The 64,333-nt window shown below is 32.1% G+C and overlaps 4 protein-coding genes and 1 pseudogene across 8 annotated transcripts; 2 read left to right on the top strand and 3 right to left on the bottom strand.

The window, feature by feature from the left end:
* Positions 1–6,100: 6,100 nt before the first annotated feature.
* Positions 6,101–13,982, top strand: LOC137837796 (3-hydroxyisobutyryl-CoA hydrolase 1-like). Of its 3 annotated transcripts, XM_068646926.1 has the most exons (14): positions 6,101–6,178; positions 6,977–7,057; positions 7,465–7,533; positions 8,169–8,232; positions 8,386–8,465; positions 8,560–8,643; positions 11,178–11,262; positions 11,628–11,713; positions 11,844–11,965; positions 12,056–12,116; positions 12,221–12,319; positions 12,574–12,675; positions 13,605–13,646; positions 13,749–13,982. In XM_068646926.1, the coding sequence occupies exons 1-14, from the start codon at positions 6,140–6,142 to the stop codon at positions 13,878–13,880; spliced, it is 1,146 nt and encodes a 381-aa protein (XP_068503027.1). In that variant the 5' UTR covers positions 6,101–6,139; the 3' UTR covers positions 13,881–13,982. The 3 variants fall into 3 exon arrangements, with proteins under 3 accessions (XP_068503027.1, XP_068503028.1, XP_068503029.1); XM_068646927.1 differs by lacking the exon at positions 7,465–7,533; XM_068646928.1 differs by lacking the exon at positions 6,977–7,057 and having other exon boundaries at positions 6,102–6,178.
* Positions 13,983–16,108: 2,126 nt separating this feature from the next.
* On the top strand, positions 16,109–18,103 carry LOC137837794 (putative UPF0481 protein At3g02645). The gene has a single exon (XM_068646925.1). It carries the CDS (start codon positions 16,354–16,356, stop codon positions 17,941–17,943), a length of 1,590 nt encoding a protein of 529 aa, XP_068503026.1. The 5' UTR covers positions 16,109–16,353; the 3' UTR covers positions 17,944–18,103.
* Positions 18,104–22,221: 4,118 nt separating this feature from the next.
* LOC137837795 (UPF0481 protein At3g47200-like) lies at positions 22,222–23,247 on the bottom strand (annotated as a pseudogene).
* A 12,314-nt stretch (positions 23,248–35,561) lies between these two features.
* On the bottom strand, positions 35,562–37,481 carry LOC137837793 (putative UPF0481 protein At3g02645). 2 transcript variants are annotated; one of them, XM_068646923.1, is made up of 2 exons: positions 36,664–37,481; positions 35,562–36,572 (listed from the first exon to the last, which is right to left on the bottom strand). In XM_068646923.1, the coding sequence occupies exons 1-2, from the start codon at positions 37,442–37,444 to the stop codon at positions 35,701–35,703; spliced, it is 1,653 nt and encodes a 550-aa protein (XP_068503024.1). In that variant the 5' UTR covers positions 37,445–37,481; the 3' UTR covers positions 35,562–35,700. The 2 variants fall into 2 exon arrangements, with proteins under 2 accessions (XP_068503024.1, XP_068503025.1); XM_068646924.1 differs by having other exon boundaries at positions 35,562–36,494.
* Positions 37,482–58,193: 20,712 nt separating this feature from the next.
* LOC137837792 (putative UPF0481 protein At3g02645) lies at positions 58,194–60,553 on the bottom strand. Of its 2 annotated transcripts, XM_068646921.1 has the most exons (3): positions 60,434–60,553; positions 59,521–60,325; positions 58,194–59,155 (listed from the first exon to the last, which is right to left on the bottom strand). In XM_068646921.1, the coding sequence occupies exons 2-3, from the start codon at positions 60,302–60,304 to the stop codon at positions 58,356–58,358; spliced, it is 1,584 nt and encodes a 527-aa protein (XP_068503022.1). In that variant the 5' UTR covers positions 60,305–60,325; positions 60,434–60,553; the 3' UTR covers positions 58,194–58,355. The 2 variants fall into 2 exon arrangements, with proteins under 2 accessions (XP_068503022.1, XP_068503023.1); XM_068646922.1 differs by lacking the exon at positions 60,434–60,553 and having other exon boundaries at positions 59,521–60,376.
* Positions 60,554–64,333: the final 3,780 nt, after the last annotated feature.

Genomic DNA, 64,333 nt, shown 5'->3' with positions numbered 1-64,333 from the left:
ACCTACTTTTTTTGTCTCTGAAAATTACAACCACATCCTATGTATAATGTTTGTTTGTCTGCATGGATATGTCTACTATGGAATCAACCAACAAGCCAGAATATAATAATTATTCACACAAAAATTTAATTAACACCCAACAATACTCAACTCTAATATGTCATCGTCAAATGTCTATTGTCCATGTTAAAAAAAATCATTAAATAAAAACTAATTTTTAAAAAAAAAAATTTGTTGTTATAGTGACTAAATTACATATCATTTTAGAGACTAAAAAAATTTGGTTTCTAAATTAGTTTATATTATAGTTAAATGGTTTTTAAATTGTTGTCTAATTAGCAACCAAGATTTTTGTTACCAAATTTAGAATCTAAATAATTGGTAGCAAAAATTTTGGTTACTAATTAGACACCAATTTAAAAACCATTTAACAATAATAAAAACTAATTTATAAATATTTTTTTTAATCTCTAAAATAGTCTTTAATTTAGTCACTATAGTAACTAATTATTTTCTTATCTCTAAAAATTGATTTCTATTTCATGATTTTCTTGTCATATATATGACTTTGGAATGAACTGTCATATTGCATGTCACAAATTACGGATATCTATAGCAATGTTTTATGTATATCTCCTTATTTATATTTTGCTCCAAGTTGCTACAAGTCCTTCAATTAATATCAAATCACCATGTGTTAGTGGTGTTTTTTAAATCTATACATTAAACATAAATTAAAGTTGGTCAAAAACTCACTGAAATAAAGAAACAATTGATGATAATAAAAATTAACGTCAATTTTTCATTGCATAAATAAGGGATGATAAAAGTATGAAAACTAAGTTGGTAGGGTTGATTTTAAGAAACGGACACTAATAGAGTCCACAATGTTAATTAATTAACAATTTTTAAATTATTTTTTAACCAAAAAAAAATAGTATTGATCAAGTTGACGTTAATTTATTTTTTATTTTAAAATTTATTTGTGTCAGCTTATTTAATATTAAATAAAATTTAATTTTAATATTAATTTAATTTATATCGTTTTGATTAACACTGTAATAAAATCATTAAATAAAATTTAATTTTTAAGATAAAAAATAATTAATTACTATATTTATTAAAAAAAATTATTAACAATAAAATTTATAAATTAATTAATTAATTATCAAAATTTTAACTACCTGTAAAAAAAATTAAGTTTCTATTTACATAATATAGACCTACTGTTAAGGCTAGGACTAGGACTGATAGACCTATCAAAATTGTCTGTAACGTGTGAACATTAACTGCATTATCTACAAATCATCCTTAAATTGAGCAGTTTTTATGTTGTTTACATTTGTTTATTGTAAATATTCAAACAATTTTTGTAACTATCATACTAGGATTATTAGTAATTGAGGTATGACTTAATCATAATAGTTTGTTAAGAACTCTATTTGTATTCTCACTCAACAATTCTTGAAAAGTTGTGATAGTTGGACAATTTGTAATTTTAAATTATGCTAGTTGGATTATTTGTAACTAATATAAGACTTAATCATGATACTTTATTAAAGAGACTTTCTCTCTTGAGAAAAAAACATGAGGAAGTTTCTTTAATATTTATATATTTTTATAGAATTGTATGACAATTTTTTACCGACAAGAAAAAATAATATATATAAACGGAGTATTTTGGATTACATCAAATAGATAATTGTATGATTAAATGTAATTTTTTAAATTATTTACAAAAATATATTATTTTTTTGTAATAGTTACCTTGTTAGAAGTCAACTTTTGAAATTAGTAAACGTGTGATTATATTCATTACAAATTCTATTTCCAAGAGTAAATTTTTTATTATTTGTTGAAAAGTTTACTTATTTTTATAATATGATACCTCGGAAACGAATGAGATAAATAATTAATAAAATTTCAAAGAGGAACTATTGTTATATAAATTCTTATAAAAATTAAATCAATGAAATAAAATTTAAAACAATGAAAATGATGTACGTGAGGACGAAGAGTCACTAAAACAAATTTAGTAATTGAATTAATTTGGTTGCAATGAGCAGCCATGTTAGCGGCACACACACATTTATGAATATTTATAAATATTATTGTTTTGTATAAATTTTATTTTCTTCTGTTTTTATATATTTATATTTATCATTCAAAAACTTATGTTACTTTTTCAAATTTTTATTGCATAATATTGCTTTATTCGACTATTATTATTTCAATATAAATTATTATTTGTTCTATTTATCATTTATATGAAATATTTAAAATATTTTTTGTATCAAATTAAAATGGGGTGACAAAGATATTTTAATGGTTAACATCTAGATTTTTTAGCGTAAATATGGAATTCATGATTCTTGAAGTGAGATCAAGTTTGGAAAAGGGGTTTATTTGATTGAGAAAAGGATAAGGAACGTCAGCTTCTTCAAGTGCTTCAAAGCATGCAACTCATCTCGGATAAGGAAGATTGTTGGTTTTGGAAAGACAACACATGTCATATGGGTTCTCAGTTAGTTTGGCATATAATATATTAAGGGGTCCTTGTAAAAGGGAGTGTTCTTCTTTGTTTTCTTCTTTTTGAAAGATCAGGTTTTGCCTTCAGCTTTATTCATTACTTGCTGGGTAACTCAATCGCTTCTAAGACTAACTTGGTTAGACGAGGGGTTGAAGTTGGTAGTACATACTCTTCTATGTGTGGGGAAGAAGGGGAGACAACAACACATCTACTTTTTGAATGTAGAATTGTTTGGTTAGTTTGGAATCAGTGTTATGAGTGGCTTGGGGTGACGTCAGTTGATCATATATAATGATTCTATTTCACATTTATTGCATTTTAAATTGTGCAATGTTCCAACCTTTGTAAATATTGTTTGGGAAGTGTTTAGATTACAGTTATCGATGAGATTTTGGAGACATAGGAATAAACACTTCTTTAAAGGAGGAATGCTTGATTATTTTGAGATCTTTTCATTGGTTCAACTAAAGGTTTGGTCTTGGTAAACATGTAAATGTGCTTCTGCTTGTTTTATTTTTTCCGATTGATGTCTTGATCCGTTGACTTGTTTGTGTTTTATCAAGAGTCTTTCATAGTTTTGAGTTTGTGGTTTTTGTAGTGTTTTCTTTAACTGCCCATATTGGTTTTGAGTTAACAATTTTTGATGAGTTTTAGAATCTCTTTTTTGAAAGGAGTTGTTTTGTAAAAAGGTTGATCACCCATGAACACATGTTCATATTATTTTTTTTCTTGCTCATAAAAAAAAATACTCTCAATGTATCCAATAAAATAATAAATTATTTTGAGAGGAGATAATAAAGAAGAAATAAAGTAATAACACTAGAAAACCATTAAATAAAAATTAATTTTGAAATTAAAAAATAATTAATTGTTATATTGACTAAATTAGATATTATTTTAGAAATTAAAAAATTATTATTATCTAAATTAATTTAAATTTTTAAATTCACATATAATTATTTATTTATTAAGGTTTGATTGTAGTTCTTTTTAGGATGTTGGATACATGACAACAATTACATGGATTCCATGATACAATATTTTTTTTGGGGATCAATATAACATATCTATATCACGGGATATGTACTAAAAGAGAAATTAAAACTACTAAAAAAGACCTTAAAATCTTGAACAAATACAACTTTGGAGACATTAACCAGAAGAAACAAGAAATCATCATGAAAATAAGAGAACTATATTTAAGGGATGGAGATACCGATTTAAGTGAAGAGCAAAAGAAAAGAAAGACAAAAGATAATTTTTTGCTAAATTAAAAAAAAAATTAAACAGGAGAGATTTCAAAAACAGAAATCAAACGATAATACTACTAAAAAATTATTAAATAAAAATTAATTTTATAAAAGAAAATAATAATTACTATATTAACTAAATTAAATACTATTTTATAAATTAAAAAAATTATTGATATCTAAATTAATTTATAATATTAATAAATAATTTTTAAATTAATATCTAATTAATTACTAAAATTTTAGTTATTAATTATTTAAATATATATAAAGTACTACAAATTTCAAATCCTAAATCATATAAGACTATCGAACTTATACAAAGAATTTTTTTATAATTTTTGGTATAACCAATAATAACAATAAAAAAGGAGTAGATTTTATGATAAAGTTTATATCTATTAAACAATTGTTCTCCTTTAATCTTTTAATTGCTAGTATATTTTTTATTTTTTTTCTAATATATATATCGAAATAAATCATGGACAGTATGTTTATTTATGTCATGACTTATATAAGATTTAATATATTGTTAGATTTTTTTAGTTTAGTTTTTTCTGGTGGTACACGTATTTTTTGGATTATAACTTATATTTTTTATGTTTATATTAACTTAGAATTGTTAGTATTTATGATATTAAGCAGTTTCATTGGTATAATAGACTCTCAGCTAGTCTGTTCTTAGAATTCTTTATAAATAGGTATAATCTATCTATGTATCGTTTGTGTTAACACATGGGTTTTGGTCTAGTCCCTCCATATTTTTGTTTTTTCTTTTTTTTTAAATAATATTTTTTTTCATGTGATGACAGATGATTGTTGTTACTTGAGGTGTCAGCTTAGCTGAGATGTCAAGTTGCATAATGATGCCTAACACGAAAACTTTATAAAAAAAAAATATTAAGCAGTTTCAAATATTTTTGTTGTGATAACTTTAGTCACTTAAATTATCATGGCTAAAATGAAAAACCATATCATTAACCATGAGACTATATTAAGAAAAAAAAACAATTTGATTTAAATAATTATATTTTAGTAATTGTTAATCGTCATAGATTTTCCGACTTATAAATTGTCCCAATCATTTTAATGTAATCAAATATATTAGTGACTGAATAAACCAAATTCAGTCGCTAGCAACTGAATATAATAATTTCCATGACTAAAAGATCTTTTCCAAATTTGGTTGTTAATTGAGATAACATAATTGTAAAGTATTTAGTGACGTTGTCGCTAAATTTGTATCAAATAATAAAAAATTTGGTATGGTCGGAAAATTAGATTTGTATGATCTTGAATTTAAAATAATTTTAAAAACAATCAAGATATATTTTACTTTAAAAGATCTATGAAATAAATGATTGTTTTTTCTTCTTAAGGTAATATGTTTAATTTTTTTTATCTATTTATGATTATAGAATGTTAAAAAGTTAAAAAGAATGAAATTGTTTTTTATTAAAAATAAAAAAAAATAAACAAATAAGAGTATTTAAGAAATATTTCAATCTTATAAAAATAAACCTATATAAAATTAATTAAATGAAGTTAGAAATAAACCAAATCTAGTTAATCATTCTTAAATTACATCCATTCTCATAAAAAAAAGTTAATTTCAAAATATTTTTTTATTAGCAATAAACAATAAATTAAATATGGATCACTTCGAGTAATCTAACCTGATACATATCCTGATAACCCTCATTATCACAACACCAACTCTATAACTATATGACAAAATTATATCACTTAATCAATCTCATACAAACCAATGGATCAAGACACCAATCAGAATAGGAAAAAAATTAAGAATGTGACTTAGAAGTAATCCAAGACCAAACTTTTAATTGAATCATAACAAACATTTCTAAACAATCAATCATCCTCCCTTTGAAAATGGCATTATTCATGTGCTTTCAAATCTCGTTAACTACTATAATCCAAATTGTTCACCGAACATCATTAACAGAATTAGAAGCGTTACACAACTTGAATAGTAAGTTAGACCGTGAGAGTTTTAAAAATTGTATAAGAGTTATGACATTCTTGAAATATCTCTTTAATTCATTTTTTTTTTGATAAAAAATTAATAAAAAAACTTTGAACAGTGTACTTCCCATCTCAGCTATATATTTTAACTTCTTTCTTCTTTCTTCTTTGGTTTTCTTGAATTTTTCTTACCTCTTGGGTTTTGTTTTTTATATCACATGTATCTTTCACTTAATATAATAATTTTTTGGCCTTCTGAAGCTAATAGAGAGGTTTATAATAACATTGGTGAGATTTATAAATAGAGAGGTTTTATTGAGCTCAATTCGTGTGCCCCCTTTTCAAAACCCTCTTACTCTCAAAATTCATATTCATGGCTCCAACTCTCAATTTTGATAGGGAGCAAAATCAGGTTTTCCTTCTTCTTCTTTTCAATTATATCTTTTTTATTATTTCAAATAAATTATAATTATTACATGAATGTTTGATAAATGACATACCACGCTAAACAACCTTCAAATTTATATTATATTCCAATTTTACTAGTAGAATTTATCTGTTATAAAATAAGATGAATTATGGTTAGATAAAAGTATATAATTTTATCGTCATTTTTATCAAATTGATTATTAGGTTAATTATTTTCTCAATCCTTATCATTACGGTCTTCATTATATCTTTTAATCCCTGAACTCCATACAAGTTATGCAAGAGAAGATTTTCTGATAATATAATACCGCTATAAAAATACTTTGTACAGTGATATATTAATGCAAAGAATAATTAAACTTACCACATCATTACAAGAAATATTCATCTTAGTATTTCCAAAAAAGTTGCATAAAAATTAAAAGACAGACATCAAATCATACTCGTTATTGTTATCGATCATCCATTATATAATTTCACATACGATCAATGTAAGAAAAACGGTTTTAAAAGGTTGAGTTAAACTTAAAATTTACTTCTTAATACTCTATAAGTCATTTACAGTCAATCATAATAAAAAATTGTAGACTTATCACACCTCACCGTGAAATCCTCCATTATATAATCTTATGTACAAACAATCTTAGATTGAGATAAACTTAAGTTTAATTTTTAATTTAGAATATGTAACATGTGGATATGAAAAGGAATGGTTTAATAATGAATTGATTATATGAAGCTCTTTATGATATATTATTGCATGACTAACTTCCTTGTATAGGTTCTTTTCACTGGAAATTCTTGTGTGAAGGTAGTGACACTAAACAGACCTCAAAAGCTAAACAGTCTTAACCATGAAATGGTAAGTTAATAAAACCAATTCTTAATTGCCTTTAATATAAATTACTTCAATTACTTTGTGACCACTCTTTTTAAAATTACTAGGTCGTAGGAAGGTTAATTAATTAAGTGTCATTCTTTTTAATCAATAAGAAAAAATATACTATATTTAGAATATTCCAACCCGTAAATACTTATACATGCAAAATATATAACAAACATTGTTTAGGAGGTCAAATGATTTAAATTTTAATGATGAGTTCCAAAGATAGGTATCTGTTAATTAACAACGAAATAATGTTAAAAAAAATTAAATTAAGAGAAATACGTTCTATTGTTCAAGAATATTATTTTATTGGCAAAGAGAAAACTTTATATATATGATTTTTTTTTCCAAGTATGACAACGGATTTTATTTTTGTTTTGCAGATTTGTCAAATAAAAAGTAATTTAGAGTTGTATGAGAACGACCCTTTAGTTCAACTTGTGATATTGAAGGTAAATTAAGCAAACCAGATGTCGGAGAATTTTTCTAATAATATTTCATTATAAAAAAATATTAAATAAAAAATAATTTTAAAGATTAAAATAATTAATTTTTATTTGATTAAATTAGATATATTATAATAAATTAAAAAATTATTAATATTTAAAATAATTTATATTATTAATAAATAGTTTTTAAATTAGTATCGAATTATTAGCTATCAAATTTTTAATTACTAATTATATTACATTCTAAATTAATTTCTGTTAGTTTATAATATAAAATATTAGTAATTACAATTTTAATAACTAATTTAGATATCTATTCAAAAATTATTTTATAAATTTTTATTAATAATAAAATTTATTTTATATACTAATAATTTTTAATTTTTAAAATAATATATAATTTAGTCTTTTGTCTTTAAACTTGATTTTTTTTTAGTGATTGATGGATTTAGAATCAAAACAAATGAACAAAATTTGCAGTTTTTTTTTAAAAATTTATACATTTGAGCTAATTACAGATTTTTTTTTTTCTAGAATGAACTACCTTTTAATTAAATATATACATTATTAGATTATGTATAATAAACTTCCATTATCATTGAAGCAGTAATTATCCTTTGTTTTTCGGTGTTAACTAGGGTAATGGAAAAGCTTTTTGTGCTGGAGGTGATGTGGTATCACTGATTACTTCTTCATTAGTAGGTACAACTTGTCCAAAACTACCAAAATTTATAAGAAAAATTTCCCAATCCAAAATATTTGAAGAACATGTTGAGTTAATGATTTTGAAGCCAAGTTGATGGATAAGCTAACTATGGTTCCCTTTATAATATTTATCTACATATGTGAATCTAGGACACTGGACCTATGCAGCTAGCTTTTACAAGAAAGAGCTTATTCTGGACCATTTGGTTGCAACCTATAAAAAGCCTACAGTGAGTTTGCTAAGTTGCAAATACCTTCTTGTTACAATATTCTCCATCTTTGTTACATATTTGGGTAACTTTGTTTGAATGATTTTGGAATCAGGTCTCTCTTATCAATGGAATAGTGATGGGAGGAGGAGCAGGTCTCTCTATGCCCACAAGGTTTAGGGTTGTGACTGAAAAAGCAGTAAGTTTCTCCACAACTCGATTTAGTCCATAGTTTGGTTCAATTTTAACTCTTTAAACATGCTTTTATGTTGTGTCGTGGATGGAAAAACAACATAACAAGCCACAACAGACGTTACATTTAATACAAAGAAGACTATAACATTATACTTACTCATCTTTTTGACAATTTATCACATGTGTAAGTTCTTAAATAAGCACTCTCCATTAAAAAATGTCGAGCTTATGGCATAGCCTTAATGCGTCGTAATTCTTCTAATATATATACTCCATCCCCCACCAAAGTATTTTCAATTTTATTGTATTGTCAACTTAGACAATATAGATATTAGTTTCACCTAGTTGAATGTATCTTTTCTTCCTTCCTGGATAGAGTAGTCCCCTAGCTCGTCTATAAAATTATCCAGTTGGCCTCTCTGCCACTCAAATCGCTCTCTGTGTCATTATAGCTTCCACCCCCTACCTCCCCCACAACATAGAATCATCTTCCTTAAACTACTCTTTTTATTGCGTGAGTTTGCCTAGAACTGATTATCAATAAGAGATCTCTCACTCGCCCAATTATCTTCCTAAAACTTGATTTGATTTTCATTTCCTCTAGACCAAGCTATATATTATTAAACCAATTGTGATTTTTTTTTTCTTTCCTTAAGTCGACTCGAGCTTATGTTCTTTATACTATCTAAACTTCTCTAGGATCCATATTTTGAGTCTAAGACTTCTTTCCACAACCCATGTATTTTTGTCCTCAATCTCCACTTCCATTTTCTTAATAGGACTAGACTAAATGTATCTATATCTTTTATCTCGTAGCCCACTTCTTACTTTAGATTTACACATATCTCCGCATTTACTCCATACAACTTTCTTATTACTATGCCTCTAGCCCCAAACAAAATCTCTCCGAATTTTTAGATTTCAATCTAGATTTTTAAAAGGACTTTAAACATTGACATAAAAATCAAGGGTACAACTATGATAACTGACATTATCAATGTTACTCTACCAGCAAAGGTCATGTTTTTGCCAAGGTCATGTTTTTGCCTTTCCACTGCTCAAGCCTTTTTTTTTTTATGTTTTGTAGCATGCAAATCCAAAAGTGACTTTTTTTTGTGTGATTTGACCTAACCATAACACCAAAATATGTGATGGTATGGACATTTAACTACAATAAGGCACTAAAAATGTGTCCAATGTGATGATCTACTCCAATTCCACCTAGTTTAGTTTTGTAAAAATTTGCCCTTAGCCCTAATGTTAATTAAAAAATGCAAAGAATGCTCTTTATAACCATTAAATTTTGTGTAGAAGAGTCTCGTCTGCAAACTACAACATATTTACCTCTACTCCCCTACTCCACTAGCTCCTAAAAGCCATGTAACCTACTTATGTCTCTAACCTACCTAACTAGGCCTACTAGGCCCTCGACCATAATCAGAAATAAGAACAGGGTTAGAGGATCTCCTTGTCTAATCCCTCTAGATTAAATAAATTGGTTCGTAGGACGCACCTTTACCAAAATAAATATATATACAAATTTCATACACCCCTTAACCCACATTATCCATTTTTTCCAAAAGCCTAATCTCTCGAACATATAATACAAAAACCAACTTGAAATGAACACCTTCTCAAAATCAACTCTAACTATGACTCTCCTATGCTTCTTTCTCCTAATTTCATCTACCACCACGTTTGTCACCACAACAATGTCCAATAACTCTCTACCTGTACTAAAAGTGGATTATTTATGATCTATAACTTCGTGAATTAGCTTTTTCAATCTATTTGATAATATTTTTTATATTATCTTATACATAACCCATTAAAGATATAACTCTCTAATCATTTAAGTCCTCTTGATGATTTTCTACCTTAGGGCAGGTCACTTGCCTATAAAAGTTATGTTATGCTTTGAACACATCCTCCTTTATGATTTGCCAAGCAAATTTTATAAAGCTAAAGTTGAACCCATTGGACCCAAGGTTTTTACTACTCTCACAATCCTACACAACCTTTTTGATTTATAGTCAAATTGTTTCAGGTCTGCACAAAATAGTTTCTTATTATTTCTGGATACGTCATCCAGGCCAACATCATCTTTTGTGTTAAAATCCGTATTAGATTCTCATACATTGACTGATCTAAAAGGCTTCGTAGCTTTGTGAAACACTCCCTCACCCATAATTGTATAAGGATCCCCAACATCTTATCCCCTCTAGTGATTTTTATTAGTCCACAGGGTAATTGATTTGAAAACAACTTGTAAACCACTCACAATGTTCCTTAATAATCTTGCTATTTTTTTTTATCAGCAAATAATAATCTCGTTGTTGTTTGCATCTTCTTCCCTAGAGAGAGTAGAATAGTATTGTCCCCTATGTAGAGACGTTAATGAAGCTCACAAAGCCTAAATATCGGTTTCACTGAAATTATTCAAAATAAGTTTTATGAATCAAAGACTTATGTCACAAAATTAATTTTATTTTAATTTGTTATGAATCCTTCATATTATGTTTTATGTATTATTTGTAGATATTTGCAATGCCAGAGGCATCTATAGGACTTTTTCCAGATGTAGGAGCCAGCTACTTCCTTTCTAGGCTTCTTGGCTACTTTGGTAAGCTGCTTAAATCTCTACCAATATACATCTGTCACTTTTCACTCAAATAAAACATATACACAAAAGGAAAATGTTTTGAAGTAACTTTTTTATATATAAAGAGATATACAAATTTTATATTAATATAATATTATTAATTATTTAATAATATTTAGAATATGTATTGTATTATCTTTTCCCTTTAAAATATATTCTCTGTAAAAAAATGTAATTATTCAAAATATTTCTTTAATTTGGCTAAAAGTTTTCCATTAAGAAATAACATGTATGTTATACAGGATAAACAAATTTATGTTTTTCTTTTCCTTCTTGTGCATTGATATTAATTTGCAGTTTTATGTTTTTGGTTTAATTTTATGGAGGGGAATACCTAGGGTTGACTGGAGCACGATTGGATGGAGCAGAAATAGCAGCATGTGGTTTAGCCACACATTTTGTGCCTTCAATAGTAAAACTATCACTTCTTCCTCAATTATTCATAAACTTTCATAATAAGTTTGACTGTAATTGTTTTTGTAATGTAATCTTTAAGAACTATGAATCCATATAAATAAAAATATTTTTTTTATGTGCAACAGAAGCTAGAGTCGTTGGAAAATGCCTTACAAGTTCTTAACTCTCCAAATGTTTCAACAATTTCTGCACTGATAAAAACCTTCGCAGAGAAACCAAACGTGAAAGAAGACAGCCCTTTTAGGAGGTAAATCATTCTCTTCAGATTTTGTGTTTTTTGAGAATTGAAACGCATACTGAATTACAAATTAATGGTTTTCATGGTACCAAAAAAAAGATTGGAAGTTATAAACAAATGTTTCTCAAAAGAGACTGTGGAGGAAATAATTGAATCATTGGTAAGTATCTCTGTATCAAGTAAGATAAATTGATCATTTCTTCTTTACAATGTTGAATGCTTAGTATATGATATCATTTTCCATCATATGATAATGTTTTATAGGAACATGAATTACAAATTGGAGCAGAAAAATGGATTACAAATGCATTAAGCTACATGCGTTCATCTTGTCCCACTAGCCTCAAGATATTTCTGAAATCAGTAAGTACAACAAAAATCAACTAGTATTACTCTCATTCTTATTATAATTTTCACATATAATTATTTACTTTTTTTTTTTTACTAAGAAAACAACATGGTGGAATTCCATGATATCTGCATTTTTTACTAAGAACTTTCCGGATTTTACTTTAATTGTTTTCACAAGATCACAATCAAATTCATGTTACATTAATTTTTTATTTTATTTTTACAAATTTTGTAATTTTAATGATAATGATTTTGATGACTGTTAGATTAAGAGAGGCCGGGTAGAAAAGATTGACCAATGTCTTTATAGAGACTATAACATTGCCTGCCACTTCTTCAGAGGAACTTTTGGCAATCATTTCTATGAGGTAAATATTTCCCTATAAAACATTACTTGAGTTCTTGAACAAAATAAATTCAAAGAGTTAAAATAAATATGATTGGGAGGAGAAAGTTTAATAAAAGTGTGTTTAATAAGTTATTTTAGTAATTTATAAACTATTTTGGTCCATTTGAGCTTGATACACAAACTTATCATAAATAATCTTAAATAATTAAATATATCATTTTAAATTTATCAACTAATTCTAATAAACACTTCTAGTTAATAATAATTATTTTGTTTGATAAGTTTTTTTTTATGTACTATAACACGAAAGTAGTTTTTGTCCATAGTTCAAACTTGATACTTTTTGGATATCTATAGTAAGGGAGATATTAAAATAGGTCTTTCTTAATTTTTTTTCTTCCCATGACAAAAAAATTTTCAACGTAAATTATATTATAATATTATAACATCCACGTCAACGATTAGTCTGCATGAAATATTTTAACATCCTAGTACATGTTAAAACTTTGTTTGTCACAAAAAAACTAGTAAAGATTCATTCCAATAATTTTCTTATTACAAGTACTTAGAAAATCTAAAGTTTGTCCTAAAAATAAAAATCAATTTCGTGTAAAAGTACAAGGACAAAAAACATATTTAATCCTATTTTTTAAAACCTTCACCTAATGATTTTATAAGTTTCAATATAACTTCTAACTAGATTATTAACTAGTTTTATCCAACAGATAGATTTATATTCATGGTTAAAATTTCTGTAAATTATTAGAGTTGGAAAGTTGAAATAGTTTTTAAGTGTCATCTCTAAAATAAAGTTAATATATTTCATCACTAATAAATAAAGTTATAATTATTAGGACTATACATTAGTTTTTTCTTCTTCTCTAAATTAGGATATAGAGATTAGTTTTTCATGTTCTAACAATTCTTCTCTTCGATAAAAAAAAAAAGGGTTCGAGAGCAAAGCTATTCGATAAAGACAACAAGCCCAAGGTACAAGCTAATATCTTATGTTCCATTTCTATGGATATACTTTGAATATTTCTTTTAAACCTATATTGCTTTGGCACTTTCACTTTGTATTGTTGTTTATAGTGGGAGCCTTCGAAACTTGAGCTTGTTGATAAAGAAATGGTGAATCAATACTTTAGGAATATCAATGATGAGGAGTGGGAACCTCTTCGATTTCCTGATAGATCCAATTCCCAAATTGCAAGCAAATTGTAGATTCAAGCTACAAGGTTTAATTGAACTCATTCTTGGTGGTTAGTCAGAAGAACTATTCAAGTAATTTATGAATAAAGTGGACTCCTTTCTTTATTTACATAATTAAGGTAAAATGAATTGAAGTTAAATATTTAAGAGATACTCAAACTCTTGTAAAAAACATTTATAATACCCTTCATCTATTTATCTAAGCAGTTAATTACCTCTTCAATTTTCAGTACAATAAGAAGATGATAAGAAAAAAAATAGTATATAATGCTACTCGGAGACAACAATATGTAGTGTTACTCTAATTTTTGCCACTAATTTGTAATAGAATTGAAGTATTCTAAAATACTCTACCATTATTTTATGATAAAAAAAAAACTTCTATCATGATGCTATGCATGAGGTCTTAGAAATAGTTTTCACCGTTTGTCATTCGTTTGACTTGGTCACTCGACAATAGCGTGAAGGCTAATTGCACTTGAGTATTGCAAAATATGTATTTTACATTCATATAACAAGTTTTTATAAAAATATTTTACGTGTCACTCAACAATTAATTTCGAGTCTTCATCCATAAATGTGTAATATAAAAAAAAATAGTGGTTTCTAAGATCCTTCACTCTTTTATAATTCCAATTTAGTTGTGAATATAATATTATTCCTCTAAAGTAATGTGATAATATAAGATATGTTAGTGGATCGCCTTTAAGATTAGTCATAATGTGGAATTACTAGTTGCCAACATTTACCATATCACTTTTGTTCTTCCACAATATATTGGGTTGTTCTACACTTTTTGGTTCTTACTCCTCCTAATTCTTTAATTAGATTTTTCAACATTGGTTCATTTCTAACGTATTTAAGGATGATGAGTTTGAGTCTTGTAGCGTTTGAATCTTGTAGAAGTGAATATTTATAATCTATTCAACAACAAAGAACTAATTAATTAAATGAGATATTCATAAATATTCTAACTCTTATACAAAATCATAATGGATAGCTCAATAGATATAATCTTATCAAAATAAACTTTGTCTATATCTAAAATTTTGGTTTAAGACTAAACATAATTTTACAAAACTATCGTATTTTTCACTTACATATTACATTTTATTATATTTCTAGTTTACGTGTGTGTGATTTTCTACAAAAATTACAATATATATTTTAGCACATACATAATATTAAATTAATTTTTCATGTAAAAGAGGTTCAAATTTAACATTTTCACTAATGTCATAATAATAGAAAGAAGGAAAAAAGAGTTTAGGAAAAATAAGTAAAAAATAAAAATTGAATGTTTAGCTACTTAATAAAGTAAAAATGATAAAAAAAAATATTTTTAAAAAATTTATGTAATTTAATAGAAAATAAAGAAAAAGATAAAAATGAATAAAAATAGATAAGGAAAAAGATAGAAATGAATAAAAATAAATTAAAATGATACAGAAATTATAGCATATTTTAAAACTTTCCCCCCCAAACATTGTATTTTATCTTCATCTTCACAACCAAATAAGTCACAAGTAAAATCAAACTTTTATCACTTGAACCCAACCATTACTTTTTTTTTTTAATTATGAGTTAATATTTCATTACTATTTGGGGCCACATAATATATGTTAATGGGATATTGTACATATACAATTAGTATAAAATTGGTGTGAAAAAAACAATAAATGTTTGAAAATCCAAACTGAAATTATCATGAAAAAAAAATTATATTCTTATTATTTTCCGTCTCTTCATCGATATTAACACATGCCTCCTAAAGTACTGTAAGTAAGACGACGTAATGCTTCTACTGAAAACAAAAATTTGGTAGAAAACATATTTTCTATTTTTGAAAACATGTTTTAAATTTTTTTGTATATTAAATAGTTAACACGCTTTTTTAAAGCTCAAATATATGTACACAATAAAAATAAAAATAATAAAAGTGCTGATAACTTGACACCCTTCACAGTTAATACACCCCTTTCATAATTCAATAAATTAATATTTAATTTATTTTAAATGCAAAATATTACTATATTGTTTTTTTTGTTGTCAAAATGGAAGTGTTTCACGTTGAGAGTGTCAAATAATTTTTTTTCCATAATAAAAAAATGTAGAAACGTTTAAAATTTAAATGTTATGTTAATGCATTGGGTCAACCTAGCTAAAGTCATGAGAACCATCTATTGGTTAGTAATGAAGAGTGGAATGAAAAGTCTGCAATCTTTACCAGCAGTGAGTAGCTCATTGGTGCAGCAAGGGCTGCTATGAAATTTATACTGCAAATCACTTTCATCACCAAATTTACATGGAATTTACTGTGCAACTTTGACCTAAAGGAAGACCTAGTTATAAAATCACGTTTTGCATAATCATATAAGAAACAATACAAATTTCATGCACATTTTCATAGTTCTTCATCTATAAATAAGCATAAGACTTGTTTGGTCACAGTCTAGCATATCCTTTAGGCAAAGCAAAACCCCACATGGCCACTCTATCGATCTTGAATTCTGAATCTGATGAAGACTCTTGGGTGATTCAAATCAACCAGTTGGTGAGTGAAACCAACCTCTCAATCTTGAAAAGAATGCCTGTTTGCATATACCAAGTTCCCAAGTCTTTGAGTTGTGCCAAGCCAGAAGCCTTTGCCCCACAACTTATAGCCATTGGTCCTTATAACCACTTTTCTCCCCAGCTCTATCCCATGGAAAGGTTCAAGATTTTTGCTGCCAAAAGGGTCCTTGACCACTTCAATAAACTTGACCTCAAACAACTAGTTCAGAAACTCCACAACACAGCACCATTCATCCGTGCTTGTTACCACAGATACTTGGACCTCAAGGAAGATACACTGCTCTACACCATGGCTCTTGACGGCTTATTCTTATTGGATTTCTTCCACAGTTATCTGAATGAGGAGGGTTCTTTCATGACAGGACCAGAAGACCAAGTTCAGATAAGTGGTGTGAAGCTAACCAAGGATGCCATCATAAGGGACATGATCATGGTGGAGAGCCAAATTCCAACCTACATCTTGATGAGGATCTTGGTGCTTGAAAGCTCCGAACCTGATGATTCAGTTCGAGAGTACTTGGGTTCAATGCTCTTGTCCTTCTGTGGGAAACACTCTCCACTCATGCTAACTCACACCCCCACATGTTCTGATGCTGTCTCTAAGCATTACCATGTCTTGGATCTCATGTACCATTTGGTGGTCTCTGAACAAGAAAAAGTAGAGACTCTAGCACTTGAGAGTGAAGGCTTGTGCAAGACCTACAGTAATTGCTCTAACACTGCTACAACCAGCTCAAAGTATGAAGGCATAGTCTTGTTCTTAAATAAAGTTAAAGGTCCATTAACATGGATACTTGGCACTCTCAAAAGGCTGAAGGGCATGAACATTCCTCTTCCCCAACAGATTAAACGACCCCTAGATGCAATACTCAACGTGTCAAACTTCCAAAAGTTTTCATCAGAGACGCCACCTGTTCAAACAGAAGCTCCTGTGGTTGTCACCATGCCTTCTGTGCATGAGCTCCATTCAGTAGGGGTACGTTTTCAACCCTCGAAAGGTGGCATCATGGGAATTGAATTTGACGAGAAAAAGGGTCTGTTTTACCTTCCTGTGCTGAAATTGGATGTGAACTCCGAAGTGATAATGAGAAACCTTGTAGCTCACGAGGCCTTAACCAAACCAGATTTTCTTATCTTCACAAGGTACACAGAACTGATGCGGGGAATCATAGACACTGTGGAGGATGTGAAGGTTCTAAGAACTGAAGGGATCATAGAGTCAAGTAGCTCTCTGAGTGTAGAAGAAACTGAGGAACTGTTCAATGGAATGAGCAAATCCATTGGACCTACCAAGACTGAGAAGTTGGATGAGACCATTAAGAAAGTTAACAAGTACTTTTGTGATAAGAAGAAGGCCAATCCCTACACAAACTTAACCAGCTATGTCTACTCTTCATGGAGATTGTTGACATTTCTTGCTACTTTTGTTCTCTTAGCCATGACTGCTCTTCAAACGTTTTGCACTGTTTATGATTGTCCAAGTAATTTTAAGTCCACATAATTTTTCATGCCGTTTTTTCTTTTAGAGATTTATGTCAAAAGACCACTTCATATGTATACTTTTAGAGATTTAGGTTAAGATCTATGGTGAATTTAATTTGTAACAGCATGTGCATGATGTTATTCAACTTAAAATAATCTCTACAATTATTCCAAGATAATGCTTTTCTTTTTCAACAAATGGCAAGTACCTATGACATTACACATGTTGATATAAGTTTCCTTAGGAAAATGATATTTTTTACAATTCAGTTGTATACAACTCTATCAAATCAATTAGAAATAAATATATATAATAAAAAATAAATTTAAAATTAAATGATATAAAAATATTAAAATAATAATATTGAGAGTTATAATATAATTATATAAAAAAAAATGAATTATTAAATGTGAAAATCTTATTTGAAAAAGTTAGGATTTAGAAGTCTTTCTTATCTTTTCTTACAATAATAAATATGATTATGATAATGATTTTGTGCATATCGGTCTTACTAATTGATTATTATTTTTAATTTAATTCTTCGTTTTTCAGTTTTCGTTTTGATTTTTGTAGAGATAGTTTAAAAATAGACTGATTTTTTTAGTTTCACTATTTTCCTTTCATTTTTCATTTAGATTTTTGTAGAGTTTGTTTAAATCTTTCTGAGACTGTAGATTTTATTAGTTTTTGGAGACTTTTTTTCTTTTTGTTGCATGATTCTCGGTTTGGTTTTCTCATGCTCTTTCGTTGTACTGTGTAACAAGATTTTACTAAAAAAATTATAAAAAGTAGTTTCTCATATAAATTTTGTTTGAAGTATTATATTAAATACGCATACCACTAAGTTTATATACAAAGAATGCTCACTTTTATGATTTTCTAAAAATTTGTTCATGATATTTGTTGGGATATAAACTTGATGTTTTTAACCTTAATATTTAACAAAAATCTTAAACTTTACTAATTAATATTATATGTCAATTTAAAAACTATTTTATATATTTTTATTAATAATAAAAATTACTTTTACATAGCAATATTTTTATTTATTTTTTGTGTGAAGAATGTTTGTATTCAAAGCTATAAGTGCAATTTTGACTCAACAATTTTGAGTGAAAAACAACAGCTGTACCAATGCACAGAGTTTTATAATAACTTTAATACAAAACTGTCAGAAAGAAAACAATCAGTTGTTTTGTAAAAATAATCAGTTGTTTTGTGAAAATAATCTGTTATTTATCAAAGAACCCTTGACAGAGAAAAAACAACATTGTGATGATCACATAAACCTTTACATTAAGATATTTAACAAGAAAAAGAATCAGTTTCATATTTTCAAAATCATTTTTCAAGTTATCCAGCTCTTCTTCTAATGTTTTGATTCTATTTTTCAGCCAATTATTCAAGCCTTTCAATCGGTTATTAGAAAGAGTTAGCCTATTAGCTTCTTCATGAGTTTCTTTAAAAACATCAAGAAGTTGGTTGTAGTTTTCAAAATTGATTGAAGTGTTGGAACTTACACTGCTTATATCAGTTTCTCCTTTTGCCATTAAGCAAAGCTTTGCTTCATCATCTCCTGAAGATGAGCTAGAGGAAAAAACTTCATTATCTTGTCAAGCAGTGTAGGCTCTCTTGGCTTTGCCTTTCTTTTCACCTTTCTTGCTTGCTCCTCTTTCTTTATTCTCATTGTTGGGGCAATCAACTTTAATGTCTTTGTTCACCACATCAAGCAGGTATATTTGTTAGAATTAAAATCATTGAGTTTCTTGCTATTATACTTGTAGGAAGATTGATTCTTTTTTATGTTTTTCTTCAGGAATTTGCTGAATTTCCTGGTTAGCAAGCTAAGAGTTTCTCCATCACTGTCATCACTTGAATCTTGACAGTTTTTTATCTCCAGCAGCCTTCAAGGCAATGTTTCTCACATGCTTATCTTCATTTTCTTGAACATTCAGCCTATTCATCTCCAATTCATGTTCTCTAAGCTTCCCAAACAATTAAGTTGTTGTCAAGAATGTTAAATCTTTAGATTCAGAGATGGTTGTGACCTTGGGCTGCCAAGTTCTGTCTAGGAACTTGAAGATCTTGATGTTGAGTTCATCTTTATCAAACATTTTTCCAAAACTTATGAGGTGGTTGACAATATGAGTAAACCTCTTTTGTACTTCAGCAATTGTCTCCCATTTCTGCATTCTAAACATCTCATATTCTTGAATACGAGCATGCTTCCTTACCCTTTTCACATCATTTGTTCCTTCAAGGGTAACTTCAGGAGTATCCCACATTTCTTTTGTAAAGGCACATTGTGATACTATGAAAAACTCATCAGAATTTAAGGTCAATGTAATAATATTTTTTGCAATACAATCATATTGATCCCTTTTTCTTTAATGCTCAGTCCATTGGGACCAATGCTTTTCAGAAATCACTTTATCGTTTTCAAGTATAGGAACAAAAAGACCATTTTGAATTGCATCCCAAATTCCTTTATCAATTCATTATACAAAGATCTTCATCCTTACCTTCCAAAATTGGTAATTCAAACCACAAAACAGAGGTGGTCTGTTAATAGATGCACCTTCTCCAAAAGGTAGTTTATCAACCATAAAAAAAAAATTATGATCAAAACTTAAATGACTTTCAAGAATCTAGCTCTTGATGTCAATTGTTAGAAATGTCAGTCTTAAACAAGAGGGGGTGAATTGTTTATGAAAGATTTTCGCAAGTTTTGAATGTATAGTGAAAACCAATGAGGAATCAAAGAAGGAGAAATCAATTCAGCCAAAAACAAAATTATTTTTAATATGTTTCCAAAAAATCAATCGGTTGTTTTTATCAGCAGTTACTAAAAACCAAGCAGAACAAATTTAAATGAGATAAGGAATAGAAAGATCAACACAGAAAGTTTTATACTGGTTCACTCTTAGCCAAGAGCTACATCCAGTCCGCAGAGAACCTCTGAGTATTCCACTAAGCAATCAAACACTTTGATTAAAACACACACCAAAGTGGTAATTTTGAATCCTTCAATAACACACACTACCTTTGGTTGTCACACCATAGAATTTAGAACACCCTCTGAATTTTGCATACCAACAGTTCTTACAGAAAAATAATTGTCAAAAGAGAAAAAGAATAATAACACCTGATACAATCAAAGATTGAATAAAAGTACAGTGCAACCTATTCCACTCTTAGAAAGAAACCAAATTTTAAAGCAATATAGGCAAAACTTGATTTGAAAGTAATCTCATTAATCAATAACAACCAGGAGCGTAAAACAGATTATATATCAATTTAAAAAAAAAACATAACAGATTAAATCAATCCAACTGAATTCTGTTAAGAATTTTAAAAAATCAACCAATTGAAAACACGAAACAATCAAATGAATTGGCTTGACAGTAAAGTCAACCAATTTCAAGCTTTTTCAAAAACACTAATTGTAAAACAACCGGTTGAAACGACAATTCAAAAGGTTGATTTTCCACTTTCTTTAGAAAACACCTTTTTACGAAAGAACTTGAATCAAGTAACCTTGGATCAAATCTATGAGTGAATTTACAAATTCAAACTACACAAAAAAAACCAAAGTCTTCAAGCAATCTTCTAGAAATTTGAGACATCAAAGCCTATGTTCAAGAGAGCATAAACTCAAATATCTCAAGAGATTTCCAAATCGAACACAACTAGCTATGAGAGAATTTGTTGTCCAAATTAAAGAGATGGAATAAGGAATTCTATTTTGTTATACAGATCATATTAAATATAGTAAAGATCATTTTGGTTGATGTTTACTTCATAATTGAGTTTTTTCTAAGATGGCATAGAGTGGTTGGGCGGGAAGAGACCCTTTGTTGGTAAAACATTGGATGTTAACGGAATATTGAGAATGACTTGATACTACTGAAAAATCAACTTTCATTCTTTGTTCTTGAACAACTTTACAGGTATAAATCGACTATTCCTCTTCTTTCTTAAGATTTGTTTCAACTTTTTTAAAAATCTTGGAATTGGAACCTTTTGTCCAACCATGGCACTTCGCAAGTCTTTTAAAATCTTCTATAATATTACCATCAAAAGTTCATGTTGGAACACCAAATGAATGGAAAAAAATTAAACATGTATATAGTGCAAACCAACTATCAGAGAAAAATATTAAGTTCGGAGATAATCCAAATGAAGACTTAACTTGACCTATTCAAATGGCATGTTTATAGTGACAACACAAAAATATAGTGACATTTGAGCATTGTCACATTCAATATACAAACATTATTAATCAATATCTAACGATTCTAAATTTTCTCATCGACACTGACAAAATTGTGAAGGTTTTGGTTGATAAGGAAATTATTGTGAATTAGATGGGAGATGCTAATGCAGTGACTACATTGATTAACAGTTTGGGCTCAAATCTTAGCATGTCAGATTTCAATTCACAGTATTTCTCTTTATGCAAGGAGTGTTGAAGTACCCATGTAAACATATAGCCTTATATTTGTTATAAGGGTTTTCAAGGAAGTTATTTAAGCTATTGTATAGAGAGAAATACAGTAAATTGAAATTTGACATGCTAATTTGAACCCTTTGACATGCTAATTTGAACTCGATGGTTAATCATTCTAGCCACTGCATTAACATCACCCATCCAATTCACTAATTTTCTTATCAGTCAATACTTTCACATCTTTTTCAATATCGATGAGAAAATTTAGAATCATTAGATATTGATTAATAATGTCTGTGTATTAAATATGACAATGTTCAAATGTCACTATATTTATGAAGAATACTTTTGTGTTGTCATTGATATTCAAGATTAGCATTATAAACATATTATTCGAATAGGTCAAGTCAAGTAAGCCTTCATTTGGATTCTTTTCGAACTTAATACCTGCCTCTTATAGTTGATTTACACTATATACATGTTTAATTTCTTTCCATTCATTTGGTGTTTCAACGTGAAGTTTTAATGATGATATTATATAAGATCTTAAAAGACCCGTGAAGTGTCTTGGGCACGTGGTTTGGCAAAAGGTTCTAATTCCAAGGTTCTTAAAAATGTTGAAACAAATCTCAAGGAAAAAGGAGAATAGTTCGTTCATACCTGTGAGGTTATAAAGTTGTTCAATAACAAAGAATGAAAATTAATTTTCCAGTAGTATTAAGTCATTCTCCATCACTGTGTATGTCATTTTAGAAAAAACTCAATCATAACTGGTTCCGTTCGATATAAAATTCCTTTGAGATATTTGAGATTATGCTCTTCCATTAGAGCAAAACTGTTGTCTTCTTTGTAATGATAAAGGTCAATGGAAACAATTTAAGGAGTGTAGGCTAGGACTAATGTTCCGTGGATGCTTCATAATCGATGAAATACTTGTCTTGATTTGCACTGGATAGGAATCGAACCCAAGTCATAGGACTCGAAACCAAGCCCCTAAATTAATATTCCAAGGAATTGGCAACAGCCAGGATTTGAACTTAAGTCCTTCCAGTGACCCAGGGTAGCATTAACCACTAGACTACAGAAATTCTTTGGTCATATTATCATTTTTATTATATTTATTATTAATATAATTTATACATATTAATATAATTATTATTAATAATAATAAAATAAATTATACTTATTAAATTATTATTAACATTATTATTAATATTAATATTTAATAAATTTAATTTAACTAATTTATATCATAATTTCAAAAATAAAATAGTTATGACAATATATAAATAAAATAAATTTAAAATAAATAATATTTAAAATAAACAAATATTTTATATAACATTTAAATAATTTAAATATATATTTTATTTTACTCAATTAATTTTAAATCAAACGCTTATTTAATTTAATAAATCTAATTTAATTAATTTATATTCAAAATTGATAAATTAAATAATTTATTATGAAATAATTCTAAAATAAATATAATAAAGAATTCAAAATTAAAATATTTATTATACATTAAAAATATTTAAATTTTAAAATTTTAAACATGCGTGGGCTATAGCGGACGCATATGTGTGGGTTCTGTGGGCAACGCAAAACGGACGCATATGCGTGGGCCGCGGCCGACACAAAACCGACACCTATGCGTGGGCCGCGGCCGATGCAAATTTTTTTAAAAAAAAAAAAATTAAATCAATATATGCGTCCGTTTTGCGTCCAATGTAAATCTTGCGTGGGCTTTTACTCATTTTGGCCGACGAGAATAGCGTCCGCAAATGGCCCACGCAAAAATTTGGAAGCTAAATCAAGTTTTTCTTGTAGTGGGTATAGTCTACCTATGTATCGTTTTTGTTAACATGTGGGTTTTGGTCTAGTCCTCCCATATTTTTGTATTTTCTTTCTTTTTCCTTTTTTTAATAATATTTTTTTCATGTGATGGCAGATGATTGTTGTTACTTAAGGTGTCAGCTTAGCTAAGATGTCAAGTTGCATAGTGATGCCTAACATGAAAACTTTCATTAAAAAACATATATATTTACTAACATTGAAATATTAATCTAAAGAAATTTTTAAAGATTACATAACATAATTTTATAATTTTTAGAGATTTTTATATAATTTATTTAATAACAAAAATAAGGGATAAAGATGTTAGATGTTATATTATTTTTAATATGTACTTTTATCTAAAAAAAATTTATCCAAAAAATTTACTACTATAGTTGATGAAAAATAGATTTTGAAGAGATGAATGAATCTAATATTGGATAGTAATGATATGAATTTTAGAGTCTTATAATGAGCAATCAATAAAAGTTTTACAATTGGCTGGTGAATATGCAATCCTGATAAAGCAGTTAAAACCAAGTTGTATTATAATTAGTATTGATCAAACATAAGATATGGTTCCCAGATTGACGATACTTCATTTGATACTAAAACAAAGTTAGATACTTCACAGCAACAAAAAAATCAACCCACTGAAAATTAATCTGAATCAGTATAGTGCTTGAACCAAGTTAGTACAATGAAATTGCACTCCTAGCTTAACTTCTACCATTTTTATGTTATTCAATTCCTCTTTTAGTTGGATTTTTTTTAGTTTTATGTTATAAAGGATGCTTAAAATTATATATTAATCCTTTTTTAATGTATTAACACTAAAAAAAAAGTTTTAACAGGAATTTATTTTTACAAAAAATTGTCCTTAATTCTTAGTATATTATCACAAAGAAGGCAACTTAGTGATATAAGTATTCATTCATAATGTGTGTCTGCTCTCTTGGTGGAATACACCAGTCCCGTTCTTAAAGGAATAAATTCTCTAGTTGTTAATTAGGACAAAAATTAAAACTCTAAATCAAAATTTTCAAACACAAATAAATAGAAAATTGAAAAGAAAAAAAAAAACAGAAACAGAGAGAAAAACCTTTTTCACCTGCAGATACTGGCTGAAGTGTTTTATGTTAATTCCTAACAGAGAAAGAAAATATTGTGTTAACCACAAGAAAATAGAGTGTATTAGAACAAAAAGCAAAACCTCAATTACAGTAGATCTGTCTATGAACACTAAACAAAACGCACAGATCTACAAATAACTCAAATCCTTCTGAATTCCATAGTAATTAATAGTAGGAGTTAAAATAAAACAACAAAAACAAACAAAATTACCAAAACTAATTTCATTTCTAAAACTGAATCAAAAGCCGATGAGTTTAACAGAGAGCTATTTAACTCTTCTTTCGTCCAAATTAACCAAAGGAAATTAAAAATTATATGGTAACCACAGTTGAATATAACGGAATCAATCTGTCAACGACTGAGTAAAGACAAAAAAAGAGAGAAAGGATATGATATTTGAAATTTGAGATTTGAGATTTGGAAGAAAAAATAAAAAATAGACAAAAGCAAAATCGAGAATCGCGAGAGAGGAAATTGAAGAAATGTTGAAGAGAAATAATCAGAAACAAATTGATAGAGAGATGAAGAAAAGAGAGAATCACCTGAAGGAAGAAGTGTGAGAAATAAAGAAGATGGATGATAATGAGCCGAATGAAGAGACTGAATATGCCTTTTGTGTGTGTAACTTTTGGGGTTTGAAACTATCAAATGAAACCCCAATCGACAAAGGGAGAAGCATGAAGGAGGAGAATTTTCGTTACATTAAAAAACTTAAAATTATATTTTTTTGTTCACTCAAGTTTTTAAAAAAGTGTGAAGTGTTTTTGTGAGGTTTCAAAATAAATTTTTTAAAAATTAAAAATACCTGTTTTTTTATAGTAAATTTTTAATGAAAATATTTATATAAAATGAATAAATGATTAATTAATTTTAATTAAATAAATATTTAAGATTAAGAACATTTAAAAAAAATAAATGTTTAAACTTACATTTTCAAAAATTTAAAAAAATTTAATTATCAAATATATTAAAATTATATTTTTAATTATTTGTTTGTAAAAACTTTAATTATATTTATTTATTGTTATTTGAGAAAATCTAAAATATTTTATTGATGTTTTACAATAAACCTTTCAAACTTAATGAAAATTAAAAACATATCTATTATTTTGATGAGATTTTAGAATATATCTTTGGAACTTAAAGAAAGGGGTTATAATATTTTGACACCCTTCTTCCATCTTACACCCACAATAAATATTAATATTTGTAATAAAAAACCTCCTTAATGAAAATACAAGCAAAATGAAAAATGTTTCAAAATTAAAAAAATATATAAATTTTTATAAATAATTAAAATATTAATATTTATTGGGGTGTAGGGTGGAGTATGGATGTCAAATAAATATTTTTGTAAAGAAAGTTAAAAAACCTCCACTATTTTACAGAAGTATTAAAACAAACCTTTGAAAATTAACTAAAATTAAAAAAAATCCGTTATTTTTTAAAATAAACCTTTGAAAATTAATAGAGTTTAAAGAAACTTCAACTATTTTACCGAGATTTTAGAATAAACCTTTGAAAATAAAAAAATCTCTGTTATTTTGCTAAGGTTTTAGAATAAACATTTGGAATTTAGTTAAGATTAAAAAAAGTCTGTTATTTAGTTGTGGTTTTAGAAAAAACCTCCATTAATTAAATCAATTCTAATAGTTATATTAACCTCCGGTAAATAACATTTATTAAAACCTCTTTTTTTTGTGGCAATATTAATATATATATATATATATATATATATATATATCATTTTAACATACGAATTTAAAATTATTTTTTCTAAAAACATTTTATAGAGGGACTTTAGATAATAGTAAAAGAAAAGCTTTAGGTAATAGTAAAATAAAAACAACCATGAAATGTCCTTCTTTTAATTCATTTAATTATTTGTTAATAAAAAATAGTAAAAAAAATTAGATTAATTAATACACTAAATATTTTTAATAATTTAAAAGAGAAACGGATATGAGAAGGAAGTATATATATATATATATATATAAAAGTTATAAAGAATAAAATAAACGAGGTATCCTTTTATAATAAATACAAAATAAAAAAAGTGATTTCAATAAATTTTACACCTCATATTTCTTAATGAATTGAGAATCACCCAACCCAAAAAATGAAATAACTAGACCTAAAATAACAAAGATTTCCTTAATAGAATGTGTTTATCGATATCCACAAAACAATGGAACTTGCCAACCAAAGATAAAAATCATAATAGCCTAGATGCTTAAGATACTGACACCACATCCACACCCTGCTTCACCTACAGGCCTGCAGATGAGATGAAGGATCACTTCAGAACAAAAATTAATTCTCCAACCCATTAGAGATCCCTAAATATGTAAATCTAGGCTTGACAGAGCCTGATAGGCGTTATCATACCAAAGAGATGCATGTGATAGGGTTGATGCACCAATTAGGATAATAAAAACATACTTAGGACATTTGGATGTTATCCATGCCTATGTTTTTATTTGAATCATCATGAAAATTTGTTTCCAATCTGGTATATGATTAATAAAAATGATATTGTTTCTCAAATTCCAAGTAGTCAATATCGTTGCTATCCAAATAATTTTCAAGCTCCTATTTTTCTTTTTGTCAAAACCCACAAAATCGAAGCCAATGAAGGGCAAACTAACAATATGGTGGTGAACAAAATTAATACCCAACCAATTAGCAATATAATTCCATATTTTAACAGTTTCAGAACAAAAAAAAAAATAAACGATCTGTATCTTTACCTCCTGTTCCACACATGACACATTTTAGTGTTTGAATTTGAATGTTCCTTCTTAACAAATTAGTTTTCATTGAAATTTTATCAAGCATAAATCACCAACAGAACAATGTGGTTGAAGGTAAAGCCTTTGCCTTCCATAATTTGATAAATTCCTCTTTTTCCTCATATAATTGATTGTTTCCAACCTGTAAGCTGACCTGACTAAGAGCAGTCGTGTACAATCCCCTCTCCAAAACCACTCATCAAATTTGTCCTTAAGAATCAAAATTTCATCTAACATACTCATTAATTCATCTAGCATATGTTTCTCCCATTTAAAACAATGTCTTCTCCAAACAAGGTTCCACAACCAAACATTCACACCCGATGACCCCATGTGGTCAATATAAAAACTTTTTTTATTTGAGTTTATGAACAACCTAGGATATTTATCCTTCAACAATGTGTCTCTTACCCATACATTTTCCCAAAACAAAATCTTAAACCCATTTCCAAATTTCCATTTGATGTTAGACACAAACCAATTAACCCCCTATTGTTGTTTGTTGATTTTCTTTAGATGTTTCCATCATAGAGACTCATATTTACTTGCTTTTCGCTCAACTAAGTTTTTCTAAGAACCATACTTAGATTTAATAATATTTGCCAATAACCCCTTACCCTCATACCCTAACCTCCAGGTCCATTTTGTAACTAAAGAATAATTAAATCTTCTAAGATATCTTTGATTTTTAAACCTCCTTCACCTTTACACTATAAGAAAATTATTAAATAAAAACTAATTTTTGAGACTAAAATATTTAGTTACTATATTGACTAAATCAAAGACCAATTTATAAACTAAACAAATTATTAGTATCTAAAATAGTTTCTATTATTAATAAAAATTTATAAAGTAATTTCTAAATTAGTATCTAAACATTAACTACCAAAATTTTAACTACTAACTACTTATATTCCAAATTAGTCTTTATTAGTCATTTAGTGACTAATTTAGAATATAAAATATAAGTAGCTAAAACCTTTGTAGCTAATTTAGATACCAATTTATAAATTATTTTAATTTTTTTTATTAATAATAGAAACCACTTTAGATACCATTAATTTTTTAATTTTTAAAATAATATCTAATTTAGTAAATATAGTGAGTAATTATTTTTTTATCTAAATTAATTGTTATTTAATAACTTTTACAAATTATTTTCTTATTTACCCATATAACTTTACTCCCTTCCTAGTCCAATCCCAGAAGAAATCTGTTTGTATTTTAAGAATTTGTACTAAATTAATGCAGAAATCTCACATCAAAACTGTAAAGGTTACAACGATAGAAAATATTTATTTATCATTTCTAATATATTAAAGTTCTATAGTTTTTGAATTTGTGATTTCATTAATTTCAAATTTAGGTTAACCTTCTTGATAAAAAAAAGAAAATAGACTGTAGAAGTTAATTCGTATTCACCTATATAAGGTCTTATTTCAAACTTATGCAGAAATTAATTTTTCTCCTATTGATGATAATTCAAAAAAATCTTTAAAATATTGTTCATGTAAAATGTGTATAACTGGTTAAATGCTTGGCACATGATTAATGCTATAATAATGCCAAACACAGTGACAATTTAGCACATAGCATAGACTACGGAAGTACATGAAGACAAAAAAAAAGGGTGTAGGAAAAAAAATGTGTTTTTTAAAATACAAAATAACTACGTATAATTAATATATTGTATTTATTTTTTAATAATATTTTATTTCTCTTGACAATAATAAATAATTATTACAGTTCTGGAGTTAACCTCGTTGATATTTACAATTTTAAAGTGGTATTTTTATATATATTGTTAACGGTCTTTATATAAAAATAAATAAGAATTTATTTTATATTATAAAAATATTTAATGGACATCTAAAACGCTTATCTAAATTTCATATATATATATATATATATATATATATATATATATAAAGAAAATAAAATAAAATAAAAATGATAGATTTATATGTAATAAAAAAAGAAAAATAATACGTGAAACAAAAGGGTACGTGTATTGTATTGTCCTTTAAACATAAAGAAAAATAATAATCTTATAATCCACGTTTTTCCCATCTTTATTGCATAAACCTAACTTTCTTGCTATAAATTTTGTTTCATATCTGCTATATAAATTCATTTTTATGCCTATAAAAATAAAGAGTCGTTGTTGTAGTTAACTCCACTTCTATCGCAATGATATGGACCCATCTCTTAGACCATTCTTAATATGACAACTAATTTAAAAATTTATTTATATATTTATATTTGTTGTGAATAGAAGCATCATAAAATATTTTTCAATATTGAAAAATGTTATTTTGAAAATTACAAATTAAATGCACGAATTTACTTACAATTTTAAAATTATTTTATTTTAATAAAAAGTTTTTTTTAGTTCTAATTTTGGTGTATGGTTATTGATAAAACAGGTCTAAAATCTCAAATAGCTTCAGCAAAGACATAGGCAGATCAAACTAAACATAACCTTTAAGTCAGCAATTACATGTGCGAAGCATGGCCTATGCTGCTGCAGGAAACATGAACTATAGGTGGGAATATTCCTATACCCATATTAAGTTTTTAAGTTTTACGTTTATAATATGTTTAGAAAGAATGATTGTCGCCCAAATTTAGCTAATTCTTTAGTTAACATAGCATTTTGTTTAACTTCAACACATTTTTTTTGAATCAAGTTTATTGAAAGAATACACAAACCAAATTAAAACTAATTATGAGTTTGTTCAGTCTATTTATAACCCTTATTAAAGAAATAATAATTATCAAATTATATGTAATTATTGTATGCAATATTATACGATATTGTAATATATATATATATATATATATATATATATATATATATATAATAGAAATCTCATTATTAGTATCCCTACCTAATTAGATTGTAATTTGGAGAGAAAAACCCTATATATTTTCTATACATGATGAACTGATAGTAATAAGAAACATCTCTTCTTCTTACCATTTTTTATCATTTTCTTATATGATATCAAAGAGCACCGATCTTGGTGCCTGACAGTCTTTTCATTTTTATTCCCTAAATGAAAGATCATGTCTGGCAAATAAGGCATCAGTGAGTCCGATAGAAACCTCGTACAAGGTTTCAGTGCCGGGCAAATTATGCAATTGACAAAGGCTATTTACTCGCTCAACAATAACGGTAACAAAGTGACACGTTAGCTCGGTCTGCTTGCCCATAACTCCTCTCCTACTGCTCTTACGAAGCCATGTATTTTGGATAGCGGAGCAACCAATCACATTGCATCTGATTCACAATTTTTCACACACACTTCATAATCATTTATTCCAAATGTTAATCTGCCTACCGGTTCATTGGGTTCATGTCATCTACGGGCACAATTAAATTCAATGACAAAATCACTTTCAAAGATGTTCTTTGTGTTCCTTCTTTTAATTTAAATATCATGTCTGTTACTAAGATAACCAGTTCCCTAAATTGTTGTGTCGTTTTTACTCAACATAGTTGCGTTTTGCAGGACTTGGCTACGGAAGGATGATTAGCTCGGGTAAAAAACACGCAGGTTCATACTACATGTCCCCCCTTCCAAACCAAGCCCACACGTCTCAAATATCGACTGACCCTGATTTATGGCACAAACGCCTCGGACATTCTTCTCCGGCGTGTCTACAACTTGCATTTTCCTTACTACCTATCCCTAGCAGTAAAAATCTCATTCTCATTCATAATTGTAGTATTTGTCCCAAAGCTAAACAAGGCTACCATTTTCTTTAAGCACAATAAAATCTCATTCTCCATTTAATCTATTGCATTGTGACATTTGGGGTCCTCATAAAACCCCAACTCATTTTGGAAAACGTTTTTTTCTCACTATAGTTGGTGATTATACTAGATGTACTTGGTTATTTCTTATGAATCACAAGTCTAAAACCCAACATCTCCTCTTAGAATCATTCATTACTTTTGCACAAAATCAATTTCAGGCATTTATTAAAACCATCCTCTGACAACGGATTGGAATTTATTTCTATGCGTAATTTTTTTCTCAAAAAAGATATTGAATGTCAACGCACTTGTATGTACATTCCTCAACAAAATGGAGTAGTAGAACGCAAACATAGACACATTTTAAATACAACACGAGCCTTCCTATTTCAGTCTCATTTACCATTACAATTTTGGGGGAATGCGTTTTAACCGCCACATATATCATTAATCGCTTGCCAACACCTTTACTAAAAAATAAATCACCTTTTGATATGCTATATAATCGCCCACCTTCACTTTCTCACTTAAAAACTTTGGTTGCCTATGTTATGCAACTGTTGTTTCACCTAAGCAAAAATTTGATCCGCGCGCTCGACAGTGCATCTTCATTGGTTATCCTCTCAATAAAAAAACATACAAATTATTTGATATAGATGCATACACTTTTTTACAAGTCAGGATGTCATCTTCCATGAAAGTGTTTTCCCATTCTGCCAACAGTCACAGACACAATCCCCACGTCCATCACAAGGTATTTTGCCCACTATTGACATTGACTTACCCACTCCTGTCCAACATTCACTCGATCAACCTTCTTCTCTTACTCATCACAATGCACCTGAACCTCCACCAAACCAACCTTCTTCTCCTACTCATCACAATACACCTGAACCTCTATCAAACCAACTCTCTTCTCCTACTCGTCACAATGCACTTGAACCTCCATCAAATCAACCTTCTTCTCCTACTTGTCATAATACACCTGAATCTCTAGTAGACCAACCTTCTTCTCCCATGCCAAGAAGTTTAGCATCCATTACCAAACATTTCTCCAACCGACCTTCCTGTTCAACAATCCAGTCGCACATCAACCCCACCTTCCTGGCTTCAAGACTATGTAACGGTATCCCAAGCCAATCATTCGACCACTGCCCAAGACCGGCCGAATGGAATCAGGTATCCTATGCATCATTTTCTTTCTAATTCACGATTTTCATCTACACATAGTACATATCTTGCTAACATCACAACCACCAAAGAACCTCACACTTATTCTCAAGCTATCCTTGATCCAAATTGGAAAGAAGCAATGGACAAAGAGCTTTCCGCCTTGTAGCTAAATCAAACGTGGACCTTGACACCATTACCCGCTGGGCAGAAACCCATCGGATGCAAATGGGTCTATAAACCAAAGTAAACTCAGATGGTAGCATCAACAGATATAAGGCACGCCTTGTCGCAAAGGGGTACACTCAGATTGAAGGTGTCGACTATTCTGAAACTTTTTCACCAACAGCAAAATTAACAACTTTGAGGTGTCTCCTCACCATTGCAGCAACTAGAAATTGGTTTACTCACCAACTATATGTGCAAAATGCCTTCTTACATGACACATTGCATGAAATTATTTACATGGACTTGCCACCCGGGCATCATCGACAGGGGAGAACATTGTATATCGACTCAACAAATCCCTTTATGGTCTCAAACAAGCATCTCGAACATGGTTTTCAACATTTTCTCATGTGATTAAATCTGTAGGATTTCAACAGTCCAAGACAGATTACTCTCTATTCACAAGACAAAATAACTCATTAAAGATTGTCTATTACAACAATTTCGCATTAAAGATCTTGGAGACCTAAAATATTTTCTAGGGATTAAATTTTCCGTTCCAAAGCTAGTATTTATATGTCCCAAAGAAAATATGCGCTTGATATTTTGTAGGATACGGGACTCACAGGTGCTCGTCTAGACAATTTTCCAATGGAGCAATACCTAAAACTCACACCAGACGATGAAAAGTTATTAAAAGATCCAGTTAAATACAGGCGACTCGTGGGACAACTGATATACCTCACGGTCACAATACGCTTGACATAGCATTTTCGGTTCGGACCCCAAGTCAATATATACAGATCCATGGAAACCTCATTAGGATGTCGCAATTCGAGTCCTAAAGTACATCAAAGGATCACCAGGACAAGGATTACTATTGACATCCGAAAAGAATCTGACATTGACAGCTTATTGCGACTCAGACTGGGGAGGTTGTTAGACAACTTGGAGATCAGTTTCTGGGTATTGCATTTTTCTTGGTTCTTCTATTATCTCATGGAAGTAAAAAAAACAGACAAACGTATCAAAATCATCAGCGGAAGCAGAATACCGCGCAATGGTCAATACTTGTTTGAAGATAGTTTGGTTGCGATATTTGTTGCAGGATTTAAAGGTGTCATGTAACTTGTCATCTCAACTTTTCTGTGACAATCAAGCGACATTACATATAGCAGCAAACCCAATATTTCATGAACGCGCACAATTGAGATAGACTGTCACACAGTATCAACTCGCAGATATTTTTACGAAGTCACTGGGTAAGGAACGATTTTTAACGCTACGACACAAGTTGGAGGTTCATGATCTTCACTTACCAACTTGAGGGGAGTATTAAGGAAATAATAATTATCAAATTATATGCAATTATTGTATGTAATATTGTACGATATTGTATCCCTACTAATTAGATTGTAATTTGGAGAGAGAAACTCCTCTATATTTTCTATACATGAAGTGATGTAACTATACAAATAAGAAACATCTCCTCTTCTTACCATTTTTTATCATTTTCTTATAACCCTAGTTCAGAGTTGCAGTTGCATAATAGCATTTTTTGTGATGGATTGCAATGGCAAAAAAACTCAGACATCAGGAGTATAAGAAATAGAGAAAGTAGTATAAATCATATAATACATGGTTTCACTTGGATAACATATCAAACATACATTAATTGTAACACATATTCTATACTTTATGTAATTTCTCCTCTTTTATCCTCGAGAAGTAACAAATGATGCTTTCAACCGCGACCCCATGTCTAATCAGTCTAATCAAATGTCAATTTTATTTTGCAACATCTTCCGGATAGTAACATGAGCGAAAGACAAAATCTTAAATCCTCCAAAAGATCATCTTAAAGAACCTCGAACGTTCCCCTTCAGAATCTCCTCTTATAATATCGTTAACAAATTTAATCAAAACTCTAGAAACTCGTTGTTTTTCAATACCCGCCTGTTAACTTATTTATAGCTTAAGTTGTAAACTTCATATATTATGTTTTTTTGTCATTCAAACCAAATTTTCTTCATTCTATAATCCATTCTCATTTATCAACTTATTTTTATCAGCAAAATACAAATAAATAAATAAAATGTATTTCAATCCTTATAAAAAAACACTCTTATCTTCTAACCTCTTAACAGCAATTGAAAAACATGCAAGCTAACACCTTATACTCGAGCTAACTAACTCCTAAGAACACTACACTGAATGTTATCATGCAAATCAAAGGCTTTTTCTGTGATGGATTGCAGTGGCGAAAAACTCAGACATCAGGAGTATAACAAAGATAGAAGGTATAAATCATATAATACATGACTTGGATAACATATCAAACATACATTAATTGTAACATTCTGTGAAGGTATACTTTAATTTTACAGAAACATTATACACTCCAAATCATTACCATTCATTATACGCCATACTCGCAAAATTAAAAAATATATAGAGAAACCTTATTCTGGTTTAAAATACCTATGACAGTCATAAACCGAGCAAAACGTTTCAATAGCCGTCATGGCCAAGAGAACAAAGGTGGCAAGAAGTGTGAAGAACTTCCACGATTTGTACACATATTCTGTTAAGACCCTGAAGAAGTTGATCTTCCTCCTACATTGGTAGTACTTGTTCACTTTCTTAATGGTTTCATCTAACTTCTGGGTCTTGGTGGGTCCAATGGATTTGCTCATTCCATTGAATAGTTCCTCAGTTTCTTGCACACTGAGAGAGCTACTTGACTCTATAATCCCTGCCTTCATTAGCAGCTTCACATCCTCCACAGTGTCTACGATTCCCCTCATCAGTTCTGTGTACCTTGTGAAGATGAGAAAATCTGGTTTGGTCAAGGCCTCATAAGCCACAAGGTTTCTCATTATCACTTCAGAGTTCACGTCCAATTTGAGCACAGGGAGGTAAAGTATGCCCATCTTTTCGTCAAATTCAATGGCCATGTTACCACCTTCCAAGGGTTGGAAAAAGACCCCCACTGAATGAAGCTCACGCACACAAGGGATTTTGACAACCAAAGGAGCTTCTTCTTCACCAAGTTTTGGATGTGATGAAAGAATTTCAAGTTGAGAGGACACTTTTAGCACTGGATCTAGGTTTCGTTTAATGCGTTTAACAAGAGGAATATCCACGTCCTTCAGCATTTTGAGAGAGTCTACTGTCCATGTTAATACACCTTTAACTTTCTTAAAGGAAATTGCCATGGCTTCAGAAATTGAGCTTCTCTGGAGCACAGAAGTACCTGTGGTAGAGTCAATATTACCACGAAAATTATTAGCTAGGTTGTCCAACATCACTATGTCTCCATCCTTCTCGCAAACTTTTACAAGAAAAAACAACAACACATGTTATGTGAAGATTAATAGAACCATCTTATAATTTCTGTATTATCAAAGAGCTTATACACATACCTTGTTTTGGATCAGGTATCGGTGTTTCAGACTTTTCATGAGAGACCACCAAACGGTACATGAGATCCAAGACATGGTAATGCTTAGATACAGCTTCAGAACATGAGGTGCCGTGAGTTAACCTAAGTGGAGAGTGTTGATGGCAGAAAGACAAGAGCATCGAACCCAAGTAGTCTTGAACTAAATGAGGAGGTTCGGAGCTTTGAAGCACCAAGATCTTCAACAAGGAGTAGGTTGGAATTTGGTTCTCCACCATGAGGATGTCCCTTATGATGGCATCCTTAGTTAGTTTCACACCACGTAAGCGAACTCGGTCTTCTAGTCCCGCCATGAAAGAGCCAGAAAATTTCTCATTGAGATAGTTGTGGAAGAAATTCAACAAGAACAAAGCATCAATGGCAACGGTGTATAACAAGGTTTCATCTTTGAGGTCCAAGTATTTGTGGTAACTAGCACGGATGAAGGTTGCTGTGTTGCGGAATTCTTCAACTATTTGTTTGAGATCATGTTTTTGGAAGTGGTCTAGAACCGCTTTGGCAGATAAAACTTTGAACCTTTCCATGGGATAGAGCTTAGGGCAGAAGTGATTGTAGGGACCAATGGCTATAAGTTGGGGAGCAAAGGCTTCTGGCTTGGCAGAGCTCGAAGATTTGGGAACTTGGTATATGCAAACTGGGATTTTTTTCAAGAGTGAGACGTTGGTTTCACTCACCATTTGGTTGATTTGGATTACCCAATAATCTTCATCGGATTCTGAATTGAAGATTGAAAGGGAGGACATCTGGGATTTTGCTTAATTTCCCTGGTAAAGATTAAAGACGCTGTATGCAATACGTGCTACTGTGTATCACATATATATATATATATAGTAGAAAGATGAGAAAGAAAGAGAAGTTTATGAAAGAATGTTTATATAATTAGAATGAAGTTGTTACCACTTGCATGAAAAATGTGATGTTAAGAAACCCTCCAATTTGTTGATTTTCATTGTGACTCGTTTACTCCTTCTCAGTCCCCAACAATATGGATAACATGGATGGAAGGTTACTGTTACTTGTTTATATTTGAATCATATATGTGTTGCTCCACTCATTCGTAAAGTTACGTAAACAACCATATCCGCAAAGTTAGAATGAAGACAAGACATAACAATCACTTATTTGTCTTCACAGCTATGCTAATTTCCATTGAATGACAACATAGTATCTCTTCGCTAGTTCCATAATGCTGCCTCCGAAGTTATATATCAATACAAAAACATTTTGTTAACATCCTCTCCCATGACACACATGTCATTTAATGCTGTCAACGTGGCAAAAAATGATGGCGTGGCAACGACAATTTTGTAACAATGATGATTTCAGAAGCAGAAGCGCATGTCGCGAACTGCTTCTTTGAACTCTTGTCCACCACCACCGAGGACTCCTCCGGTGACGCTCCTCTCCATATCCTGGCTTTGTCGTCTCCTCGATGAGTTCCTTTGTTGTGAGGTCGAGTTGAAAGTTGTTGTTCTCATGGGTCGCAACCCATCCCAGATCGCCAAGCGAGATCGTCGCCACGAGGTCCTTCGTCGCGAGGAAGGTGAAACTTTGAATTTGTGTCATATATTACATCGATTATTACTAAGAATCGATGTAATATATATATATATATATATTACATCGGTTGTTACTAAGAATCAATGTAATATAGCTCGCGCTACTCATTCGCTCACAATCTCACTCTGCTACGTCATTGTCACGTCTGTAGCGTCAAATATGTGTTACTTCATAGGTGTCAATATATCATATCAATAATATAATAGTAAATGGTTTTAGTTATCATTAAAATTTTTTTTTTTCTAATGTTAAAATCATAAAAATTCCAATTAACTATACTGACCTTTCGACTAATTTTTTACCATATGAATTAGTAAGCTAAAACTCAAATTTTTAATTAAACATTACCAAAAGTCTTAAGAAAGTAATTTCACAATCCTTATTATGGTCATGGGGCTCACAGTAAATGCAGTTAATGTCATGATCTTGCTTTCGATTAATCTTGTATCCTTATATTAATAGAAGATCAAATATTTCACTACACAATTTATTATTTTAGACAACAACTAAAAAAACTTACCTAAACTAGAAAAAGTATTGCCTTAGATAATTCTTTGCAACGTTTATTTAGGTTGGAATTAGAGAATGAGTTTAATGGAATTTTCGAAACTTACTAAATTCAAGAAGAGGTGAAGCTAATTTTAGCCACATATGTACATGACATATTATAATAAACGTGGTCTAACATAGTTTTTAAGAAACACACTTTAAAAACTTTGTCTAAAATGTTAGTTAATATTTAAAAACCACAGTTTTAAAAACGTGGTCCAAAGTATTCACATTTTAATACTTAACCAACATTATGCTTAAAATAAATAGACAACATTTTTTCTAAATATTTTGAAAAAAAATAAATAAATTGTACTACGTGGACAACAATAATAAGTCGTTGCTTATACCTTCTTTAGACAACACTTTTTTTACTCATTGTCATGTTAGCGTGATCTAAAGTGAAAAATGCTGTAATGATTCTAATCCTCCAACGTCATTCCTTTATTATTCAATTTCTAAACATAAAATAAATTTTTTATTATTTGAAAATACGAGTTAATGTGATTATAGACTCTTAAACAAATTTTTTTATTTAACTTATGATAACTTTGACTAAAAAAATTCCAATACTATACTAGAATTATTCCATATAAATTCATAAATAAATTCAGTATTATATACAAATATTACATATAGATATTTATCTCTTAAAAATTCAGCATAATAAATAATGCACTTAGCCATTATATAATGATTATGTTATAGATGCTTTCGTCTGTAAATTTTTTATATTATTATTTTATTTTATTTTATTTTTATTATTATTATTATTATTATTAAAAATACTATTATTATTATTTTTTATTACTCATGTACTAATAAAAATAACATTAATAATAATAATAACATTACTAAAGATAATAATAATAATAATAATATTAATATTACGACTATTATTATTAATTAGTAGTAATAATAATATTTTATTATTATTAATATTAATAAATAATAAAATTATAATAATAATATTAATAATATTATAATAATAACTTTAATAAATATTAATATTAATAATAATAACAATATCAATAATAAGAATATTAATATTAATAAAAAATTAAATAAATATTACATACAAATTTATTTTCGTGTAATCTATCAAACATTACATACAAATTTCTTTCCATATATAATGTGTTTATTATAATAAAAAATTGTATATAAATTTTTAATATTATTCCACCTCTTCCACATCTCACAGTATCCAAAATCACATAATTAAATCATATCAAAATTTATAATTTCAAAACACAAAAATTCATACATGAATCACATAAATATCTAATTAGAGTATTTTTCAATTAAATATACATAAAATAAAATTTTATATAATTTATAACTCAACCTTTTAAAAGCAAAGATAAAAATTTCAGTTAAGTTTTTTTCCTTTTTTTTACAGTCTAGCTTGAACAAAAGTGGGTTTCACCAAGCAAAAATTTCTCTTACTTAAGCGAGATTGAACCCGAGAGCACCCAGAATTTCATCTCAGACCTCGTCTGAGCGAGATATGTAGAAAATTTGCATAATTCTACCCAATTTCATCATTTAAAGTCAAACAAAAGAAAATCAATAACTCATTCACCTCAAGAGTAACTTACACTATATCATCTATACAAATCAACCAATTTTTTATATTCAAACAAAAACATCTATCATAAATCGTCCATATCAAAATCAACATATTCACATTTTATTTCAAACAATACCTTGCATTACTCATAACCAATCGATCCTATAAACAAAATTCGGAATTGCTAACCACGTCATCCCACATCCAGATCTTCTAACCTAAGGTTCTATTTGAAATTAAAACTAGCTTCCCTTACTTGAACTTGAACAAATGCTTACTAAGAGCTTCAAACCCTAAAATTGTTCAAATGTAGCTTAACATGCATCACAAAGTCCTGATAAAAAATCTAACTATATCACTAGGACCATACCATGAGCTAACAAAGATTAACCCTGACTTAAAGAGAAGATAAAAAATGAACTTACTATACGAGAGATTCTGATTGGGTATGTCTTGTAGTCTTTACTGCTAGGAGTCTAATGACGAACTCCAATCGTCAAACTGATAAATTAGGAGGTCGGACTATTAAAAAATCGGAGAAAAAAAAGGAAAAGATAAGTTTTAGAGAAATGATGATTCTTTTATAATGAAATCTAAATAACTGAATTTTCTATTTATAAACATTTTTATTTTAATAATAAAATATTTATATGGTATTTAAAATATATCACTTCTACTTTAAGATTATTTTCTAAATCCTTACAAAATGTATTTTCACAAATGTAGAAACAAATACGAGAGAATTCCATGACCAAGAAACACATTTGAATCACATGCAAGACTTGAAGGAAGACTCAATAAGATTTAATCGACGACTTCTTGAATGGGAAAGAGTTTTGAATGCATTTTTTTTCATAAGTTTTGAATGCATAATCTAAGAAAGATCCCACTATAAAAAAATAATTAAATAGTAACTAAATTTAGAAACTAAAAATAATTAGTCACTATATTAACTAAATTATATACTAATTTAGAGACTAAAAAATTATTCATATATAAAGAGGTTTCTATTATTAATAAAAAAATTATAAAATAGTTTATAAATTTGTATCTAAACTAGGTACTTAAGTTTTAACAACTAATATTTTAGATTCTAAATTAGTCTCTAAAAGACTAATTTAAAATATAAAGTAGTAAGTAGCTAAAATCTTGATAGCTAATGGTTAGATATCAATCTAGAAACCATTTTATAAACTTTTATTAATAATAGAAACTACTTTAGATACTAATAGTTTTTTTTAGTTTATAAAATGTCTCTAATTTCATTAAATGATAACTAATTATTTTGATCTGTAAAATTAGTTTATATTTAATATTTTTTTTGTAACATGTCATTATCTATATAAATTTGTCATCATTTAAGAAAAAAATATAAAGTAGTAAGTGGCTAAAATCTTGATAGTTAATAGTTAAATATCAATCTAGAAACTATTTTATAAACTTTTATTAATAATACATTTTACATTTAATTTATAAAATATCTCCAATTTCATTAAATAGTAACTATTTATTTTAATCTATAAAATTAATTTTTATTTAATGATTTTATTGTAATATGTCATTATTTATATAAATTTGTCATAAGGAAAAAATGTAATTCTTTCACTTTCGGAAGAATAAAAAATGTAAATTTTTTTTGTAATATTTTACACAGATTTGATTGACTTATTTTAATTTAATTTAAATTAATTTATTAGCTTCATAAAATGTTATCATTTAAATATTTAGAAAATCATAAATTCAATAAATGAATCATATTTAAATATTTTAATTAGGAAAAATATATTTTTATTTCGACTTTATTTAGTTTCAAAATTATACCTTATAACCAATAAATGGATGAATCAAATAAATAAATATTAAAATAATTACTGGCCATTATCCTTCCCCATGATAAATAACAAAAATAAAAAGAAAAAACCCTTCTATTAAAATACTTTACCTAGTACGCTGTAAGATATAACATCAACTAAAATCGAGACTAAAATAATTATGAACGTTATTTTTTTGAATTATTAACAATTATTGAATATTTAAATAATATTTATATTTTATGATAATGAAAATTTTATTAAAAACTAAAAGTTAATAAATTTAAATTATTTTATCAAATAATATATTTAAAATTAAACCAATTGAATGAAAATAATTCTACTTACATGTTTTATATATTGTTATAAATTCGTAGGATAAGGTATAAATTAGACGGTCTACAACACACGAAAAATCTAATAAATTTAACACCGATTACGGACAAAATAAAATCTCAATTAAAGACAAATCTAATAATAAGTATTCCAAAAACAAATTACATTTGTCATTGCCTGCGTATGTGGTGCCACCTTTTTTGTTTTCTTCATATCATGTCAATTCAATTATGATATTTTGACAATTTTTTCTTCTTTTATATTATTATTTTAATTATTTTTACTTATATATAGCAATATATAAGATTCTTGAAAAAGTATTTAGATGTCTGTAAGTTAAGAATGAATAGGTGACCCCACCATGGATGTATTAGTCAAATTGATTTAGAAATTGTTTGGTTTACTAACATTGTTTTCTTTATTATATAGATTCTAGTTTGATTTTTGTTTGTATTTTTTTATATGCATATTTTAAAGTAATAATTGTTAAGTAGGTTTCATAGCACTACAAGAAAAACATAAAATAGAAATCAATTTGTAGAAATCAAAATAATTAGTTGTAATAGTAACTAGATTAGAGACCATTTTAGAAACTAAAAAAAAAATTGGTTTCTAAATTAGTTTATATTATTGTTAAATAGTTTCTAAATTGTTATCTAATTAGCAACCAAAGTTTTTGCTACCAAATTTAGAAACTAAATAATTGGTAGATAAAATCTTAGTTGCTAATTAGATACCAATTTAGAAACTATTTAACAATAATATAAATTAATTTAGAAACCAATTTTTTTTTTAGTTTCTAAAATGGTCTCTATTTTAGTTTCTATTGTAACTAATTATTTTGGTCCCTAAAAATTATTTTCTATTTCATGATTTTCTTGTAGTGAATAATGACACGAAATCAAAATTATTATTTCTGGAAACATTTTATAAAGGGACTTTGGGTAGTAAAAAACAGCTTTAGGTAATAGGAAAAAAAAGATTTTTCTAGGTTATCTAATACATTAAATATATTAAGAGAGACGGATATGAAAACAAAATATATATATATATATATATATATATTAATTATAAAGAATTATATAAATAAGAATATTAGAAGTACTTTAATCTTTTTATAAAAAATACATAATAATATTGTCTTGCCCACTGATCATAGTGAATAATTTCTTCCAGTGAAGGAGATGCTACTAATTCTTTTTTATGTTCTTGGCATGTTAGCTCCACAACCTTGAATATGTCCAGGTAACTAATCCTGCAAACAGGGGGAGAAGGGAAGTCAGAAGAGGATTCATCACCTTCAAAAGAAAACAAACGTTGTTATAGAATGTGGGAAAATTTTCTGATACCATCACTCCATTCAAGATAACTTAGCCGTATTGCGTAAAAATGGAAGGTGTGCGTAATGGTCAGAGGTATGGAGGAAGGGAAGCGCGCAATGCTCAGAGGTATGGAGGTCATGGACGGGAAGCTTGGGGAACTAGTCAATCACAGAGACAGGGAGGTACCGACCACAAGAAACGAAAATCAGTGGATAATGCAACATCGTTCTTTTTCTCAAATTTCTCACATGATTTTGGTGAGCTGGATATGCACAAGGTGTTTCAAAGGTGGACAAGGGTGAAAGAAGTTTTTATCTCTCGTAGGCTAAATAAGTGGGGGAGGAGGTTTGGTTTTGTGAGATTTTTTGAGGTGGGAAACGTTGGGAGATTGGAGAAGGAACTTGACCAAATTTATATAGGAAATCTGAAGCTGCATGTTAATGTTCCAAGGTACCGGAGAAATGAGGTAGAAGATGGAAGGGAGCAGAAGAGGGAAGACTTGAAGCGACAACTGGAGTTGCCAAAAGAAACAAGGAAGCAGAGTGCGGTAGGTCTGGGGGTAAATGGGTCATCAAGAAAGAAGGAGGTCTGGGTGGAAAAAGCTCGAAAGAAATCCTTTGTTGAAGCAGTTGTTGGAGGTGCTCAATAGCAATGGAAAGGACCAGTTTTTAAGGCCCATCAACAGTCTTTACCGTGGATGGAAAAAAGCTCAATTGGCCAGTTTAATGCAGAGTTAGACTTTGACCATCTGGAAGAGGAGTTTGTGAAGGGAGGTTTGGACACGGTCAGGTTGAGGTATATGGGTGATAGATTGACCCTAATCACTCCAAGAGTAGAGGAAAGCATGGAGGCCCTTATTAATCTCAACAAGGAATGGTTCGATAGCATTTTTGATTATATAAAACCCTGGTCTGAGAATCATATGGCGGGCCATAAATTGGTATGGGTCAGATGCTATGGCTTGCCCCTCTCCCTGTGGAATGAGGATTGCTTTGCCAAAGTAGTAAGAGAGGTGGCAACTCTGGTTTCCATAGATAACTCAACGCTAGTATGGGAGAATTTAGAGTTTGCTAGACTCCAAGTCAGGATTCTGAAAAATTGTAATGCAAGGTTGAAGAAAGACATGAGGATTAACAATAAAATCTATAGCATTTTTATTGAAGAAGAAAACTCATGCACCAAGGAAAATCCGTGTAAGTGTAGTGCTTATGAGTTTGAGTCCTCCGATAGTGTATCTTCGGTTGACACCTACGTAGAAGAGACAAAGTTGTCGGTCAGTAGCTGTGAGGAGAAGGTGGAGCGGTGCAACGGAGGGGCTATGTGGCAGAAGGGGGAGGAGAATGAAGGTGGGGACCAGGTCTCGCAAGAGACAAAAATGTCTGGATCTGGGGAGTCTGTGCCAAAAGGACTAGTAGGTCGGCTTAAAGTGTGTCAGAGTTTCATGAATGGGGAAAGGGAGATCCATAAGGGTTCAGAAGAGTTGATGTTAGTCAACTGTCCAGTGTGGGCAACTGATAAAGTGGAAGGTTTTAACTATCCTAAACATGATGATCTGGCGAGGCTAGTGGTGGACGTGGAGCATAGTAATTTTCTTTTCACACCTCTTAGTTTGTTGGGCCATCATGGCAACCAGTCGGCCCAGCTGAAGGAAAACCAAGATCTAGAGCCAGCCCATGAGGAAGGGTGTGGAGGGGGTAATCTGCAAGAGAGAGAGATCTTTGACTCCGATGCGCCCCTTAGAAGCTATATTGAAGAACTGGTATGGTAGGAGCTTGAAGAGGGAAGCAAAGCTGCACAAAGAAGGAGGGATAGTGGCGAAGAGCTAATGGTAAGGGGCCTAGTGAATAAGTCCACATCTCGTAAAAGCAAGAAGAAAGGGCTGTGGGAATTGGGTGAACCAAGCACCCATCCCAGGCGCTCGATAAGAATAAGTGACAGAGTTGCTCGGATAAGGAGTTCTTCGCTTTTCTCAGCTGAAACGCCTACAACAACAATCTCTGCTGGAGACATCTTTGATTGTAATGCCCGGTTATGTGATTTGGAAGTTGTGAAGGAATCAGGTATGCTATGGGAAGTGGGAAAACGTATGGGTGTTGCTTACAGAAGAGACGAAGTAGAGGTGGTTAAGGAATATAAGTGCATGGAAGTGAGAGACGCGGAGTGTATGCGGAGGTTTGAGGAGGGGAAGAAGCCCGGTTTTTATGTTGATCTTTAATCTTAATATTAGAGGTCTGGGGGGAGGAACCAAAGCTAGATACCTAAGGCAAGTTATTGCGGGTGAGGGAGCAAAAATTGTTTGCATACAAGAAACAAAGACCACTATCTTTTCTGATGCTAGATGCTTTGCGTTATGGGGGCATAATAAGGTGGGGTGGATACACAATGAAGGGGAAAATGGAGGAGGTAGTCTATTGACTATGTGGAAGAAGTCTGTGCTTGGTTATGAGAGTCACGTCATGGGAAAAGGGTTCATTGCTTTTTTCGGGAAACTCTCTAGATCTGATATGAGATGCGTAATTGTAAATGTCTACGCTGCTTGCACATACACAGATAAGGAGAGGCTTGGGAGGAGTTATGTAACATTAAAGCAGCATCACAGGATCTGATATGGTGTTTTTGCGGGGACTTTAATGCAGTTAGAACCATAAGTGAGAGGAAGAGTATAAATGGTGGAGTTGGGTGCTCTAGGGAGACCTACGGCTTCAACAATTTCATTGAGACAAATCTGTTATTAGATCTGCCTTTGGTAGGGAAAAAATACACCTGGTTTAAAGCAAATGGTTCGGCAAAAAGTAGGTTGGATATAATTCTTCTATCTGAGGAGTGGTTACAGGTATGGCCAAGTAGCAAGCAGTATATACAGCGGAGGGAAGTGTCGAACTATTGCGCCATTGTGGTTAAATCGGTCGACAAGGACTGGGGGCCTAGACCGTTTAGAACCATTGATGCATGGCATATGGAGAGGGGGTTCACTGGGATGGTGAAGGAAATGTGGCAGTCATATGCTGTTCAGGGGAATGAAATAACTAAGCTCAAGGACAAACTGAAAAGGCTAAAGGGAGACCTCAAGGTATGGAATAGAGATGTATATGGAAACTTACATACCAGGAGGAGGGCCACCTTACAAGAAATTGAAAGTTTGGACTGTCAGGACCTCAATGTCGCCCAACATGGAAGTGTAAGGGTGGAAAGAGTGGAATTGTTGAGTCGACTGCGGGAGATTGATAGGAAAATTGACTCACTTATAAGTCAAAAGACTATAATGAATTGGCTGAAATTCGGGGACGCTTGCACCAAATTCTATCACTCATCCATTAAATGGAGAAGACTTAGGAATGAACTCAAGGGTGTGGAGATTGGGGGTCAATGGTGTGAGGAACCTTGCACGGTTCGAATAGAAGCAAAGAAGTTGTTTGAGAACAGATTTAAAGCAACAAAGGACCTGGGGTACGACTTGATGCAGTAGAATTCAAAAGTTTAAACCAGGAGGACAACCTGTCTCTTATGGCAACGTTTTCAGAGGAGGAAATCAAGGAAGCGGTGTGGCAGTGCGAAGGATCTAAGAGCCCTGGACCGGATGGATTCAATTTTAATTTCATCAAAAGAAGCTGGGACTATATCAAAGATGAGCTAGTTACAGCCTTGGCTTTGTTCCATGATACAGGTTTTATACCAAAGGGGTGTAATGCATCATTTATAGCACTGGTACCAAAAGTAAGGGATCCTTCTAAGCTAGAACAATATAGACCAATATCTCTAGTGGGGGCTATATATAAAGTCATATCAAAGGTGTTGGCGGCAGAATTAAAAAAGTGTTATCCTCTGTTATTGACGACTGCCAGTCAGCCTTTTTAAAAGATAGAGGGATACTTGATAGTGTTCTCATGGCAAATGAAGTGGTAGAGGATCTGAGGAGGAGTGGGAAATCTGGGTTGTGCTTGAAGGTGGATTTTGAAAAAGCCTATGATTCAGTTAGGTGGGATTTTCTCTATGATATGCTCTTGAAGTTAGGATTCCAAAGTAAATGGGTCGAATGGATGCGTGGATGTCTGGAATCTGCATCAGTATTTGTCCTTGTGAATGGTAGTCCTACAGAGGAATTCAAGCCAACAAGAGGTTTGAGGCAGGGTGATCCCCTTGCCCCCTTCCTCTTCTTAGTGGTGGTAGAGGGTTTAGCTGGGTTAGTAAGGCAAGCAAAGAAGGCTAACCTACTATCAGGTGTCAAGATTGGAAGAGAGAAGGTTGAACTCTGTTCTTTGCAGTTTGCAGATGTCACCTTATTTTTATGTGAGGAGTCTCATAGTAATGTGGTCACTATTAAGGCAATCCTTAGGGGGTTCGAGCTAGCCTCAGGCCTGAAGATTAACTTTCATAAATCTAGAATTGCAGGTGTAAATGTTAACCGAAATGCCATGGTCTGCTATGCAAAGACATTGAACTGTGACCAGATGGGAGTTCCATTCAAGTATCTGGGCTTGGAGGTGGGGGGGAATCCAAGAAAGACCTCTTTCTGGGAGCCAGTTCTAAGTAAACTGAGAAACAGACTCAATGCATGGAGAGGGAGATTTCTATCTTTGGCAGGGAGAATTTGTCTCATCAAATCAGTTATAACTGCAGTCCCACTCTTTTACCTTTCGCTTTATAAAGCACCAGTTTGTGTGTGCAAAAGCATAATCAGCCTACAACGGAGGTTCCTATGAGGGTGGGGGAAGGAGATAAAACCGATTGCTTGGGTAAGTTGGGAAGTATTGTGTAAACCAAAGGAGGAAGGTGGGTTGGGAATCAGAAATATAAGGAAGTTCAACTATGCTCTTCTGGCTAAATGGAGGTGGCGCTTGATATCTGAAGAGAAAGGGAGGTGGAAGGAGCTGTTGGTTTCCAAGTATGGGGTGGACTTAGAATGCCGGCAAGCACGAATAAAAGTCCAATCATGGTGGTGGAGAGACCTACATAAAGTGTGTACGGAGGGTGAGAGAGAAGGTTGATTTAATCAGCAAATTGTATGGAAAGTAGGGAAAGGAGACAAAGTAAGATTTTGGGAGGATGCATGGACCGACAATAGTAGTCTCAAAACCTTATTTCCTAGGCTCTATCCAATCTCTTTGAACCAGGGCCAAAAGGTGGAAGAGGTTGGCTCTTGGGTAGACTCAGTATGGGAATGGAAACATAGATGGAGAAGAGCTAGATTTGAGTGGGAAAGCATGTTGGAATCAGATTTGGCTACACACTTATCAAGAATTAGGCTATCAAGGGATCAGGAAGACATTCGGGAGTGGGGGTTTGATGATTCAGGGGTTTTTTCTGTTAATTCTGCGTATGAATGTATAGCACATCCGGTTAGAAGCTCCCAAAATGATGTGTTCAGTTATCTCTGGAAAATCAAAACCTTCCCCAGTGTGATAACCACAGCGTGGAGAGTCCTTATAGGTATAATACCTACAAGAGAAAATTTGAGCAGAAGAGGGGTGATCGTGAATACAACTCTTTGCGCTATGTGTGAGGTAAAGGAGGAAACATGTCAACATACATTCATAGAATGTGATGTTGCTCAGAGGGTGTGGGTGTTATGCCTTAGATGGATCGGCATTGTGTCGGCCAAGCAGAATGCCATCATATCTCATTTTGAAAGCTTTTACCTACCCCAACTTAGTTGTAGACAAAATCTATTTTGGAAAGGAGTGTGGGCAACTACTGTGGCATGTATTTGGGAGCAAAGGAATTCCGTTGTCTTTAGTCATGGGAAAGTAGATGTGGAGGAGATTGTTCAGAAAGTCCAGCTTAAGTCCTGGCAGTGGCTAAAGCACAGGGGCTCCTCTTTTAGCTATTCTTTTACAGATTGGTTGCTGAATCCCCTTATCTGCATTAGAAGTTACAAATAAAAGGGGAAGGATGGTAGTTGAGGGGGAGAGGTTGAGGATGTGAGGTCATAAGTCCGCTATGTGGTGTTTAAAGAAGGTTTTCTGGTTACAGGTACCCTGATCTTAATTAACTTAAGCCAAAGTAAATCTGGCTGCTAGGAGGGCTCTGGCGGGCTGCAGGACAAAATGGTGAGGGAGGCGAAAGTAAGTTGGAAGGCAGGTGATGGAAGAGGGTAGACATTAGATTTGTGGTGGCCAAGTGATGCTATACTCTGGTGTTGTTTTCTGGTACTGTAATGACATATGATAGACACATACATGTGGGTTCAGTCAAACAAGCATATGTGGTCTGCTAGTGGTGATGAGGATTACAAGACGGTGTGTGTTTGTAGGAAGAGTATAACAGACCAAGGAGTAAGGACTGGATGGATGAGAGTGGTTATCTAAGGTAGAGGAAACACACGTGAAGGTTGAACAGACAGTGTGGTTAGTGTGATCAGTCTTGGCTTGGAGCCAAGTACGTCAGAGTTTGGCTGCAAAGGAGGAGGAGTAACGGGCTGAAGGTGATCACCATATGAAGTAACTTTATGCTGGGAGGGAGCGGAGTGTTTCAATGCTCTGTAGGATAAAGAAATGAACTTCTCTCTTGCAAGGAAGCCAAGGTTTGGTGCAACATATGTGAATTTTCAGCAGTAATTACCTTGGCTAGCTGGTTAGGTGCTCTGTGATGGTCCAACCTTGTGATGAACTTCTTGGAGTATGGTGCAAGTAGAACATAAAAGATGGTTTTGGGTCGCCCAAGAAGACCCGGAAGTGGTATTAAACTATGTGAAAGGCCAACACCTACTGACGAGGGCCTCCTCATATTAGGTGCTGAAATGGGGCCGAAAGGAATTGTGTTGTGTATTGATATAATTGACTTGATGTTGTCTCAACTTGTGAACCTGTTTTGTGAAGTAGCAAAGAAGAAGGTCATGTTCATGCAGCAGAAGTAGCCGGGTGATTTGGCGTACTTTAGGATGGGATATCCTGGGCGAGTTGCGGCTGATGCAAGGTGCTGAGGTTGTCAGGTGTGATGTGGGGAGGTTGGTTATATTATAGTGGGAAGTACATGTCTGGAAGTGTTTAGAAGGGTTGCAGGGGGTTACAAGTTCAAATGTTGCTGCTACCATATGCGTTAGTGGTTTCTGCCCTTGATGGCAACTGCTAATGCAGGGTGAATCTAAAAGCTATGCAAGACTAAAGGAGAGACCATGTCACGTATGCAGAAGGAAGAAGCAAGAGGATATGGAATCTTTCTAGTAGTGGAGGTTGGGGGCTGGTTTTTGGCACATTACGATGCACCAAGAGATGGAGAGGAGATTTCTTTTTGTCAAAACCCACAAAATCAAAGCCTGTAAAGTGTAAACTAACAATATGGTGGTGAAAAAAAATAATACCCAACCAATTAAGAATACAATTTCATATTTTAACAACTTCAGAACAAACAAAATATAAATGATTTGTATCTTCAACTCTTGTTCTACACATGACATTTTAGTGTTTGAATTTGAATGTTCCTTCTTAACAAATTAGCTTTTGTTGCAATTTTATCAAGCATAACTCGCCAACAGAACAATGTGGCTGAAGATAAAGCCTTTATCTTCCAAAATTTGATAAATTCCTCTTTTTTTTTCTCATATAATTGATTGATATTCCACTTAACATGTAAGTTAACCTCACTGAGAACAGTCTCATACAATCTCCTCTCCAAAACACTCATTATATTAGTCCTTGAGAATCTAAATTCCATCTAACATACTCATTAATTGATCTAGAATATGTTTCTCCCATTTAAAACAAGGTCTTCTCCAAACAAGGTTCCACGACAAAATATTCACACCCCATGACCTCATTTGGCCAATATAAAAACCTTTTTTGAGTTGGTGAACAGTCTAGGATATTTATCATTAAGTGATGTGTCTTTTACCCATACATCTTCGCAAAACAAAAGCTTGGACCCATTTCCAAATTTCCATTTGATTTTAGACACGAACCAATTAAACCCCTGTTGTGGTTCGTTGATTTTCTTGAAATCTCTCCATCATAGAGATTCATATTTACTTGTTTTTCCTTCAACTAAGTTTCTCCAAGAACAATACTTAGATTTAATAATATCCACCCATAACCTCTTACCCTCATACCTAACCTCCAAATCCATTTTGCAACTAAAGTCAAATTAAATCTTGTAAGATATTTGATTTCTAAACTTCCTTCCTCTTTACTTTTACAAATTGTTTCCGAGTTTACCCATGCAATTTTTCTCTCTTCCTAGCCCCAATCCCACAAGAAATCTCTTTATATGTTAACAATTTTTTTCTAGACAACAACTATCATAATAAATATAGATAAGAAAAAGATTGGTACCTGTTCTCGAACAGGATTGGAACTAAGAGAACTATTGAACCACTCCTCGATCAGTCGGTCGGTCTGCACTTCACTCCTTCCTCTTGGACGAACTCCTGCACTCTCACTCTTCCACTCCTCCTCTCCTTGAACTTCAGACTCGGATGACACCTGCAAAAGACACTTTGACGCTCAAGTCAAACTTCGACACTCAACACTCAATATTTAGTATTAGATGATTGCATACCTGATCCTTTGGAATCTGTGCTTATTTATATAATTATTGTGGGCCCTTTACCGTTATTGGGCCCAATAAAAGCATATTAACTAATGTTGGGTCATTAATTGGCTTTGTTATTGATCATGTCGGTCAGCTTGAAACAGGTGTTAAGTTTCTTGGTCAGTCGTGCAGATCCTACCGGTACACTTGCCCCCGAGTCTTTTTTGAATTTGAAGAGTTTATGACGGTTGGGCTTTTTGAGGCGTGATGTGATGTTGGTGGGGTCGAACGTGTGACATGACACGTAATTATGACTTAGGTTTTTTGCACCATCCGTCGTGTGTCGCTGGATTGAGGAAGATTCAACGGTTGAGATGAGAAAGACGTTTATCGTTCCTCTCTCCTCTCCACCTATAAATAGTGGTCCCCCATCAGTTCAGGTCACTGCTTATCTGCTCCGACTTCCAAAACTCATTCGATCTGATGTAGTGCTTTCCTTACACTCTGAGAGGTTAGTCATGCCTTTTCCCTCATCTTCTTCTTCATCTTCGTCTGTCTTCCTCCTCCCCCAACTCTTCCACGACCGAACCTTTATCGGTCAAGTCAATTCAGACGTTGCCCCCCGTGGAGGTCTCAGTAAGGGCCGATGATCCGGAAGGCGTTGCCGACCGGTCAGATCCCATCGAAGAGTGGTCCCATCATTTGGGGCTTGACTGGGTAGACCCTAGAATGACCGAATTCACCTTTGTGTATCTGGATGGGCCTTCCATTTCCTCCTTTATAGACAAACACACCATTTTGAAACCGGATGCTAGTGATGCTATCTTGGCTATTGATTATTGTCGGTCGACCGATACCATCTGTATGGATCAGTCTACCTCAGAGGGTCCCTTCTTCTTTGTTTATTCTTACATTTTTTCTGACTTACACGTGGCCTTGCCTTTTGATGAATTTACCATGGATGTCCTTCAGTCGTTCAATGTTTCTCCCTCTCAACTTCATCCCAACACTTGGGTCTCCCTTCAAACTTTATGTCTCATTTGTGACATGTTTCACCTTTCTCCGACTCCTGCCACTTTTCTAAGTTATTATACCTCTCACCCGGTTGACCCATTTAGCCGGTTGTCACTCATTAGTCGGTCGGGTAACATTCTTTTTAGTTCTTACACTACCTCGTACAAGAACTTTAAGGCAAATTTTTTCAAACTTTTTATTGAGCCCGAGAGTTGGGGGCTTTTCTTAGAGGAAACTGGTCGGTCCCAATTTTGTTTATATTGTACCAAGACTCCCACCCAGTTCAAGGAATGACCTCGTTCGGCCCCTGACACCGAGGAGTTGGAGATTTGTTCACTGTTTGACAGCCTCCCTCGAAGGCTCCCTACACAGAAACTATTAACCATGTACAAGTTGTCTCATTGGTGGACGAACTTTCATGATATGTTTATATTTTTTCTATCTCAGTTGGTCGAAGATTTTTAACTGATGTATTTTTTATTTGGTGCAGATATCATGACGAGAGACGCTCCTCGGTCGGACAATGTCATTGCTGCCTTCCGTGCTAAGACCCTTGACAAGGGTAAAGGCAAAGGCACTTTGGAGACGGTTGCGGTTGGTAACCCCTCCACTATCGGGGCATCTGCCCCGTCAGTCGTTGCTAACAGAGGTAGAAAATGAAAAATAAGAGACACTGCCACTGTCGAAAGGTATCCTGGCAGTACCTCAAGGCGTCCTCCACCCCCTTCTCCAAATTGTTTGAAGTCTTCCTCGTCGGTTGGCACTACCGGCCTCGAAGTTGTTGCTGCTCCCGACTAGTCGGCGTTCTCAGGACTCACAACTCTTTTTGGTAGTGGGATTAGGTCGGCAGTTAAGGTCTCGTCCAGAATCCTCCCCTGTCAACACTTAAAGGGGTATACCTTGTAAACCGAGGTCCTCAGTTCTCCCTATGCCTATCTCCTCGACCAGCAACAGCTCGATTCAGGCGTTCTTTCTCTTTATCTCTCCCCTTATCTCCTCCTGCCTCGACCCTGACTTGATTCCTAAACTCCCTTAACTCTTCTAGTTGCATGTACTTAGCGACCCTCTACCTAAGCTCATCCAGGTTTGTAGTTGGCTTCTTGCACAAACTATCAGAAAACGGCCCCGACCGTAGGGTCATGACAATGTAATGCATGGCCATGTTCGGACTTAGATTGCGGATGTTCAGGGCCACCATATCGAACCTTTCCATGAACAGCCTCAGAGATTCTTCTCTCTCCTTGTGAATATTGACCAGGGCGATAAAAGTCAGGTGGTATGGTTGTCTGAGGTGTACAACCTCATATGCATGGTGTACACGTCCATGTGCTCGTTGGGATCGTTCGTAGCGTCATAATGGTCCATGTTCAAGCCTTTCCACATAGTCAAAAGTTGTGCCCCCATCACATAGCCAGTGAATGGGTGTCAGCGGCACAAGTCTAGGGTATTGGTCGTGGGGACCGACTTGTTCAGATAGGACTCACCCTCAGCCTCCTAGGTGTGGATTTCTTTTGGCTCCTCAATAGTTCTATGGTCGGTGGGGTGGCGAAGGACTTCCCAGATGGGTTGCCCAGTCCGTCAGATGGACCTCCCTTTACCAACTTCTTCTTCATCTCTTCATTCTCCTTCCAGAGAGCAAGAATCTCCTCTTCATTCTTCCGCTTCATCTTCTCGTTCATTCTCTTCATCTAAACCATCTCTCTCTACAGAGACATCAAAAGCACCATATGCTCAGCATTAGACATCCTCTGGTTCACCATGCTTCTGGTAGACACCATCTACTTCCTTCTTCGCAATGATTCTCTTAGTCCCACGTGGGCACCAATTATTCTTGAATGGGGTTGGAACCAAGAGAACTATTGAACCACTCCTCGGTTGATCGGTCGGTTTGCACCTTACTCCTTCCTCTTGAACGATCTCCTGCACTCCCACTCTTCCACTCCTCCTCTCCTTGAACTCTAGACTCGGATGGTACCTTCAAAAGACACTCTGACGCTCAAGTCAAACTTCGACACTCGACACTCAGTATTTAGTATTAGATGATTGCATACCTAATCCTTTGGAATTTGTGCTTATTTATATAATTATTATGGGCACTTTACCGTTATTGGGCCTAATAAAAGAATATTAACTAATGTTGGATCATTAATTGGCTTCATTGTTGATCATGTCGGTCAGCTTGAACCATGTGCTGATCGGTCGTGCGGACCCTACCAGTACTGTATCGCAAAAATAAGAGTTTATCAATGTGATTCTACCGACAAAAGAAAGATGTTTACCCTTCTATTTAGATAGACAATTTTTTATTTCATCTACCAAACTTTTCCAAAAGACCTTTTTCCTATGGTTGCCCACTGGAACTCCTAGGTATACAAAAGGAAGAGTCATGATTCTGCAATTCAATATTTTAAAGAATCTAACTTTGGATACCTATCCTTACTACGTTAGATTTATGAAAATTTATCTTCAAACTAAATTCTAAACCTTAAACTTTTATATATATCACTGGTACAAAATAACTATACCGTAACCCCATACAAATACGGTTAAAAGAAAATCATCATTAATAAAAAAAAAGTGATGGCAAACTAGTAGTTATGCAACGTTTTTAACAACGGTTATGTCTGAAACCATCGTTAAAAACCAGTAAGGCAGGAAAATAACGACTTGGAACCGTCGTTAATAAGCAAACAGACAGGCAATTAACGACAGTTATGCCCAGAACCGTCATTAACTATGTGCTCTTAAAATCCCACCAACGATTTTTCATCCTCACTTCCCTCTTCACTTGTTCACTCCAACTCACTCTTCATTATTGGTTCTGTTGTTATTCACTACGCCACCTCCATTCTGCTCCAACACCGCTTCGTCGTGTCGCTGCTGCTCGTCCCACGCCATCGCTCCCGTCACACGTCTCTCCCTACGCCTCCCTGCCCCTCTACGCTCTCCTTGCTCCCTGTGACAACAACGACCAACTCCTCTCTTGTGTCTTGGAGCCCTGCGCAGTTGCCTCACTCACGACCCAAGTAGTTCAATATTTTTTTTTATTATTTATTTTCCCGAATGACAACTTTTTATACGTGTCGCTATAAACAGTTATTATCTATGATATAGTATTCGTACTTGTTCTAAATTAACGCAGAAATCCATTAAAATTGTAAAGGTTCCAACAATAGAGAATATTTATTTTTTATTAAAGTTCTATATTTTTGAATTTGTAATTTCATTGATTCCGAATTTAGGTACACCTTTATCAAAAATAGATTGTAGAAGTTACTTCGGATTCAGCTATCTAAAGTCTTGTTTCAAACTCATACAGAAAATAATTTTTCTTTTAGTTTTTATATTTTCTATTGAAGATAATTCATAGAAATTTTTTAATGATGTGTGTAAGCAGTCAAATGCTACTATTTGGCACATGATTAATGCTACAATAGTGTCAAGCACATAGTGACAATTTAGCATATATCAGACGAAAGTACACGATGACAAAAAAAAGGGTGTCTATAATAATGTATATTTGGACATATCTATAAAAAAAAGTGTTGTTGTAGTTAACTCCACTTCTATCACAATCATATGGACATATCTCTTTAGACCATTCTTAATATGACAACTAATTTAAAAATTAATTTATATATTTATATTTGTTGTGGATAGAAGCATCATAAAATATTTTCTAATATTAAAAAATGTAATTTTAAAAATTACAAATTAAATGCACGAGTTTACTTATAATTTTAAAATTATTTGATTTTAATAAAAAGTTTTTTTTTTCTAATTTTGGTAAAACACTTCTAAAATCTGAAATAGATTAAGCAAAGCAAATACATAGGCAAATCAAACTTTTTTTATCAACAATAAAGAATTAATAAATAGAACAACTTCAGGGGTGGTCCAAGAGTTATACAATTCATGAAATTAAAGTACATCTCCTTTATCACCCCCACTCCACTAAAGGGAGGAAATCCAACACGTAACAAAAGAGATCAAAGCATTAAAAAAAACCAACACACTAAACCAACACCAACCTGACACTACAGAGACCAACAGGTTCACACTTCACACAAACAAAACAAGGATCACCAAAGGAAAAAACCTTACCCAACTTCACCAACAACCAACACACCACCCCTCCAAACTGCCCAACAAAAGATAAAGACTTGTCAACCTAAAACAAATACAGACAACTTATAACGAATTCAGACAAGATAAGAGGGCAAGACACTAGTCAGAGAAGGAGAAGCAATCACTAGAAATTTTAGAAATTACTCAAGATCAAGCCTTCAACTGGGTGAAAGTGAAGATTTTAGAATGATCTACCACATCGCTTTTGAAGATGACCTTATTCCTATGGCACCAAATCTCTCTAACCACCGAGACCCACACACTTCTCATAAAAGAGTTGATAGACTTAGGTGCATTACAAAAGTGAATGAAATGTGCAAAGAGATCAATGGAAACAACCGACGACACTCCTAACCACGAGAAACACTGTGTCAGCAATTACATGTGCAAGAGCATGGTCTATGCTGTTGCAGGGGACATGAACTATACGTAGGAATACATTCCTTGCCATATTATGTTTTTAAGTTTTACTTTTATAGTATATGTTTAGAAAGAATGATTGTCGCCCAAATTTAGCTAATTCTTTAGTTAACATAGCATTTTGTTTAACTTCAACACATTTTTTTATGAATCAAATTTATTGAAAGAATACACAAACCAAATTAAAACTAATTATGAGTTTGTTCAGTCTACTTATAACCCTAGTTCAGGGTTTCAGTTGCATAATAGCATTTTCTGTGATGGTGCAATGGCGAAAAACTCAGACATCAGGAGTATAAGAAATAGAAAAAGTATAAATCATATAATACATGGTTTCACTTGGATAACATATCAAACATACATTAATTGTAACATCCTATGAAGGTATATTTTAATTTTACAGAAACATTATACACTCCAAATCATTACCATTCATTATACGCCATACTCGCAAAATTAAAAAATATATAGAGAAACCTTATTCTGGTTTAAAATACCTATGACAGTCATAAACCGAGCAAAACGTTTCAATAGCCGTCATGGCCAAGAGAACAAAGGTGGCAAGAAGTGTGAAGAACTTCCACGATTTGTACACATATTCTGTTAAGACCCTGAAGAAGTTGATCTTCCTCCTACATTGGTAGTACTTGTTCACTTTCTTAATGGTTTCATCTAACTTCTGGGTCTTGGTGGGTCCAATGGATTTGCTCATTCCATTGAATAGTTCCTCAGTTTCTTGCACACTGAGAGAGCTACTTGACTCTATAATCCCTGCCTTCATTAGCAGCTTCACATCCTCCACAGTGTCTACGATTCCCCTCATCAGTTCTGTGTACCTTGTGAAGATGAGAAAATCTGGTTTGGTCAAGGCCTCATAAGCCACAAGGTTTCTCATTATCACTTCAGAGTTCACGTCCAATTTGAGCACAGGGAGGTAAAGTATGCCCATCTTTTCGTCAAATTCAATGGCCATGTTACCACCTTCCAAGGGTTGGAAAAAGACCCCCACTGAATGAAGCTCACGCACACAAGGGATTTTGACAACCAAAGGAGCTTCTTCTTCTTCTCCAGAAAGTTTTGGATGTGATGAAAGAGTTTTAAGTTGAGAGGACACTTTTAGCACTGGATCTAGGTGTCGCTTAATGGGTTTCACAAGAGGAATATTCACGTCCTTCAGCTTTTTCATAGAGTTTAGTGTCCATGTCAATGCACATTTAACTTTCTTAAAGGAAATTGTTATGGCTTCAGAAGTTGAGCTTTTCTGGGATACAGAAGTACCTGTGGTAGAGTTTACCACTCAAATTATTAGCTAGGTTGTGCAATATGAACCATTTAAAAACCATATACATACCAACTGCAATACTTAAAAAAAATATCCAATAACCTTATCCGAACCATCCAACACAACAAAAACACCTAAAGATAACATTATCACCAAACATTCAAATATAACCAAAAACTAACAGATCAACGGATAAGACAGCTAGGTTGTCCAACATCACTATATCTCTATCATTCTCGTTAATTTTTACAATAAAAAGAATAAACAATGGCACTAATGTTATGCGAATATTAATAGAGACCAGAACAATTTTGAATCATCTGATAAAATTTCTGTATTATCAAAGAGTTTATACACATACCTTGGCTTTGAACAGGTATCGGTGTTTCAGGCTTTTCAGCGTTAGAGACCACCAAATGGTACATGAGATCCAAGACATGGTGATGCTTAGATACAGCTTCAGAACATGTGGGGACGTGAGTTAGGTTAAGTGGAGAGTGTTGACGGCAGAATGACAAGAGCATCGAACCCAAGTAGTCGTGAACTAAATGAGGAGGTTCGGAGCTTTGAAGGACCAAGATCTTCAACAAGGAGTAGGTTGGAATTTGGTTCTCCACCATGAGGATGTCCCTTATGATGGCATCCTTAGTTAGTTTCACACCACGTAAGCGAACTCGATCTTCTAGCCCCGCCATGAAAGAGCCAGAAAATTTCTCATTGAGATAGTTGTGGTAGAAGTTCAACAAGAACAAAGCATCAATGGCAACGGTGTATAACAAGGTTTCATCTTTGAGGTCCAAGTATTTGTGGTAACTAGCACGGATGAAGGTTGCTGTGTTGTGGAATTCTTGGACCACTTGTTTGAGATCATGTTTCTGGAAGTGGTCTAGAACCGCTTTGGCAGATAAAACTTTGAACCTTTCCATGGGATAGAGCTCAGGGCGAAAGTGAGTATATGGACCAATGGCTATAAATTGAGGAGCAAAGGCTTCTGGCTTGGCAGAGCTCAAAGATTTGGGAACTTGGTATATGCAAACTGGTATTATTTTCAAGATTGAGTGGTTGGCTTCACTAGACATTTGGTTGATTTGGATCACCCAATTCTCTTCATCCGATTCTGAATTCAAGATTGATAGAGAGGCCATCTTGGATTTTGCTTAATTTGCCTGATTGTATGCAATACCTGTTAATGTGTATCACATATATATATATATAGTAGAAAGATGAGAAAGAAAGAGAAGTTTATGAAAGAATGATTAGAATGAAGTTGTTACCACTTGCATGAAAAACGTGATGTTACGAAAGCCTCCAATTTGTTGATTTTCATTGTGACTCGTTTACTCCTTCTCAGTCCCCCACAATATGGATAACATGGATGGAAGGTTACTGTTACTTGTTTATATTTCCAATCATATTTGTGTTGCTCCACTCATTCGTAAAGTTATGTAAACAACCATATCCGCAAAGTTAGAATGAAGACAAGACATAACAATCACTTATTTGTCTTCACAGCTATGTTAATTTCCATTGAATGACAACATAGTATCTGTACGGTAGTTCCATAATTCTGCTTCCGAAGTTATATATCAATAATATATGGTTTTAGTTATCATGACCATTATTATAAAATAAAATATAATATAGATATATTACATTACACTATTCTTTAATTTTTTTTATAGTCTCTCACTCATGTTTTTTACAAGTTAACTTACTAGTTTCTTTTCAAGATTTTGTCCTCATGGATTATGGATAAATGGGTTTGGAGGTGGAATGAAATTTCTGTTTATTCTGTTAGTTCGGCTTATAGTAGGTTAAGTTTGGCTGAGGATGATACTTATGTTTCTATTTATGAGGTATTTGGAGTCTTAAGGCGTTGCCTTCTTCAATGACTAGCGCGTGGAGAGTTTTGGCTGATAGGCTACCGACAAGGGTGAATTTGGAGAAAAAAGGGATCGCTTTGGAAAGTAGTTTGTGTGTCTTGTGCGGGAATGAGAAGGAATCGGGGAGTCATGTTTTTTTCAAGTGTAAGGTTGCTTTGAAGGTATGGTGTATGTAGTAAGTGGATTGGGGGACACGTTTTCTGTAAATTATGTTCCAGGAAACATTTTACAAAATATGTGTGGGTTATGACTCACCTTTCCGTTTTCTTGACATAAATGGGAGGTTACTTACCGTTGACAATTAATTGAAATTATTGGGAGGTTATTTAACGTTCACAGTTAATTGTTATTAAAGGAAGGTTAATTACCATTAATTGTCTTTATTATTGTTGTCTCCTAGAACCACTATATATAGTGGCTTCCTTCAAGCAATGTAACACACAACAAACAACAACACACACTTGCTTCCTCTCTCTTTTCATATACTCTCTATTTCTGCTCTTGGGGTGTAAGTGTTTAACCCATATAGAGAGAATTTGTTTTGGGGCTATTTATCTATTAGCCTGAGAGGAATTCATTGTACTTCCAGTACCATTATAGTAGAAGTTTTCGCACTCTCGCCGGTGGTTTTTTACCTCTATTTAAAGGGGTTTTCCACCTAAAAATTTATAGTATCATTCTCATTTTCTTTGTTACTTTAATTTCTCATAATCTTTTGTTGAAATTATTACGCTTCCGCACACGATATCCCTACAAATTGGTATCATAGCTTTTTCGATAATTCAACCAGGATCTGTTGTTCAACAATGTTGAAATTTGCTATTGAGAAATTTGATGGTAAAATCAGTTTTGCTATCTAGCAAGTCCAGATGCTAGCTGTTCTCACCCAGAATGGTTTAAAGAAAGTTGTGGCAGGTAAAATGAGGAGGCCAACCACTATGACGGAGGAGGTGTGGGATGAGTTGGATGAAAAGGCATTGTCTGCAATCCAGTTATGCTTGTCCCGTGAGGTGTTATGTGAGGTCATCAACGAGAAAACTACAGCAGGCATATGGAGTAAATTGGAGTCTCTATACATGACCAAAAGTCTTGCAAACAAACTCCGGTTAAAGGAGCGACTCTTTACACTCCAAATGTCCGAAGGTACTCCCATCCAATCTCACCTTGATGAATTTAATTCCATCATAATTGATTTGGAAAATTTGGAAGTTAAAATTGATGATGAGGATAAAGTTGTTCTACTTATTGTTTCTCTACCACCCTCGCATCGACAATTCAAAGAAATTATGTTATACGGTAATTATCTTACCTTGAGTTTTGATGATGTCAAGACTAATTTACTAGCCAAACAAAAATTTGATACTCAAATTCATTCTGAAAGTTCTGGTGAAGGATTAGTATTTAGAGGGAGAAACCAAGAGAAAGGTATGAACAATAAGTATAAATCTAGGTCAAAAATCTAGAGGCAAGAACTCCAAATATTGTCGTTATTACAAGAAAAAGGGACACGAGATCTCTGAATGTTATAAATTGAAAAATAAGAAAGATAGAGAAGATAAGGGAAATGGTAAACAACCAGAAAAATATGTCGAAGCCAGTATTGTTGAAACTGAATCTGATGGGGATTGTTTTGTAGCTTCCAACACTAAACAAAGATCTAAAAATGAATATATTCTTGATTTTGGTTATTCTTTTCACATGTCTCACAATAGAGACTGGTTTACCACATATGAACCAGGTTATAATGGTCTTGTTTTGATGGGAAACGATGCTCAATGCAAAGTTGTTGGTGAAGGAACAATCAAAATCAAGACACATGATGGAATTGTTAGAACTTTAACAGGTGTCAGATATGTCCTTGAGTTGAAACGGAATCTCATTTCCTTAGGCACCCTTGAATCTCATGGGTGTAAATACTCAGCCGAAGGTGGAGTTTTAAAAGTGTCTAAAGGAGCTCTTGTGTTACTAAAGGCAATTTGGAGTGATAATTTGTATGTGCTGCAGGGTTCAACAATTACATGTTCTGCAACTGTTGCCTCACCCAACAAAGATAATACCAAGTTGTGGCATATGAGATTAAGCCACATGAGTGAGAAGAGAATTCTAATCCTCAAGAAGAAGGGTCACCTTGGTAACCACTTTACTGGAAAAGTTGATTTCTGTGAACATTGCATTTTTGGTAAGCAGAAAAAGGTTAGTTCATTCGGATCTTTGGGGTCCGTCAAAAGTTCCCTCCAGAGGTAAATGTCATTATATGATGACAATTATTGATGATTTCTCACGAAAACTTTGGGTGTATTTTCTCAAACATAAGAATGAAGCATTTTCCACTTTTAAAGAGTGGAAATTATTGATTGAGAATCAGACTGGCAAGAAGATAAAGAGGCTAAGGACAGACAATGGCCTTGAGTTCTGTTCAAATGAATTCAATGATTTCTGCAAGAAGGAAGGCATTTCAGACACTTCACCATCCCAAGTATTCCACAACAGAACGGGGTTGCAGAAAGGATGAATAGAACTATCCTGGAGAGAGTTCGTTGCATGCTCTCCCATTCTGGTTTGAGTAAATCTTTTTGGGCTGAAGCGGCTTCAACGGCATGTTATCTGATAAATCGCTCTCCTAACAGATCAATTGATTGCAACATTCCAGAAGAAGTTTGGTCAGGTAACCCTGTTGATTATTCTAATCTTAAAATATTTGGTTGCCCTGCTTATTCTCATGTAAACGAGGGAAAATTAGATCCTCGTGCTAAGAAGTGCATTTTTTTTGGGTTATGGCTTATGGGTTAAAGGCTATCGTTTATATGACCTAGAATCTCACAAAGTAATTCACAGTCGGAATGTGACCTTTAATGAAAATGTTATGCTCTCTTCTATAAAAGATATTGTCATTTCCTCAATTGATACAGGTGATCAGGAAGATGCTCGAGAGAAGGTAGAGTTTGAGATTAAAACACCTGCTAATGAGGAAAACGTTCCCAATTCCTCCAGTACTCAAGATGATCAAGTCATTGTTATTGATGGTACAAATGAACATTTGAGTCCACATGAGCAATGTCCACCTAAACGACGAGGGTTACCACAACCGTGGTCTATGGCTCAAGAACTTCCACAACAGAGACCAAGAAAACCAACTCAAAGATTAATTGCAGAATCTGCCAACATTACTTATGCTTTAACTATTGCACAAGAGATGGGTGAAGAAGGTGAACCCAAGAATTACTCTGAATCTATCTCTAGTGATGACTCAACAAAGTGGATTGCTGCTATGCAAGAAGAAGTTGAGAGTCT

The sequence above is a fragment of the Phaseolus vulgaris genome, chromosome 4 (genome assembly GCF_000499845.2).
Source record: "Phaseolus vulgaris cultivar G19833 chromosome 4, P. vulgaris v2.0, whole genome shotgun sequence".
In the NCBI taxonomy this organism is placed as follows: Eukaryota; Viridiplantae; Streptophyta; class Magnoliopsida; order Fabales; family Fabaceae; genus Phaseolus; species Phaseolus vulgaris.
This window is presented reverse-complemented; position numbering and strand designations above follow the sequence as displayed.

What these genes read in the sequence shown, in the direction of transcription:
- LOC137837796 (XM_068646926.1), top strand. Translation starts at nt 6,140, where the DNA reads ATGGCTCCAACTCTCAATTTTGATAGGGAGCAAAATCAG. An exon ending in CAACCTATAAAAAGCCTACA is followed by an intron (nt 8,466 to 8,559) that starts GTGAGTTTGCTA and finishes TTTTGGAATCAG; the next exon opens with GTCTCTCTTATCAATGGAAT. An exon ending in GAAGACAGCCCTTTTAGGAG is followed by an intron (nt 11,966 to 12,055) that starts GTAAATCATTCT and finishes ACCAAAAAAAAG; the next exon opens with ATTGGAAGTTATAAACAAAT.
- LOC137837794 (XM_068646925.1), top strand. Translation starts at nt 16,354, where the DNA reads ATGGCCACTCTATCGATCTTGAATTCTGAATCTGATGAAGACTCTTGG.
- LOC137837793 (XM_068646923.1), bottom strand. Translation starts at nt 37,444, where the DNA reads ATGTCCTCCCTTTCAATCTTCAATTCAGAATCCGATGAAGATTATTGG. An exon ending in GATACCTGATCCAAAACAAG is followed by an intron (nt 36,573 to 36,663) that starts GTATGTGTATAA and finishes TTCTTGTAAAAG; the next exon opens with TTTGCGAGAAGGATGGAGAC.
- LOC137837792 (XM_068646921.1), bottom strand. Translation starts at nt 60,304, where the DNA reads ATGGCCTCTCTATCAATCTTGAATTCAGAATCGGATGAAGAGAATTGG. An exon ending in GATACCTGTTCAAAGCCAAG is followed by an intron (nt 59,156 to 59,520) that starts GTATGTGTATAA and finishes ACTCTACCACAG; the next exon opens with GTACTTCTGTATCCCAGAAA.